Source organism: Molossus molossus, unplaced genomic scaffold (assembly GCF_014108415.1).
Source record: "Molossus molossus isolate mMolMol1 unplaced genomic scaffold, mMolMol1.p scaffold_m16_p_21, whole genome shotgun sequence".
NCBI lineage: Eukaryota > Metazoa > Chordata > Mammalia > Chiroptera > Molossidae > Molossus > Molossus molossus.
The window spans coordinates 614462-685513 of NW_023425357.1; the positions used below are offsets into that span (position 1 = coordinate 614462).

The 71052-nt window shown below is 44.9% G+C and overlaps 4 protein-coding genes and 1 pseudogene across 7 annotated transcripts in view; 3 read left to right on the forward strand and 2 right to left on the reverse strand.

The window, feature by feature from the left end:
- Positions 1 to 10940: 10940 nt before the first annotated feature.
- LOC118639178 lies at positions 10941 to 14692 on the reverse strand (annotated as a pseudogene).
- A 2784-nt stretch (positions 14693 to 17476) lies between these two features.
- On the forward strand, positions 17477 to 32009 carry LOC118639176 (zinc finger protein interacting with ribonucleoprotein K-like). Of its 4 annotated transcripts, none has more exons than XM_036275440.1 (5): positions 17477 to 17695; positions 25360 to 25516; positions 25839 to 26085; positions 28579 to 28705; positions 28972 to 32009. In XM_036275440.1, exons 2-5 carry the CDS (start codon positions 25449 to 25451, stop codon positions 30276 to 30278), a joined length of 1749 nt encoding a protein of 582 aa, XP_036131333.1. In that variant the 5' UTR covers positions 17477 to 17695; positions 25360 to 25448; the 3' UTR covers positions 30279 to 32009. The 4 variants fall into 4 exon arrangements, with proteins under 4 accessions (XP_036131333.1, XP_036131335.1, XP_036131332.1 ...); XM_036275442.1 differs by having other exon boundaries at positions 25360 to 25440; XM_036275439.1 differs by lacking the exon at positions 17477 to 17695 and adding an exon at positions 18174 to 18459.
- Positions 32010 to 36989: 4980 nt separating this feature from the next.
- Positions 36990 to 38656, reverse strand: LOC118638780 (zinc finger protein 239-like). The gene is given in 4 exon segments (XM_036274905.1): positions 36990 to 37250; positions 37252 to 37680; positions 37682 to 37799; positions 38272 to 38656. Coding segments are annotated over 4 exon segments (1119 nt in total). The 3' UTR covers positions 36990 to 37063.
- A 6851-nt stretch (positions 38657 to 45507) lies between these two features.
- Positions 45508 to 54196, forward strand: LOC118638573 (zinc finger protein 211-like). The gene is made up of 2 exons (XM_036274594.1): positions 45508 to 45656; positions 52635 to 54196. The coding sequence occupies exons 1-2, from the start codon at positions 45593 to 45595 to the stop codon at positions 54107 to 54109; spliced, it is 1539 nt and encodes a 512-aa protein (XP_036130487.1). The 5' UTR covers positions 45508 to 45592; the 3' UTR covers positions 54110 to 54196.
- Positions 54197 to 70528: 16332 nt separating this feature from the next.
- The window catches only part of ZSCAN4 (zinc finger and SCAN domain containing 4), a 2347-nt gene continuing 1823 nt past the window's right edge, over positions 70529 to 71052 (forward strand). Inside the window, exon 1 of the mRNA XM_036274906.1 lies at positions 70529 to 70924. Within this exon, the coding sequence (XP_036130799.1) occupies positions 70529 to 70924 (396 nt within the window). The remainder of the gene's footprint in view (positions 70925 to 71052) is intronic.

Sequence of the window (71052 nt, forward strand, 5' to 3'; positions counted from 1 at the left end):
CTCCCCGGGCCTCCCCGCCTCCCCAGGCCTCCCCGCCCGGAGCACTGCAGCCCAGGCCTGGAGTAGGGAACAGCGAGTGGAAAGGGTTATTCGTATCGGAAATTCCATGTTCTTCTGGGGGCCTCAGTGAAGTAAAGACCGGCCCAGCCGTTGTGGCTCAGTGGATTGAGCGTCTTCACTTGGACTGAGAGGTCCTGGTTCCATTTCGTCAGGCCACATGCCCAGTTGTGGGCTTAATGGGCATGCGGGAGGCAAGTGACTGATGTTTCTCTCCCTTCCTCTCTAACAAATATCAATAAAAACATATTTATTTATTTATTTGTTTGTTTGTTTATTTTAGAGATAGAGGAAGGGAGAGAGAAAAACATGGATGAGAGAGAACACCAGTTGACCCCCCTGCAAGCTCCCTACTAGGAACTGGGCCCACAACCTGGGCATATGCCCTAACCTGGAATCGAACCAGTGACCTCTTGGTACATGGGATGATGCCCAATTCAATGAGCGACATCAGCTGGGCTGTCATTCTTTCTTTTTTTTTATTTTTAATCCTCACCTGAGGATATTTTTCTATTTATCTTCAGATAGAGTGGGAGGGAGAGAAAGATAAACATCAACGCAGGAAGCTGACCAGGGCTGGGGACAAACTGAAACCGAAGTACATGCCCTGCCCGGAATCAACCTGCAACTCTCTGGTCTGTAGGCCAACGCTTTAACTGCTGAGCCAAAATGGCCAGGTTTATTTTCCTTCATTTTTTTAGAGACATAGGAATGGAGGGAGATAGAGAAACATTGATCTTCTGCCTCCTGCTTGCCCCTTGTTGGGGATTGAGCTGAAACCCAGGCATGTGCCTTTACCAGGAATGGAACCAGGACCTCTCAGTCCATGAGTCAACCCTCAATCCTCAGAGCCATACCTGCTCTGCTAAGCATACATCCTTAATTTGGAGTTGAACCACAGCTACTCTATTGCAATTGTTTTTTTCTGGGTTTTAACATGCGCTTCTGGGTTTGAACATAGCTTCATGTCATGAGCAGAAAAGGTCTTACAGGAGTCTTGTCAGAGAAACAACTTTTAGAATATGCCTGTGTTCTTCGTGTTACACCCTATTTTTGTGACCTTCCCCTAGTGAGGACTCTATCATTTATTTGTGTTAGAGGTGTAGTAGCTACTTCCCCGCTGGGATTTTAATTCCCTTTATTGAAAAGCATCCCAAAAACTCATTTTCAGATGTGACAAATGCACATTTGTGATGGCATTGCCACATTGCTGTAGTCAACATGTGCCTCACCAGCATTTATTTATGTTCAGGTTGCTGCTGTGGACCAGAGAATGTAGAAGCACCCTTTGAACAGACAGTTCTTGTAGGAGTACCACAGGCCAGTATCTCCAAGGCATTCTGTCTTCCCAAGAAGACCCTCTGCTGTGAGAGTTGTTGTCCAGACTTGAGAGACATATCACAGTTGGCTCAGCACCAAGGAACATCAACAGCCAGAAAGTGTTTGGGTGTAGGGTGTGTTTGAAACAATTTTATTTCAGTGCAAATCTCCAAAAACACCAGACGCAGCATATGGGAGAGAAACCCTTCAGAAGCAGTTTGAACAGGGCCCCGTTTGTGAAGAGCTATAAATTTCATGTTTCAGCGAAGCCCTTTACCTGTGATGAAGTTGGAAAGGACTTTCTGGCCGTGTCAGAACATCTCCAGCAGCAGACCACTTGCACCAGGGAGGAGCCGAACAAAATTACAGTGTTGCTCAACAGTACAAAAGAGAAAATCTCATTTGATCTGGGGAGAATGTAAGAAATCTGTCTGTCTCAGACACACACATGCTCAGGCCCAGGTTGTCCACTCTGGTAAACAGGATGTTCTGTGTTCCAAATGTGGAAAAGAATTCAGATATCATCCTCAATAGATGTTCACCAGAGAGTACACTCAGGTCAGAGGCTTCATGTGTGTGGTGAATGTGGCAAGTCTTTTAGGAGAATCTCTGTCTTCAGTCAGCATCGAAGAATTCATTGTGGTCCAAGGCAATACAAGTGCTGCAAATGTGGAAAGTCCTATAACCAAACATTTGTCTTCGGTTATCCCTGATGAAGTCAGACTGGAAAAAAATGTGACTTGTGCCGTGAATGTGCACAGTCTTTTAGCCATAGGTACATCCTTATTCCACAATGGACAGTTCACTCTGGAGAAAGGCGTTATGAGTGAATGCAATGTGGGAAATCCTTTAGAAGAACATTTTACCTCATTCTACATTGCAAAGTTCACACCGGAGAAAGGCTTTATAAATGCAGTGACTGTAGGAAAACTTTTACCAGGAGTTCAGTACTTATTCTACACCAGAAAGTATATACAGGAGAAAGGTCTTTTGAGTGCAGTACATGTAGGAAATCCCTTACCAGTTTTTTATACTCATTCTGCACCAGAGAGTACACACAGGAAAAAGGCCGTATGAGTGCAGTGAATGTTGGAAATTCTTTAGACAACAATTGTACCGCAGTCAACAGTGGATAGATCATAGTGGAAGAAAGTCTTATGAATATAGTGAATTTGGAAATCTTTTACCTCCCACCCTGGCCTTCATTACCATTTGAGAATTCACACTGGAAAAAGGGTCATATCAGTGCAGTGAAGATGGGAAATAATTTACCCAAAGAGATTATCTTATTACACAACAGAGAATTCACACAGGAGAAAGACCTTTACAGTGCAGTGAATATGGGAAATAGTTTACATCTCTTTCTGGCCGTTGTTACCATCTGGAAAAAGGCCTTATCAGTGCAGTGAATGTGGCAAATCTTTTTCATCTGGTTCCATCCTCAGTAACCATCAGAAAATATACCCAGGAGAAAAATATCAGTGCAGTGAATGTGAGAAATCCTTTACCTGAAGAGACTGTTTTATTAAACACCAGAGAATTCACACAGGAGAAAGACCTTTTTGGTGTAGTGAATGTGGGAAATCTTTTTTATCTGGTTTCAGTCTCTGTAGACCTCAGAAAATACACTCAGGGGAAAGGCCTTACCAGTGTAATGAATGTGGGAAATCCTTCATCTAAAGACGTCAATTTCTACACCAGAGACGTCACACTCAGGAGACAGGCCTTATCAGTGCAATGAATGTGGGAAATCTTTTACCGAAAAACATTCCCTTCTTACACATCAGAGAATTTACTCAAGAGAAAGGCCTTTTAATTGCAGTGCATGTGGGAAATCTGTTTCCTGTAGTTCCAGCCTCTCTAATCATCAGAGTGTTCATATAGGTACAATGCCTTATAAATGCAGTCAATGTGGAAAAGCTTTTGTTTATAGATCCATTCTCTATAGTCATCAGAGAATTCATACAGGCAAAATGCCTTAGAAGTGCAGTGTATATGGGAGATCTTTTATGTGTAATGCTTATCTTCATTATCTGCAAGTTCACACAGGAGAACGGCATTATGAGTGCAGTGTATGTGGGAAATCTCATGTATAGCACTAATCTTTATTATCATCTGAGAGTTCACATAGAATGGCTTTATGAGTGTAGTGAATGTGGAAATTTTTTTTTTATCCTCGCCTGAGGACATTTTTGCATTTATCTTCAGATAGAGCAGGAAGGAGAGAGGAAGGGAGGGAGAGAGAAACATCCATATGAGAGAGACACATTGAGTGGTTGCCACCCACATGGCCCTAACCGGGGCCGGGGACACACTGCAACTGAAGTACGTGCCCTTAGCGGGAACCGAACCCGGGACTCTCTGGTCCACAGGCTGACGCTCTAACTGCTGAGCCAAACTGGCCAGGGCTGGAAATTCTTTTATCTGTAGTACCAAGCTTCGTCATCATCAGAGAATTTACAGTGGAGAAAGGACTTAAATGAGCTGAGATTGTGCAACATTCTGTTCAGTGTAACAACCCTGGAGAGAAAAATATGAGGAAAAATCTGTCTGAATTGAAATTTATACATGTCAATATGCAGGGTGTGGAGATGCCTCATAACTTTAGTGTGTGTGTGAGTGGTGTGTAAATATGTTACACTTTCTAACTTTCCCAGTGCTCTTCCTATATTTATATTGTTATTAGTTGTGGCTAAAGTCCTTTCACATTTTCCACCTTAGAGCTTCACAGACCAGCAGTCAACTTCTTAATGTGCTCAAGGAAGCTGTCCTTTGATCTCACGTGTATTGTAGCAAATGGAATAATTTGAGCACTTAAGGGTCAGGTTTCCTTTTTGACCAATTTGGACATGAGCCTGGGTTTGTGTTTTGGCTTAGAGAATATCTTGAGATTTACCTGAAGGTAGATGACTACCTGTTTTAGGGACGTGTTCTTTTCAAGTAATACTGCTGTTAATCTTTTCATTACAACAAACATATCCTTGGATCAGGATTAAAGAAAATAACAGAACCTGGCATCTGCTCTCAACTCGTGGCCACATTGATCACTGTCTCAGTGCAGGACAAGAACAACAAAGTGGGCAGATGCTGTCTAGTCTCTGGGTCTGATATGTGGAGCACCATCTGCCCTTACCATGCAGAGCAGTAAATTAGCAGGCCTCCATGTCATTTTGCTGCATTTACACTTGTACCTCCATGTCCGTTGACGTCCTCTCCTTCCTCAGAATCCTTGGCTACCTACCAGATTATTCAGTCTTTCCAACCCCACCCAGGTACCCAAGCTGGACTTCTACCTGTGGCACCCACCCTCCTCTTCCTGATTACTATTACTGTTATCGACATAATTAGCTGGTTATTAATAATAAAGCAAAGGGGAGGACAGACATGAGCATGGTCATATGGGCAGCTTCACCAGGAAACTACAACTTGGTGCTTCCTAGAGAACCACCAGTTTATTCCCTACAAATATCTGGGGAAGGGATCAAACAAAGGGGAAGATAGGCACATGCACAATGAAGTCACGATTACATACGAAGGTGCTTGTCTGAAAGTCTAACCTGAGAATAAGATAGTTGGCTAGGGGGCAGAGCCACTGCAAGGTTGTGCAATCCTGAAGGATTCATTGGTTAAGCTCCCAGTTATAATCCACAGACAAAAAATTATCTCTCTATTGCCCACTTGTTCCATGAGCTGCACTTGCCATGTGCACTCACTTGCCATGTGGCCTTAAGCAGCCGCATGGCCACATGTGGACCCCACATACAATGGAATGCAGCTGGGAATACAAGCTAAGCTATCCAGATGCTGGACTGGACTGTGATATAATATGGAGCTGAGACTGGGCAGTGCATTTAATCCTAGCCCTGCTGAAGTCAACTATGGCCTTATTTCCTGGTGAGACAAGGAGATGGGACCTTAGAAGGGAACCCCTTAGCTTTGCATCATCAATAAAGATTTCCACCCTGGCCGGTGTGGCTCAGTGGTAGAGTGTTGACCCATGCACCAAGAGGTCACCAGTTTGATTTCCTGTCAGGGCACATGCCCAGGTTGTGGGCTCAATCCCCAGTGGGGTGGCATGCAGGAGGTGGCCAATTGATGTTCTTTCTCATCCAGTCTTCCCAACCCCACCCTGGTACCCAAGCTAGGCTTCTATCTTTCTCTCCCTCTCCTTTCCTCTCTCTCTAATTAATAAAAGGAAAAAAGCTCTCCATAAAGGCAGGAATATGTTTTCCCAGCATTACCCCAAGAACTCCACTTCCACCAGTAACAGGCAGGGCAACAAGACACTTGACCAGTAACATTAGAATTACCATCATGTCCAGGATTCCTCCTGCTAGTGATAATAAAAGCTCTCTGGTCCTGCTTGGTTTGGCTCAGCGGTTAGAGCATCAGCCTGCTGATCAAAGGGTAACAGATTGGATTCAGGTCAAGGACATGTACCTGGGTTGCAGGTTCTTTTTTTTTTTTTATCCTCACCCGAGGACATTTTTTTTTTCCATTTTTTGTTCAGAAAGAGTGGGAGGGAGAGAGGAAGAGAGAGAAAGAGAGAAACATCGATGTGAAAGGGACTCATTGAGTGGCTGCCACCCACACGACCAACCAGAGCCGGGGGCAAAGTGCAACCGAGGTACGTGCCCTTAGCGGGAACCGAACCCAGGTCTCTCTGGACCACAGGCCGACGCTCTAACCGCTGAGCCAAACCGGCCAGCGCGGGTTACAGGATCTATACCCAGACGCCGTTGGGGTCATGCAGGAGGCATCCAATCAATGTGTCTTTCTCACATCTATGTTTTCCCCTCCCTCCCTTCCATTCTGACTCAGAAACAAACAAACAAACAAACCAAAAACACTGCTTCACACACTGTCTACCACCTTTTGTGGATGAGTCCATCTGGAAGACCTCCCCATAGTTCCAGACCAGCTGCCTGATGAATAATTGCAGTCCTTTTTTCTCTGAAATGTCTCATACAGTGAAAATGGCCCAAAAGACAAGAGCCGATAACCCTGAGAAAAGTACTCCCTTTTATAGAAGGGAGTTGAGCATCCACAGATTTTGATTTCTTTTGGTTGCTGGAACATATCCCTGGTGGATACTGAGGTACAACTGTATATCTTAGAATATGGAGTAAAAAATATTATGTGGATAAATGTGTTCCTTAATAGGTAGGACACAATCTTTGATTCTATAGGCAAAAGAGAATTCTTCTACGGACACTAGATGCAGTACTTGTCAATATAAGAAAGGTCTTAAGCTGAAGGGAATTTTTATAAGAGTTTATTTGAGCCAAAATTATGACATGCCTGGAAGCAAGTACTCCTGAGAATAACAGTTTTGCAGTTTCTTTTATGTAGTTGAAATTAAAGAGAGAGCCCTGGACGATTTTGCTCAGCGGTTAGAGCGTCAGCCTACAGACCAATGAGTTGTGGGTTCGATTCCAGTCAAGGGCATGTACCTAGGTTGCAGTTTTTCCCCAGCCCTGTTTGGGTTGTACGGGAGGCAACCAGTCAATGTGGCTCTATCACATTGATGTTTCTCTCTCTCTCCCCCTCCCTCCCACTCTATCTGATAATAAGTAGAAAAATATCCTCGGGTGAGAAATAAAGAAAAAATAAGTTAAGGAGGGAATATAAGCAAAATTACATGGTGTTTTGGGAAAGGAAAGTAAGGACTAGATTACAGGATAGTTAACAAAATTGTGTGCTCTCTTGAGAATGCTCCCTTCAAGGGGTATCACTTCTGGTATTTCAAAGGTATGTTAACCTCAATGTACAAGAACAATGAACAAGGTTGCCTTACAAACTTTTACCAAAACAGATCTAGGCCTGGGGCGTGACTACCTGTGCCGCCCTGCCCAGTTAGGAATTTATAATCTGATCACCATGGTTCCCTAGTACCCCCTTGTTATTGCTTGTTCATCTAATTCAGAATATCCCTCTTCTTTCTTCCCAGCCATGGCATGTATGGAGTCATTTCCACTGTTGCTGGCCAATCATAATAAAAGACAATACAAGTGCTGACCTCAGACTGCAGACATTGAAAGAAATGTAAAAATGTCCCCAGCTTTCCCCAGGAGTATGTTATGTGTGAATGACTCTATAGAGAGACTCCCATTTAGATTAGGAAATTTGAGAGCATCTCAAATATTTTCATCTCCTGGCACCAGGGTGACCTTCACAGGACATGCAATTCTGGTTTTTGCTGCAGTTAATGACGAGCTAAGCCCCTCTCAGGTGGTAGGAACACAACCCTTGCGGGATCCCTCCAGCAGCAAACCGTGTAGGAGGCCAGGACACAGCGCGGTTCAATGGCCTCTACAGCCTGCGGACTACATTACCCAGGAGCCGCCGTGACGCGCTGAGCCAATGATGGATCAGGCTGTCAGAATGTTCATGAATTTTCATACCTGGAGGCGGGATTTCGGACATCAGCGTCCTCCTCAATGTTCCAGCTCCCCAGGATCTGTGTGGAAAAGATGACAGACCGAAAAAGGGCAAAGAAATCTTTGTCCCACCACACACAGGCGGTTTGAGGCTCAGCTGTGCCGGGACAGGGCCCCCGCCCCCAAACCCTGCTCACCTGTCCGCGCCGCCTGCAGAGTCCGATGGTGGGGGCCGCGCTGAGGCGTCTGGCTGAAGTGAGAGCAGGCCCCCGGCCTCCCCGCCTCCCCGCCTTGAGCCCTGCAGCCCGGGTGTGGGCTCCCGTCACGTCCTGCAGCCCAGGTCCCGCGTGAGCACCGAGAGGAAGGCTGACCTTTTGGTGTATGGGTCCACGCTCAACCATTGAGCCACACTGGCTGAGCACAGTAACTTTGTTTAATTGATTTTATTTTATTTTATTTTTTTATCCTCACCCGAGGACATTTTTCCATTTTTTTGTACAGATAGAGTGGGAGGGAGAGAGAGGAAGAGATATATAGAGAGAAACATCGATGTGAAAGGGACACATCGAGTGGCTGCCACCCCACGACCAACCAGGGCTGGGGACAAACTGCAACCGAAGTACGTACCCTTAGCAGGAACCGAACCTGGGTCTCTCCGGACCACAGGCCGATGCTCTAACCGCTGAGCCAAACCGGCCAGGGCTAATTGATTTTTTTTTTAAGAGAAGAGGGGAGAGAGAGAGAGAGGGAGAGAGAGAGAGAGAGAGAGAGAGAGAGAGAGAGAGAGAGACATCGATGTGAGAAACCTCCTGGTGCTTCTTGCACACACCCAAACAGGGGATTAAACATTCTAGTTAGATGTTCTTCCACTTTGTTAGTGTGGCATTGTATTTTTGCTTTATGCTCTTTTGGAATCTCTCCCTGACCTTTATAGCCTTGCAAATAACTTGATATACTTTCCCTTAGTATACATACCTTTGTATTTTTTTTATAATGTATATGATGGCAATCATTAAATACTTACCTTTTTTTGTTTCCTTTATGTTTTATTATTACTTTGAGATTCATCTATGATAAAATTTGCTAAACTTTTTTTTTTTTTTCTATCTTTTCATGTACCACATTTGGTTTATTCATTCATTTTTTTTTTTTTTTAACTTCTCACCTGAGGATATTTTTCTCATTGATTTTTAGAGAGAGTGGAAGGGAAGGAGGGAGGTGGGAAGAGAGAGAGAGAGAGAAGTAAGTGAAACACATCAATTGGTTGCCTCCTTCAGGCATGCCAACCAGGGTCAAGAATCGAACCTGCAACCCAGGTATGTGTCCTTGACCAGTAATTGAACCCAGAACCCTTTGGTCTGTAAGCCGGTGCTCTAACCACTGTACCACACTGGCCAGGAGTCCATTCATCTTATGATGGATGTTTGGGTCATTTCAATATTTTTGACTATTGTAAATGAAGGTTGTACAAATCTATGTGTACAATTTTTTTTTTTAATCCTCACCCAAGGACATTTTTCCATTTTTTGTTCAGATAGAGTGTGAGGGAGAAAGAGGAAGAGAAAGAGAGAGAAACATCGACGTGAAAGGGACACATCGAGTGGTTGCCACCCGCACGACCCATCCAGGGCTGGGGACAAACTATAACCGAGGGACATGCCCTTAGCGGGAACTGAACCCGGGTCCCTCTGGACCGTAGGCTCACGCTCTAACCGCTGAGCCAAACCGGCCAGGGCTATGTGTACAATTTTTTATATAGATATATTTTTCATTTATCTTTTGTCCCTAATTTAGAGTATAATGTCTGAGTCACGGGTAGGTAAATGTTAATCTCACAAATTGTGATGTGAAGTGATTGTACCTGTCTGCATTCTTATCATTTTATGATAGTTTCATTTCACTACATCATCATGAATAGTTAGGGTAGTTTTTGTTTTTTGTTTTAAGATTTTAAAAACTGATTTTAAAAACTTTTTTTTTCTTTATTGATTTTAGAGAAAAAGGAAGGGAGAGGGAAAGAGAGATAGAAACATCGATGAGAGAGAATAGCAATTGGCCACTTCCTGAATGCCCCCCACTAGGGATTTGGCCCACAACCTGGACATGTTCCCTGACTGGGAATGGAACCGGTGATCTCTTGGTGCATGGGTCGACGCTCAACCACTGGCCACACTGGCCAGGCTAAAATTTATTTTTAAAGGGAGAGAGAGAGAAATATAAATGTGCAAAGGAAACATTGATCCACTGCCTCCGGCATGCCCCCTTCCAGGGATTGAGTCTGAATCCTGGGCATGTGCTCTGACCAGGAATCCACTGGCATCCTTTCTGTGCACAGGAGGATGTCCAACCAACTGAGCCACACTGACCATGACCATTTTGTTATTTTTAAATTTAGCCCCTTTAAATAGTTTGTGGTGATATCTCACTGTTTTAATTGGGTTTCCTGAGTCATTCTTTTTTTGTTGTTGTTGTTTTTAAAATATTTATCATTATTGTTGTTGTTGATTTTATAGTTAGTAGAAGGGGAGAGGGAGAGAGAGAGAAACCTGGATTGGTTTCTTCCCCTTTGGACTGAACCCGAAACCTGGGTATGTGTGCTTGTGGGCAATCAATCCGGCAGTCTTTGGTACATCAGAAGATGCCTAATAGACTGAGCCACATTGGCCAGAGTCCCCCTAGGCTTTCTTGATGAGTAGTTTTTCATATGTTTATTTGCTATCTGTAGGTCTCATATCTTTTGACTATTTTACGAACTTTTGCCATTTGTCTTTTCTTTAATAACTAGGACAGTGAAACAACAAAGATGTGTGTTGGAATTTCACTTTTTTTTTTTTTTTTTATCCTCGCTCGAGGACATTTTTCCATTTTTTGTTCAGGTAGAGTGGGAAGGAGAGAGGAAGAGAGAGAGAGAAACATCGACGTGAAAGGAACACATCGAGTGGCTGCCACCCGCACGACCGACCATGGCCGGGGACAAACTGCAACAGAGGTACGCGCCCTTAGCGGGAACCGAACCCGGGTCTCTCTGGACCGCAGGCCTACGCCCTAACCGCTGAGCCAAACTGGCCAGGGCCACTTTTTTTTATTTAATCATACCCAAGGATATTTTTACCATTGATTGATTCATTTTTTAAATTATTTATTTATTTGTACAAAGTACAATTTCCATTTATTTTTTTCCAGAGAACTTTTCTTCAGTCATTAAGAACTTAGCTTCTTACATGGGCTTTGGTGGAGGTCGTGGGGCAGCACCCGCAGGTCTAAACCGGGGTAGAGGTGTTCAGTCCTTCCGGCTTCACAAGAACGATTCCTGACTACCTTGCTGTGAGTGGCACACAGCTCACACAGTAATGTAGTTTCACATACAGCTTGGGAAGCACATAGGTGTAGAAGACACATGCTTCAGAAATGTCCCTAATGGCTACAGCCTCTACTATGTGTCTAATGACGAACTTCTTTTTTTTTAATTTAACTTTTGTTACAGATGTTTCTCCTTTTTTACCCCACTGACACCCTCCTCCCCATCCTCCCCGCCCCATCCCCAGCTTTGTTGTCCATGTCCATTGTTTATGCATATATGCCTATAAGTTCTGTGGTTTATCTCTTCCCTCCCCCCACCACCACCTCTTCTGGGATTGTCAGTCTGTACCCTACATCCATGTTTCTGGGTCTACCCTATTCCTCAGACTGTTATGTTCATTATATTCCATAAATAAGTGAGATCATGTGGTATTTGTCTTTTTCTGCTTGGCTTGTTTCACTTAGGATAACCCTTTCCAGGTCGCTCCATGTCGTCTCAAAGGATAAGAGATCTTTCTTTCTTACAGCTGCATTATGCTCCATTGTATATATGTCAAAAAACCAGCTCTTTGTTTTATTGATCCTCTGAATTGTTTTTTTGGTCTCTATGTCATTTATTTCTACTCTGATCTTTACTATTTCCTTCTTTCTACTTGCTCTGGGATTTTCTTTTTGTTTGCTTTCTAATTCTTTAAGTTGTGAGGTTAGACAGTGCTGCATCCCATAGATTTTGTGTTGTTGTGTGTTCATTTTCATTGGTTTCCAGGAAGCATTTAATTTCTTCCTTGGTCTCCGTGGTAACCCATTCATTGTTTAATAACATGCTATTTAGCCTCCATGTGTTCAAATGTCTTTGCATGTTTTTGTTGCAATTGATTTTTAGCTTCATGCCATTGTGATCTGAGAAGATGCTTGATATGATTTCAATCTTCTTGAACTAGTAGAGATTTAACTTATGTCCTAACATGTGGTCTATCTTTGAGAATGTCCTATGTGCACTTGAAAAGAATGTGAATTCTGAAGTTTTGGGGTGAAATTCTCTGTAGATATCTATTAAATCTATTTGGACTAGTGCTTCATTTAGAGACTCTGTTTCCTTGCAAATTTTCTGTCTAGAAGATTTTTAATATATTTTGGTGCTCCTATATTGGGTGCATATATGTTCATCGAGGTTACATCTTCCTGTTGGATAGATCCTTTCAATACTATGTAGTGGCCTTCTTTGTCTCTAGTTATGGCCTTCATTTTGAAATCTATTATATCAGATATGAGTACTGCTACCCCAGCTTTTTTTTTTGCTTTCCATTTGCTTGGAAGATTTTTTTCCATCCCTTCACTTTCAACCTATGTGAGTCTTTTATTGTGAGGTGGTTCTCTTGTAAACAACATATAGATGAGTCATGCTTTCTTACCCAATCAGCTACTCTGTGTCTTTTTATCAGAGCATTCAGTCCATTTACATTTAAGGTGATTATTGATATGTACTTATTTATTGCCATTTTTGTTTAGTGTGGTTATATTTTTCTTCCTATTTCTTCTACTAATTACAGCAGTCCTTTTAACATTTCTTGCAGTGCTGGTTTGGTGCTAATGTATTCCCTTAGCCTTTTTTTGTCTGGAAAGCTCTTTATTTGACCTTCTATTTTGAATTACAGCCTTGCTGGGTAGAGTAGTCTTGGATTCAGATCCTTGTTTTTCATGACCTTGATTACTTCATGCCATTCCCTTCTGGCCTGTAGTGTTTCTTGTGAGAACTCAGCTTATAACCTTATGGGGGTTCCTTTGTAGGTAACCTGTTGCTTATCTCTTGCTGCTTTTAGGAATCTCTCTTTGTCTTTAATTTTTGGCATTTTGATTACTATGTGTCTTGGTGTGGGCCTGTTTGGGTTCTTCTTACTTGGGGCTCTCTGTGCTTCTTGAACTTGAATGCCTTCTTCCTTAACCAAATTAGGGAAGTGTTCTGTAACTATTTTTTTCGAATATATTCTCTAAACCTTGCTCATTTTCTTCTTTGGGAACTCATATGATGCAACTATCATTACGTTTCCAGTTGTCCAACAGTTCTCTTAAGCTGTCTTCCTGTTTTTTGTGTTTTTTTTTTATCCTCACCCGAGGATATTTTTCCCTTTTTTTTTTGTACAGATAGAGTGGGGGGAGGGGGGGAGAGAGGAAGGGAGAGAGAGAGAGAAACATCGACATGAAAGGGACACATCGAGTGGCTGCCACCCGCACAACCAACCAGGGCCGGGGACAAACTGCAACCAAGGTACATGCCCTTAGCGGGAACCGAACCCAGGTCTCTCCGGACCGCAGGTCGGCGCTCTAACCGCTGAGCCAAACCGGCCAGGGCTGTCTTCCTGTTTTTTAATTGTTTTTTCCTTTTGGTTTTCTGATTGGTTGATTTTTTTTTCTATCCTGTCTTCTAATTCACTGATCCGGTACTCTGCTTCCTCTACTCTGCTGTTTAGACTTTCCAGTGTGTTCTTTATTTCTGATATGTCATTCTTCCTTTCTTCTTGGTGGTTTTTAATTTCCAATTGGTTAATTTTCAGCACCTCTATGTTCTTACTCATGCTGTTGAGCTTCCTCAAGATCATGGTTCTGAATTCTAGCTCTGTTAACCTGCCTAACTGCTCCATATTTATCTCATCTTCAGTAGAGGTCTCTAGTTCTTTCATTTGGCTTTTGTTTCTGTGTTTCACCATTATAGCTATCACAGTGGGCTTTGGAGCCTGCCAAGTTTTCCCTGTGGGTGTTGGTGTTCTGCTGTTTGTGGCTCCCTCTTCTGGGTTTGGATGAGCAAGGGAGGACCCACGTTAAACACCACTGTCAAGTCTTACTTTCCTGGTTAGAGTTACTACCCCAGGAATGGTACAGTTATCCTCTAGCTTTTTGCCTGGAGGCTATCAGCAGCGGTTACTTGAAGAGTTTTGGGTTGTCAGTTGATTGAAAAACTCCCTCAGGTGCTCAGAGTAAGGGGATTTCTGGAGAGTGGGGCAGATGTTGGTTGTTAGTGAGCCTCAATTTGTATTTCAATGGCCCACAGGGCGGGGTTGAATCTCTGAGGGAGGGGCTGCTGCCTCTCCCCAGAGCCCTGGGAAGGAGCAAGATGGCCACCGTTCTGCATGGCTGGAACTCAGCAAAAGCTCTGAGCCCCCTCCAAATCCCAAGTGTACCCACACAGTTCCAGTCCAGTCTGCCCTCACTCTGCCAGAGCCCAAGGTGAGTGGCTGTGGCTATTTTAGCATCTGTCTCGGCTCTGTGTTGTAGAGCTGCTTGGGAGTTTGACCCGAAGGCGCTGCTTACAGCTAAGGCCACTGCTGTCTGTGGGCTCCAGGCCCCCCTCTCGCGCCTCCGCAAGTCAGTGTCCCTGGTTATATGATCCTCACAAGCTGCTTTTCCGTTGCTTTTTCACATCGATTTGTCTGTGTTTTAGTTGTAATTCCAGTTTAGTCCTGGGAGACGGTCTGTGTAGCTTCCATTCACTCTGCCACCATTTTTGGAATTCACCGAATTATAAACTTCTTAATGGCCTTGTCCTTGGGCACGCATCAGGCGCAGTTGGTGCAACGAATAGGCTGCACATGTCCGCGGCCTTTTTTGGCACGACCGTTGCTCCTTCTTTTCTTGGTCATCTTGGAAGCGAGGACCCGAGAGAGTTTTCTATTGATTTTTAAAGAGCAGAGGGAGGGAGGGAGGGAGAAAGAGAGAGAGAGAGAGAGAGAGAGAGAGAGAGAAACATCCATGTGAGAGAGACACATATATTGGTTGCCTCCTGCAAGCTCCCCAACCGTGATGGGGATCAAACCTGCAACCAAGGCATGTGCCCTTGTCCAGGAATCAAACCCTCAACTCTCTGGTCTGAGGGCCGAGGGCTGATGCTCTAACCACAGAGTGACACTGGCCAGGGCTCACTCATTTTTTAATATGAGTGACTTCTTTGCTTAATGGATTATTTTCAATATTAGAAAAATGTTGTGCCAATGTAATGCAAACATACACCACATACTTTTGAGATTGATCTGCATTATTAACATATTCTCCATGTGTTTCTTATGTTCAGACTTTCAATAATATAATAATGCATTGCTTTGTAGTGTTTGTTCAGTTTCCTTGTTCATCATTGTTGGTTTTGCTCAGCGGTTAGAACAATAGCTCTCGGACCAAAGTGTCACGGGTTCAATTCCAGTCAATGGCATGTACCTCGGTTGTGGTTCAGTCCCAGGCCCTGATTGCAATTGTGTGGGAGGCAACCAACTGATGTCTGACAATGGTATTTCTCTCTCTCTCTCCCTCCTTCCCACTCTATCTGAAAAATCAATGGAAAAATATCCTCTGGTGAGAATTAAAAAAATTTAAAAAGCTTCGGCCCATGGACCAAAGGGTCACAGGTTTGATTCCCAGGCAGGGTCACATATCTGGGTTGCATGTTCGATCCCCAGTCCTGGTCTGTGTGGTGCAGGAGTTGGCCAATCTATATGTCTGTCCCACATCCCTGTTTCTTCCTCTCTCCCTGTCCCTCCTGCCCTCTCTCCTTTCCACTCTCTCTAAAAATCAATGGAGGAATATCCTCGGGTGAGGATTATCAACAACAAAAAAAGTGCAAATCTGGGTATTTGTGGTTCCTACATAAAACACCTTCCTGTCTGTATAGTCAATTATTGTGTCCAACTCAATGAGCTGCATTTTTATCTACTTAGTATCTCTTACTTGATATACTGACTTTTATCCTAACATTTATTCAATTCCTTTTACAACACTGACACTTAGACCTGAATTCTTCGTAGGTAAGAACCCTCCCCAAGTCTTGCACTAGGAAACGTAACCAATTTCAAAGATGGCTTCTAGAAGCATAAGCCCAGTCTCTAGGATAATTTCAGCCTGGCATGAACCTAGGCCTCAATTAAAATGCTAGAATGAGGAAACTCAAGGCTGCCATGAGAATTTACTATTTGTTATAGTTACTAAAAAGGGCTTACAATGGTAAATATGTATGTTTTACACCTCAGAAATGTCTCAAGGGCCTGACAGCTATTCCTTTGAATGAACGGAAATCAGGAAGGATATAGGCTCTTTCTCCCAGTCTCTAGGAGGATAGAATCCTAACTCCCAAAATCACTACCTAGCAGAAAGCTGCACTAAATGCATTTGTGTTGACCAACCTTTTGTACTTTGGGGAATTAATGTAAAATCGAGAATTAAAGCATGGTGAAAGAAAAACAGGGTCACTTAAGCAGTCAGTTATCTAGGTAACTCAGTGTTTTCTAAAAGGTAACTTCGTGGGTGGGCAGGCCTGGTTTCTTTCTTCAAAATTTTTTTTTTCTGTATTGACTTTAGAGGGAGAGGAAGGAAGAGGGAGAAAGAGATAGAAACATGGATGAAAAATCACTGATTGACGCCTCCTGCATGCCCCACTCTGGGGATCGGCCCACAACCTGGGCATGTGTCCTGACCAGGATTCAAACAGGTGATCTCTTGGTACATGGGTTGAGGCTCAATCACTGAGCCACACCAGCCAGACTGTTTTTTTTTCCTTTTTAATCCTCACCTGAGGAATTTTGTATTTTTATTTTTTTTACTAATTTAGAGAGAGAAGAAGGTGGGAGTTGGGGCATAGAGAGAGAAACATCCATCAGTTGCCTTCCACTGGCACCCCACCCTGGGGATTGAACCGCAACCTGGGTATGTGCACTGACTGGGAACCAACCCACCACTCCTTGGTGCACTTGACGACACTTCAGCCAACTGAGCCACACTGGCCAGGGCAATTTTACATTTTAAACAGTTCTTTTCTGAGGTAAGTTAAATTCTCATGGAGGTGAGCCTCTGCAATAACAAGAAAAGTGATAAGTCCTTCCCAGTGAGGTGTTGATAAGGTACTCCTAGCACGTAGAATGCAAATTACAAAAAAATTTCAACAATGTCTATGTGGTAATTTGTAGGTGGTAGAGGAGATAATTCCGGTGAAACAGCCCTTGGTGAGAACTACGGAATGATCCGTGTACTTGGGTCTTTAGCCTTTGCGGGGGCGGGGGGCGGGGCATCTGAAATAATGTTTTGCTCCTGGGAATCAGCTGAACGACACAGGGCTTGAGTTAATGTCTCCAAACACGGGTGAACTGGGGCAGGCAATGCGCAACTCTCCCCAGAAACCTGATTTCTGCTGCTTCACGAACCAACCGAGACTGTTCTAAGACCTCGGACCCGTAACGCGGTTTCCCAGTGCCTCTCGGGTGTAAAATTTTTTGCCGGAGGGCAGGGTACGAGCGACAGCTTCAGTCCCTCGGAACTACATTACCCGGTATGCTCTGCGTCGAGTGGCAGCCCTTCTGGACCAATGAGGGCTCAGGACGCAGTTGTTTCCGTGTGTGGCGCCGCGCGCGGGGTGGGACTTCCGGCGTCCTCCTCCCGGCGGTCATTTTGGCTGCTTGGGTGTGTTCAACCTGGTGGTGGTTCCAGAGCGCGGTGTCTTGGGCAGGGGAACGAGACCGAGAAGAAGTCAGAGGGGTCGTCCCCACATCAACAAGGCGAATCTGGGGCTCGGCCGCGGCGCCGCCCAAGATGGTCTGCACCGGGACCGGGATACGAACTCCCGTCCCGCTCCGCCCAGAGGCCCGGATGGCGGCGGCCGAGCTGAGGTGAGAGCGCGTCCCCCGGACCCTCCTCGCCTCCCCGCCCCGAGCCCTGCAGCCCGGGTGCGGGCGTCCGTCACGTCCTGCAGCCCAGGCCCGGCGTGCGGACCGTGAGCGCTCGTAGATGTGATCCTCTTTCTGACCGTGCCTGTGAATGTCTACTATTCCGTCGGGGGTGTAATTAGGTGGGGGAGAGGGTCACCGGCTGAGAAACCGGTATGTGAGAAGCCCAGACGTTCGACTGAGCCGGGAGGCTCCGGGAAAGTAGGATTTGCCGTGCCTGCGAGGAACAGTGCTTGAGGCTGAGTCACTCCTGGAAGAGCAGGCTGTGTGTTCTACCTACATCCTCTTGAAGCCAGGAAGGGTTTATTTTATTTACTTCATTGAGGCAGTGATTGAGTTTTAGAGAGGGAGGGAGAGAAACATGGATTTGTTGTTCCACTTATTTATGCCCTTACTGGTTGATTCCTGTATGTGCCCTGACCAGGACCGAATCCGCAACGTCGGTGTGTTGGGACGTCACTCTAATCCACTGAGCTGTTCACCGGGACTCCGTGGAGGATTTTAAACAGAGGAGGGACATGAAGTACATTAGGGTTTTACAAGTGTCCCAAAGGCTGTTCCACGCAAGAACAGACTGAAAGAGGGTAATGAAGACATCGAGGCACTCACTATGCGGTTAAACTTTTGTTGAAGGGCGCAGAGCTAGTAAGAGGAGGCACAGAGGTTAGACATCCATCCAGCCCTTGTTTACCCGGTTCAAAGGCCAGGTATGAACCCATTGAAATCTGACATGGTTGTATTTTATTTTTCTTTTTGGTACCTAATGTAAAGAGACGTGGAAAGGTTATCCTAGGACCAGAATGTAAATCTTGGAGGTAAAGCTGAGCTGAGAGCATTTAGGAAACCATAGAGCTCCCGCCTTTCAGGTGTGAACTAAGAGCAGGAGGACAGGATTCAGGACTGGACTGACTGTTTGAGAAGTTGGTTATCTATTCTGGTGGTGATGGGATGTTTGGATCAGAAAAGGCAGATGACCTTACCCAAGGCTTAGGTTCCATCACTGCACAGTAAAGAATATATTGTGAGGGTGAGGGAAGAGGAAGGAAAACCAAGGTGGAGACTATTGCAGTAATTTAATTGAGGGTTCATGGAACCAGAATCATGGCTTAGGAAGAGTTGCTAGATTCTGGATGTGTTTTTATTAAGGATCATCTAGATTTCCTAATGTGGAAGTGAAGTGTCTTGGGGTGCTTGTGTTGCTATAACAAAATACCATGAACTAGGTGACTTATAAACAGCAGGAATTTTTCACAGTTCTGGGGGCTAGAAGAAGAGGGTCTTTTGAAATTAAAAACTTTGCTTTTCAAATGATATAAAAATGAAAAGGCAGAGACTAGAAGAACACATTTGCAAAATATATTCAACAAAACATGTATATCAAATATATATAAATATTTACAACTCAAAATGAAAAATTAAACCCATAATGACTTATTTACCATTAATCACTTACTAGAGTCATTAAAATTAAAAACTCTGACCATATCAAGTGTTGTCAAGCATGTAGAATAAGTGGAACTCTCATCCAATGTTGGTAGGAGTGGAAAAAGTTTAACCATTTTGGAAAGCAGTCTGGCAGCCTTTAAAAGTTAAACGTACAGTTTCACTCTGGCTCGTTTGCTCAGCGGTTAGAGCATCCGCCTGTGGAGGAAAGGATCTCAGGTTCAATTCTGGTCAAGGGCACGTACCTGGTTGCAGGTTCTATACCTGGTCCAGTCGGGGTTGTGTGGGAGACAACCAGTCAAAGTATGCCTTTCTTGTGGATGTTTCTCTCCCTTCCACTTTATTTAAAAATCAATGGGAAAATATCCTCGGGTGAGGATTCAAAAACAAAAACAAAAAATCATACAGCGTACATACAACCCAGCCATCCCATTTTTAGATATTTATCCAAAGGAAATAAGTGTTTGTACAAAGACCTGTATACAGTGTTCATAGCAGCTTTATTTTTATTTTTTTAAATCCTCACCAGAGGATATTTTTTTGTTGATTTTCAGATAGAGTGAGAGGGAGGGAGTGTGGGAGAGAGAAAGATAAACATTGATGTGAGAGACACATTGTTTGGTTGCCTCCCGCACAACCCAAACCAGGGATGGGGATCGAATTGCAACCAGGATAAGTGCCCTTGATCAGAATAAAAAATGTGGCTCTTTGGTCCACTGGCTGTTGCTCTAACCAGTGAGCAAAACCAGCCAGGGCCATAGCAGCTTAATTTTTTAATTGTTTTTTCCTTTATTGATTTTTAGAGAGAGAGGAAGTGAGAGGGAGAGAGAGATAGAAACGTCGATGAGAAAGAACAACGATTGGCCGCCTCCTGCATGCTCCCCACTGGGGATCGGGCCCATAACCTGGGCATGTGTCCTGACCGGGAATCGAACCAGCGACCTCTTGGTGCATGGGTCAATGCTCAACCACTGATCCACACGGGCTGGACCATAGCAGCTTTATTTTTAATAGCAAAAGAGGGGAAATACCTAAAAGTCACTTGAATGAATAAACAAATTATACTACAACTATTTAATGGACTATTGCTCAGGTATAAAAAGCAATTGTCTTAGTGCTTGTGTCTTCATGTGGTAGAAAGACAGAGGAAGGGCAAGTTCTCTGGTGCATCTTGTAAAGGCACTAATCTTATCTTGAAGGTCCAAGCCTGATGACCTCATCTAATCTAATTACTTTCCTAAACTGCACCTCTTAACACCATTACATTGGGATATAAACAAAAACATGGATGGGTCACTAAATAATTATGCTGAGTGGAAGAATTCAACAAGACTACATCATGATTTTATTTATTTATTTTTTATATATATTTTTTTTATCCTCACCCGAGGACATTTTTCCATTTTTTGTACAGACAGAGTGGGAGGGAGAGAGAGGAAGAGAGAGAGAGGGAAACATCAATGTGAAAGGGACACATCGAGTGGCTGCCACCCGCACGACCAACCAGGGCCGGGGACAAACTGCAACCGAGGTACATGCCCTTAGTGGGAACTGAACCCGGGTCTCTCCAGACCGCAGGCGGACGCTCTAACCGCTGAGCCAAACTGGCCAGGGCATGATTTTATATATGTATATGTATGTATATATATGTGTATATATATATATATATAGATCATATATATGTCATATATATAAATTTGTTTATATAAGATTTTAGAAAATGCAGCTTCGCCTGTCATAACATAAGTAGGTCAATGTTTGCTTGAGAATGGTGGTTTGGATGAGGAAGGATGTATAGGAAAGGGTTATGAAAAAACTTAGGGTGGTAAAGAATATGTTCACTATCTTGACTGAGGTGATGGTTTCAGAGGTATCTGCTAAAAACTCATCACATTATACACTTTAAAATAAATATGTTTAGCCCTGGCCAATTTGGCTCAGCTGTTGAGCATCGGCCTGCAGACCAGAGAGTCCTGGGTTCAGTTCCCACTAGGGGCACATGCCACAAAAAAATTAAAATTAAAATACGTTTATATGCTGGCCAGAGTGGCTCAGTTGGTTGAGCATTGTCCTGTGCACCAAGAGGTTGCCAGTTTAATTCCCAGTCTGGGCGCATACCCATATTGTGGGTTCTATTCCCAGTCATTGTGCATCCAGGAGGCAGCCAATTGATGTTTCTGTCTCATACCGATGTTTCTCTCTGTTTCCCTTCCTCCAAAATAAATAAATAAATAAATAAAGTGTGTGTGTGTGTGTGTGTGTGTGTGTGTATAAAATGGATGTTGGGTTTTGTCAAATGCTTTTTCTGCATCTATTGATATGATCATACAATTTTTATTTATTTTTGTGTATGAGGAATAAATCCCACTTGATTTTGATCTTGGTGTATGATCTTTTTAAAAAAATCCTCATTGAGGATATATTTTTATTGATTTGAGAGAGTGAGAAATATCAGTGTGAGAGAGAAACATCGATTGATTGATTCAAGCATGCTAAGCCTGGGATCGAATGTGAAATCTGGGTATGTGTCCAAACCAGGAACTGAACTTACAACCTTTCAGGATATGGGACAACATTCCAGTTGACTGAGCCACACTGGCCAGGATGTATCTTTTTAATGTGTTGCTGAATTCAGTTTGCTAATACATTTTTTTGAGGATTTTTTAAGGGTTATTGGCCTATAGTATTTTTTTGTGATGTCTTATCCTTGTTTTGGTATCAGGGTAATGCTGGCCTTGTAAAATGAGCCTGGGAGCCTTCTCTCTTGTTGAATTTTTTGGAATTGTTTGGTAAAATTCACCTGTGGAGCCATCTGGTCCAGGGCTTTTGTTTTGGTTTGCTTGTTTTGTGGTTTGTTTGTTTTGTGTGTGTGCGTGCGTGCGTGCATGCTGTTCCACTCGGGTGTTTTCCACTGCCTGCCTTCCAAATCACTCATTCGATTCTCTGCCTCATCTAATCTGCTGCTAAGTTCATCACATGTATTCTTCATTTCAGACTGGTTTTTTTCTGTGGTTTCTTTCTCTTTGTTGATGTTTTCACTGAGTTCATCTACTCCTCCCCTAAGTTAATTGAGCATCCTTGTAGCCAGTGTTTTGAACTCTATCTGATAGATTGTATTTCTCCACTCTGTTTAGTTCTTTTTATTTAGGACATATTTCTTCGTTTGTTTTGGCTGGCTGTTTCTACATATTAGGTAGATCTGCTGTGTCTTGGCAGGGTGGCTTTAGGTAGGTGTTCTGTGGGGCTCAGTGGTGCAGTTTTCCTGATCACTTGAGCCAGGTGCTGTAGGACCATCCATTTTGTGAATTGTGTGTGCCCTTCTGTTGTTGAGCCTTGACTTCTGTTGGCAGGTCAGTGGGTGGAATTGGCCCTAACTACAGTGGATAAGCTGTTCTGTGAGCCCAAGGAGCAGAATTTGCTTTGGTGGAGTTCTGGTACCTGTCAGGTCCACTTAATTGGGTTTGTCACTTGTGCCAATTGGGTGTTACTCAGTTGTGGTTCTGGGGCCTATTGGGAGGGGCTCCAGTCCAGGCCAAGGTCAGCTATGGCCTGGTAGGAGCTACAAAGTGATCTTCACAAAGTGGAGGCTCTTGAGAGGCTATGCTGAGAACTGAGGTTGGCTTGTAGATGCTTAGCAAGAAGTACAGGGCACACTGAGGCTAGCTGCTGCTTGTTTGGGGTTTTGTGTACCTTTGAGAGAATTGAGGTGACTTTTTGAAATGTTTAATTTAACACACATTTACTTTCCCTGTCATTGTGAGGGAAAAATAGCCAACTACCCGTGATATTTGGATACATTTTTTTTGTAAAGGTGACTTTTTAAATTTATTTTTATTTTTTATCCTCACCCAAGGACATTTTTTCCATTTTTGTTCAGATAGAGTGGGAGGGAGAGAGAGGAAGAGGGAGAGGGAGCGAGAAACATCGATGTGAAAGGGACACATCGAGTGGCTGCCACCCACACGACCAACTAGGGCCGGTGACAAACTGCAACCGAGGTACGCGCCCTTAGCGGGAACTGAACACAGGTCTCTCTGGACTGCAGGCCAACGCTCTAACCCCTGAGCCAAACCGGCCAGGGCAAGGTGAAGTTTTTTAAAAAAATACTTTTTTATTGCCCTGGCCGGTTTGGCTCAGCAGTTAGAGCGTTGGCCCACGAACTGGAGAGACCCGGGTTCGGTTCCCGATAAGGGCATGTACCTCAGTTGCAGTTTGTCCCTGGCCCCGGTTGGGGTCGTGAGGGTGGCAACCACTCAATGTGTCTCTCTCATGTCGAAGTTTCTCTCTCTCTCTCCCTCCCTCTCACCCTCCCAGTCTATTTGAGGATAAATGCAAAAATGTCCTCAGGTGAGGATTAAAAAAAAAAACTTTTTTATTGATTTTTTTTTAGAGAGAGAGGAAGGGGGAGAGAGATACATCAATTGACTGCCTTCTGCATATCCCCTATTTGGGATCAAGCCCGCAACCCAGGTATGTGCCCTGACCATGAATCAAATCGGATCTCAGTCCATGGAACGATGCTTAATCCACTGAGCCACACTGGTCGGGCTTGGGTTCTTTTTTTTTTTTTATCCTCACCCAAGGACATTTTTCCATTTTTTTGTTCAGGTGGAGTGGGAGGGAGAGAGAGGAACAGAGAGAGAGAGAGAGAAACATCGATGTGAAAGGAACACATCAAGTGGCTGCCACCCGCACAACCGACCAGGGCCGGGGACAAACTGCAACCGAGGTACGCGGCCTTAGCGGGAACCGAACCCGGGTCTCTCAGGACCGCAGACCGACGCTCCAACTGCTGAACCAAACTGGCCAGGGCTCTTTTTTTTTTTTAATGTAAAATTATGATCTGCAGGTTCAACCATAGGCAAAAAAAATTTTTTTTTTAAATTCTCACCCCAGGATATATTTATGTTGATTCTTTCAAATAGAGTGGGAGGGTTGGGGAGAGAGACACACACTATTTGGTTGTTTCCCCCACAATCCCGACCAGGGCTTGGGATGGAATCTACAACTGACAGTAGTCAAACCTCGGACTCTGGCTCATGGGCCGATGCTCTGTCCACTGAGCCAAACTGGCCAGGGCTTAGGCAAAATTTATTGAGCATGTCCAGATGCTGCAGGATTTATTCTACTCTATAGAAAACAGCTTTGTAATTATGAAAGAATTTGTGATGTGAGTTGAGACCTTTTCTGGTGTGATGACAGTGGACTCACTGTTCTTTCTTTGTCACTACATTGCTCTGATTCAGATACTGTCAGCCTCTAAACATACTTAAATTTGGACATTATCTTTCTCATTCAGACTGAGATTTGGATCCTTAGAAATTCCTCACCTCTTTTTTTATAACTTAATAACAAAAAGAGGCATGTGTGGAAACCAAAACACATGGGGCCCTTGGTAACAACTTGCTGAAAAATCTATTCTTTTTCTGAAGGGATCATGTAGCATTGGCAAGTTTGTTGGATGTTACTCATTTTCTGTTTTACACAGAATGGGCTTGGGCTTTTCCTCAGTAAGACTTGCCTCCTGAGTGGGTTCTAGGTTTTTAGCTTTGTCCCAGTATCTCAGCTTCTGCTCTTTCTTGTACTGGATCCTGAAACTCTTGGTTTATCTACTAACATTTTTATGAAAGTGACATGCACATTTCCCTGGGATATTTTACTTACTTACTTACTTACTTACTTATTTTGGTGCGTGCCCCTAGCTGGAACCGAACCTGAGACTCTCTGGTCCGCAGGCCGATGCTCTAACCGCTGAGCCAAATCAGCCAGGGCTCCCTGGGATATTTTAGACAGAATGGAAAGGTTTAGGAAATATTGTCAAAATCTGTGATTTCCGCCCTGGCCAGTTTGGCTCAGCAGTTGGAGCATTGGCCTGTGGTCCAGAGAGACCCGGGTTCGGTTTCCGCTAGGGGCACGTACCTCGGTTGCAGTTTGTCCCTGGCCCTGGTTGGGTTGTGCAGAGGATGGCCACTCGATGTGTCCCTTTCACATTGATGTTTCTCTCTCTCTATCTCTCTGTTCCTCTCTCTCCCTCCCACTCTATCTGAACAAAAAATGGAAAAATGTCCTCACCTGAGGATTAAAAAAAAAAATCTGAGATTTCCCTGTAATGTGTTTGGCCTCATGGTGTAGTCTAATGGCTCTGTTATTTTTGTGCTTGACAGGTCTAAGTGGTGAGTGCTGCACACTCTCAGCACTAGACTACATTCCGGACCTTCTGAGGAAGCCAGAGCTACCTGATCCTGGTGAGCACATGTGGCTCCTTTACACATTCATTTGTGTTGTTTCCTGTGGGGGAGAAAGAAACTCAAGGTCATTTTGGTGGGTATAATAATCTAATAGAAATAATACACAAAGAGATAAAGGCTTCAGGAGCCATAGAAACTAGTGAACATAGTTGGTGTCAGTGACTGTCTATGTGACTATAAAATTGGTTGATATAAAAGTTGGGGGGTGGTACCTGCAATGATACTGATAACTTCTGGCTATTTCCTGGAGACTGAAATAATGCCTCTAAACACATAAGCGATCAGTTGCTGGCAACTTCCCAGGAATCTGAGCAAGGCCCCTTTAAGAAAGAGCAGTTCTCCTCTGCCCTTGGAGCCAGGACGCCCCTGGCACTGCTGCTTCCTCTCTGTTTCAGGAGGTTCTGCTGTGGGCCTCCCGACTTGGAGGCCTCTGGAGCTGTGAGAACATCATTGCCCAGAGAACCCTGGGTGGAGTGGTGTTCATGTGGAGCCAATGAAGGTCCAGGACTGCCAGCATTCTCCTTGTGGCTGCTCCTTCAGAGACTCTGGATGTCACAACCAGACAGAGAAGGCGGGGCAGGAGCTGTTGTCCTTGTTGCACAGAGTACAATGGCAGTGGCCGCACTGAGGGGCTCAGCTGAGGTGAGTGCATACCCCCCTACCAAACCCTAAAGCCCGGGTGCAGTGCACCTGTCATGTCCTGTAGCCCGAGCCCCATCATCCAGGAGAAGGAGGCTCTCGAGGGTGACCCTCCACAGGGGCCAATGGAGCAAAGATGTGGAGCTGCAACTGAGCCAGGAAGGTTTGGAACCTGAGGTTCGCCTTCTGCCTGCAGAGAGCAGAGAGTGTGAGCTGGAGTGATACTTGGGAATAACAGGCTGAGTGCTCTAGGGGCTGGGGGAGTTTCACCAAAGGAGAAACATGGTCTGATTGAGGATATAATAGCTTGCCAAGAGACTATTTACAGGAAGAGCAGCGTAGAGAGGGTTGAGAACAGTGAGGTGGCATAGGGAGGTTGATTAAGAGTCAGCACTGAAGCCCTGGCTGGTTTGTCTCAGCGGTTAGAGTGTTGGCCTGCAGACCAGAGAGTCCTGGGATCGGTTCCCACTAAGGGCACGTACCTCAGTTGTGGTTTGTCCCTGGCCCTGGTTGGGGTCTTGGGAGTGGCAACCACTCGATGTGTCTCTCTCACGTCGATGTTTCTCTCTCTCTCTCCCTCTCTCCCTCTTCCTCCTTTTCTCCCTCCCGCTTTATCTGAAGATAAATGCAAAAATGTCCTTGGGTCGGGAGAAAAAAACAAAAAAGAGTCAGCATTGAAGATTGAATCTCAGATTGTAGACAAATGGTCTGAGGTCTCCTGACTTCAAGAATGGACAGAAGTGCAATGGGGACCAGAGTCCAGTGAGCTCCACCACACTTGCCTCTGGCTTGCCCACTGATTTTTATAAGTGCTGACAAAAATTAAGGTTGGGGGTGTCCTGGTCCTCTTCATCTTCCATTCTCTGATCCCCTGGAGAAGCATCGAACCCAGGCTGGTTATATGGAGGCATTTCTCAGCACAGGTACCAGTATCAGCAAAACTGGGAACAGAGAGATGGGAGTAAAATGGTGAAAACAAACTCGGATGGTTGGGGAGGAAGCTATTCTACAGCATCCTGGTGAGATGAATGTAAATTGTAACCAGAAGTTTTTGGTGGGTAAGGAACAAAATGGGAGGAATCAGGAATGACCACCCTGCAGTTCTTGTCTTAGCACCTAGGGTTATGGGAGCTCCCTTTAACTAGGCTGGAGCAGTCAGTACTGAGAGTAATTTTGATCAAGAGTCTGACATAGTTCAGATAACAGTGAGTGAAGCCAGTTGGATATAAAGGTCTACAAATTTGAGACGGGGTTCAGCATTAGACACCTAATAGGTGGTGGTTACTGTGTGGACTAGATAGAGAGCTTTGTGTCGCAGTTTGGAAAGGCAATTCAGGTGGTATGTTATTGACAGACTAGGAAGAAGAGGGTTAGTTCTAAGTCTCGGCTTCTTTCTGGGCAACTGCTTGGAGGGAATGGCCTGTCAAACACAGGTGAGGGAGGAGAAGAGGGTAATCTAGCAGGTAGACAAGGCTTCCAAGGGAAGAATAGACAGATTATAGAAGGCTAGGAGTAGGTGAGACAAGGTGACCGATCTAAAGGTCATTTTTGACTCACCAGAATTTTATGGAATTTTTCATGGCGCTAAGGGTGTTTATATGTTAAAGTAATTTACTCCCAGTACCTCAGAATGTGACTATAGTGGGCAATAGGGTCCTTAAGGTGGTAATTATGTTAAAATGAGGTTATAGGTGGATTTAATACAATATGACTGGGATAACCCTTAGCAAAGCAACATAGCTAAGGAGTGAATGAGGGAAGGTGTAAAGGCCTGAGCCCCGCTGGTATGGCTCAGTGGATTGGCGTCGTCCCATGCACCAAGAGGTCACTGGTTTGATTCCTGGTAAGGGCACATCCCGGGATCAATGTTTCTGTACCTCTCTTTCTCTCTCTCTAAGAAATCATTAAAAACATGTCTTTTAAAAACTGAAGAAAGAAAAAGGCAAAGGGCTGAGTGCTTGCTTCGGCAGCACATGCCCTAAAATTGGAACAATGCAGAGTAGACTACTATGGCCCCTAAAAAAGAAAAGAAAGGGGCTGACTGGTGAGGGGTAATCAATACAACACAGGGCAGTAGAGGACCATGAGTATGTGTGAGGTAGCTGAGAATGAAGCAAGGATTCCAAGCAGACGGGACCTTCAGAGTGGACTTGAGGGTCCATCAGATCTATAGTGGCAGTGTGTCTCATTTGTGTCAAATACTCTTGTTGCCATGTGATGGGTAATAGATGCCGGAAAAATGCACATGGCCCTCAGTTCTTGGCATTAGGGACTTAAGTGGAAGTTGAAGGTACATTTGGGTGTACTGTGGAGGATACTTTGGGGAAGTCGCCTGGCTGGGGGAGGTGGCTGGTATGTGTGTTTAGGCCTCCTCCTGGCAAAGAGGGCCTGGTATCTCCTTTGAATTGGGATGCTTGGGGCAGGTGTGTGGGTAGATGGATTGTAGGGCCTTGGCAGAGGGTTTGTTTGTAGTTTCATCTCTCCACCTCATGGCAGGGCCGTGTGACCTTTGAGGATGTGGTTGTGTACTTCTCCTGGGAGGAGTGGGGGCTCCTGGATGAGACTCAGCGATGCCTGTACCACGATGTGATGCTGGAGAACTTTGCCCTTGTGACTTCACTGGGTAAGACTCTCATACGTGCCCCCAGTTTCCTTGGCCTGGACATAAATGGCCACACAGCCGAGACCCTACTGAAGGCCATGGGAAGAGGAGACCATTGAGGACCTCCCCAAATTCGAGTCCCAGTACTTAGTATAAAGCAGCCCCTTTCACCAACCTAAAAACAGTCCACTGAATTCATTTCTTTAGTGTCCCTCACACACATCTGTGATGGGGCTGCTCCTGCCCCCCATGTCAGCACACACTTACCAGCCTTTCTGTGCTTTCAGGTTGCTGGTACGGAATGGAGGAGGAGGCGGCGGCGCTGTCTGTGCCAAGTGTTTCTGTAGCACGAACGTCCCTAGGCCAGACTCCAGTTCCAGATCCAGCCATTCAGGAGACTCACCCCTGTGAGAAGTGTGTCCTGGTCAGGGGAGACATTTTGTACCTGACAGAGTACCCCAGATCACATCCTGGCCAGACATCACACAATTATGAGGCCTGTGGAAAACAACCCTGGTTCAGTCCAGACCTGCACGAGAAGCACAATGAAGAAAAGCCACTCTGGAGGGACATGGACACAGCCTCATTTGTGACAAGCTGCAAATTCCACATGTCAGGGAAGCCTTTCACGTTCACTTGTGGGGCAGTCAGGAAGGACTTCTTGGCCATGTTGAGTCTTCTCCAGCATCAGGCCACTCTCAAAGGGGCAAAGTCACCCAGCAATTTTCAGTGTGGGGATGAGGAGGCCTTTCATAGCGGGAGGAATCATACGGGCAGTGACTATGAGAAACCACTCAGCTACGAATACAAACTGCTTCAGCATCAGCAGCTTCACCCTCAAAGTCATGACTGTGATGATTGTAAGAAACCCTTTAACCAAAGCTCCCCTGTTAGTGATTGCCAGAGACCTGACACGGGAGCAAGGTCTTATGAGTGCAATGAATGTGGGAGATCCTTCAGCCAAAGCTACCACCTCATTCAGCACCACAGAATTCACACTGGAGCCAGGCCTTACAAATGCAACGAGTGTGGAAAAGCCTTCACATACAAACTCAGGCTTGTTCAGCACCTGCAAATTCACAATAGAGTTAAGCCTTATGAGTGTGGGGAGTGTAGAAAATCCTTCAGCTACAGCTCCACTCTCATTAAACACCAGAGAGTGCACACAGGAGCCAGGCCTTATAAGTGTGGTGAGTGTGGGAACTCTTTCAGTCAGAGCTCCAATCTTGTCCAGCACCAGAAAATTCACAATGGGGCAAGGCCTTATAAATGCAGTGAATGTGGAAAATCTTTTAGCTACAAGTGCAAACTCGTTCAGCACCTGCGGATTCACACTGGCGAAAGACCTTACGAGTGTGGGGATTGTGGGAGATCTTTCAGTCACAGCTCCACTCTCAATCAGCACCGGAGAATTCACACTGGAGCCAGGCCTTATAAGTGTGGTGAGTGTGAGAAATCTTTCAGCCAAAAGTCTAACCTCATTCAGCATCAGAGAGTTCACACAGGAGAAAGGCCTTACGAGTGTGGGGAATGTGGGAAATCCTTTAGCCAGAGCTCCCACATCATTCAACACAGAAAACTTCACACCAGATAACCTCATGAATGTGCAATGTCTCTGGGCAAATTTGTTAGCCACTGCTCTGCTCTCAATTCAATGAAACAGTTTAAACCCAGAGATACTTTTTCTAAAGATATTAACATTGTTTGGTCCCAGAAAGTCCACACAGGAGAAAAGCCTGAGACCTGCCTCAGGGAACTCGCTACTTTTTTATTAGGAAGTCCTCTGAAGTTGAACTTTATGCTTCACCGTCTACAGTAGGGAGAATCTCACCCATGAATTATTCTGGGTATGTGGGAAGCTTTTATTTCTACCCTGTCGTTTCCCTTGCCTGAATTCATGCCCCTGCCACAGGCAATCTCTCACTTCTGCCAGCCACCTCGAGGTTCCCCAGATGTGTCTGAGTAGGGGAAAGGAGACTCTTCCTCCTTCCTAACCAGTTAGGGCATAATCTGCACTCAGTTTTGTTGGCCAGTATTGGGCTGGGTAAATGGTAGCTTGAAAAGAAGGGTTTGCTTCTCCAGTTGTGGTCTGTCACATTGCTGCCAAAGGCTTCTTAAGAGAAACTTAACAATTTGTGGTCCTCATTTATACCCTGGATGTCAGCCCAGAAGAGTAAGGTAAGACTTGTGACAACCTCCAGTGCTTCTGCAAATATAAGTTGATTCTCTTTTCCCATGGATGTCATCATATGCTGAGCACGATTGAAAGGAAGCTGTTTCCCAGGTACTAAGAAGAAACGTGCTTTTCATGTCTTGAGTGGGTTGTCTGTCTTGAGTTGGGTTGTCTGGTGTTAGTAGTTGTAAGACTGTTGGGCTGGGATGAAATCATAATTTATATCAAAGCACTGGGTGAGACTGGAGCAACTAGAGGTGTACCCTCTATACATGTTCCAGTGACGAAAGGCTGTGTGGGGATGAATGTCCTGTAGTTGAGGTCATTGTGAGCAAATACAGCTTTGATAATTTGGTTATTATAGTAGTGTTTGAACATATTGCTGTTCCATCTGAACATATTGCTACACAGGCAAGGAAATGAAAATAGGAGTGAGAGACCAGGGATGTAGCAGCTTTTGTGACCCAGCCAAGTAACTATCAGGAAACAAGATCATTTCTGAGTATTTCCTGCTACTGAGGTTGGGCTGTGCTTCCCAAAGCATGCATATGAAAAACAATGTAAGGGGATCCAGACTTATCATTTGGATGATTTTTATACTTCGACATGCTATGGAACTACACTTGTTTTAGTTGTTTAGTTTTGGCATGCATCTATGAAATGTTCAAAATCATGACTTACCTCATTCTCACTTTTTGCCCTTTTTAAATCTTCCTCTACCCTTCAAAGAGGGATCAGTGTTAATTTCTTTCACAGATTTTGTGTTTTATAAAATTTTATATGATTTGAGTCATGAAGTGTTCTCAGAGGTTTTACATTTTGGTTTTCTTTATGCTCATAATATTACTTTTGAGGTTGGTATACATCAATCATACTTATTGGAAATATTTTATTTCTTCTGTTGAATACTATTCTGCTCTATGAATGTTGACATTTAAATCTGTCAATGGAGGATGTTTGACTTCTTTCCACCTTTTTGGCTTTTACTGTTAATGCATCTCCTCCAAGAAATCAACTATTCCAGCCACTCACCCTATGAGAAACAGTTATCACCTGAATTTTCACTTTTCTCAAAAACTACCCTTCCCAACTTTCCCTCCCTCATAACATTCCTCTCCTTCTCAAATTACAGCTTTTTGCTGTTCCTGAATAAACACACTTTGCTGATAAAAGTGACTTTTACTTCTTTTTATTTTTAAGCTTTATTTTTATTAAAATATTTTTTTCTATTAATCCTCACCCGAGGGTATTTTTTCATTGATTTTTTTAAAAAAGAGTGGAAGGGTGCCCTGGCCAGTTTGGCTCAGCGGTTGAGCATCGGCCTGCAGACCAGAGAGTCCCAGGTTTGGTTCCCACTAGGGGCATGTACTACACACAAACACACACAAAAAGAGTGGAAGGGGAGGGGGGAGAAACATCAATGTGCAAGAGACATCAATTGTTTGCTTCTCACTCAGCCCAGCAGGGCTGGAGATCGAACCTGCAACCCAGGTACATGCCCTTGATGGGGAGTTCAACTCACAACCCTTCCACCCATGGGCCAACACTAACCGCTGATCCAGACTGACCAGGGCATGACTTTTAGTTTTAATGTCAGCATTATATACATATTAAGACAACAGAAGCCCATTAGAGCAAAGGGATTGTTGGAATTGTAAAGCGGCCCAGTTAATATTTTCTGATAGTTAACTATGATTTTGTAGATGACAAACATGGCAATTACGAAGAGTATAGAAATAACACTGTCCCATAGATCGTGCACTGTTCACTAAAATTTAAAATTCACATCCTCAGTAAATGACATTGAACTGGAGTTTCTGCATTTGGTGACAACCAGACTTGCTGTCTTGGTTCTTAAGGGACCTTTTAAATTGGGCTCATTCCAATGACAGGGTCACAAAAGTTCTGTATTATTTTCATCACCACTTCCTCTCTGATACAGAGTAGGTAAGTTGCATTCCCTATCAACCTGTGGTCACTATGATGGAGCAGATTTCCAGGTGGGTTTCTGCCAGGAGGGGCTGAAATCAGGCTCTGGAATAGTTTCCAAAGCCCCCAGAGTAGAGGAAGGCTGACATGGTTGGGTTTTATTTCTTTTTAAAATAATTTTCTTTATTGATTTTAAAGAGAGGGAGAGAGGAACATCGATGAGAGAGAACATCGATTGGCCGCCTTCTGCATGCCCTCCACCAGGGATTGGGCCCACAACCTGGGGACGTGCCCTGACCGGGAATCAAACTTGCAGCCTCTTAGTGCATGTGTTGATGTTCAACCACTGAGCCACACTGGCTGGGCCATGGTTGGGTTTTTTTTTTTTTGGTATGTGCCCCTAGCGGGAACCAAACCTGAGACTCTGTGGTCCGCAGGCGGATGCTCCAACCACTGAGCCAAACTGGCCAGGGCCATGGTTGGGTTTTTATCTGAGAAGTGCAAGCATTTCTTCCCTCACTGGTGGTGAGATGGGTTCAGCATCCATTGTCATTAGCACTAGAATTATGGCCCCACCACCACACTTTATCTGGCATACAGGCACAATGGACACTCAAAGCATGAACCATTGGTCTCTGCTGCAGTAGTAGATCATGGGGATGGGGGTCATTGGCATGGGAGCAACACTCCTGTCCGTCCTCACTTGAGGAGTTACTTGGAGCCTCCATGGGCAACACAGAGGACCTGGTGAGATGGCCTCCCCACCCTGGGGAGACATAGCTAAGGATGAGTACCTGGCCACCCGCACCATGAGGCCAAGCACGGGAGAGCAAGATTATCCAAATCCAAACCCCTGCCATCTAAACAGCATCCCTGGGCAGGGAGGCACAGCGATGTGGTTCAGGAAAAGTGAAAAGAGCTCCCATGCTCACCAGAAATTTAGGAACGTCCACAGACTTTGGCCTGGCAGAGCACAAGCACCATGTGGATCAGTATTACAAAGCCCCAAGGAGGAGCCCAGGGGACAGCAACCAGAAAGGCTGTGTCTGGCAAGGGCAGCCAACAACCCAGGAAAAGGATGCATCACTGACATGCCTGAGTCTGCAGGATGGGGTCACCATGACCCCACTACATGTCTGAAGCATGAACCGATTAGGTGAGGACCTAGCCACTCAGGTGTTTGAGCTCTGTAGTGGCACCAGGTCTCGAGATTCACACACAGACGCAGTAAAGAAAGAGCCAGGTGTTGTGTTCAAGCCTGGAGACACATGCACCCAAACAACCAACCTCTTTGACCACAATTGCTGGAGTTATCACTTGTCTGGTGACAGGAAAATCCCAATTTGGGGTGGAAAAATTTACTTTGTTAACTGGGTCACTTCACAGGTCATGGAGACCTCCTGGAGCTGCAGCCGATCCAAATCCACCAGTTTCAAACACTACCCAATCACTGCTCAGAGCTCTGTTGACCGCCATGCAGGAGCTAGGCAGGACAAGTGCTCCCTTCCACTTTTGCTTGAATGGGCTGGATCCAGGTCTGTCTGCTGATGTGGATGTGTTTAAAAATTCTGCTGAGACAACTCTGGTATCTCACAAGGGACCACCCGACCCAGGCTGGTTCCCACACACTCTCACATTTCCCGCTGAGCCCCTGTCAGCTCCCACAGGCTGAGGTGCATAGGTGTGCTATGTAAACCTGTCCCGATGGTCCCATGCCCAGGCCAGGAAAGATGGTGATGGTCAGTCCCCACATCTGCCTGTAGGTACTATATATCCTGCAAATGGATGCAGCACCGACACCCAGGCATGACCAGGCTGATTCTGATAGTGTCAGGCAGCCTTCTGGAATTCTGCCTCAGTCACTGCAGCTAAATCCCATTTCCCAGAGCTCAGGGAAACGATATAAAAGTGGCCACCGGCTGACGCCTGACAACTTGGTGTAAACATGAACAGGACTGAATAGGATCATGGGCGTGGAAAGCAAAACCCTGGCCACCCAAACTTGTCTTGGTCAACCTCACAACTCCTTTCTTGCCTTTTGTGTAGAGGCACCTGGCCACAGGTACAGCGAGCAGAGAGCATCCTGTTCACAATGAACATGCACAGATTAGGCCCAACCTAAGACAGTATGAGAGTTCCTTGGATCATTATGGGAAGCAAGTCCTGAGAGCACAGCAACTGGAAGGGCTTTCTCAGGCAAGTGTGGCCCAACACACAAAACAACCTGGAAGTTGGGGCCCTGTGGCAGTGAGTATAAGGTTGAGAACCCTGCCACCCGTAAGTCTGGAGACACTAGCAAGATCATAGGAGTTGGTGTGCAGGCCTAAGTGGGCAACCCCAGCAGAGGTGGGTGGTGGGTTATGGTTAAACCTGGAATTCTACTCATAAAGCAAGCCAACTTCAATCAGAGAGCATGTCTTTGCCTACCCCGCAGTAGAAAACACCTATTTCAGGGGGAACAATTTGCTGCACCTGCATACAGGGCAGTTCATAGGACAAGAGGGTCTCTTGGGACAGTGGTCCATCCAGCCATTCCCCCCAAGATTTCATCAAATATCCTGGAGCTCTTGGGGCCATCTGGTCATCCTGAGGATGTGGTGCCAGAGGGACTTGGAAGGCCAGCTGGGTCCTCCACATTTTTCCTGCTTTGGCAGGGCCTGTGCCCTTCACATCTCCAGAATGGAACTCAAATACTGGTGAGAAAGATGTGTCCAATGACCGGTACCACATGGGCACCTTCGTGGGCAGGGGCCGGTCCTCCGTGTCTCTGGATGCAGACTTTAAAAAAAATTCCATGGTGTTGTACAATTGAGAATATATATTTTTGTATTTGAAATAAATATTCTGCAGTGATTTACTAAGTGAAGAGTGTTGGAAAGCATATGCCGAAAAGAGAAAAGTTCCTTTGAAGGGCTGGAACGGGGCAGCTGTGTCAAGAGGAAAGAGAAAGGGCAGAGGTGATGGAATGAAAAGATGCTTTGTGTCCAGACACTTAGCAGCTACAATAATTCATGGAAATAATAACTTAGCTGAGCCATAAATTTAAATGTATGCAATTATAAAATTTATGTCATTACAAATGAAATCTAGTCTTACATAAACAATAAGTGTGTTAATATTTTTTTTACAGGGATGGGGGCAGAAGGAGGCCCTCTTCAGGGGCACAGATTCCTTCTTGTGTCCTCACATGGTGGAGAGGTTAGGGATCTCTCTGGAGCCTCTTTTGTAGGGCACTCACCCCATTCATGAGGGCTCAACTCATGACTTAAGCTCCTTCCAAAGGCCCCACCTCCTAATACCACCATCTTTATGGGTAGGATTTCACTTTTCAGTCATTCAAATCTCTCACACAGTGAGGCATATGTCACTGAACTTGCAGCAAGGGCTGAATCGGTTCTGTGAGGAATCTGGCTTTTGTGCAACAGGAATTTTTCCTCCCAGATTCCTCTGGAGCTATCCTTAGGATCCAGAAAATGTGTGGCTGTAGATAAGCTTTTACTTAAGGGTATAAAACAGTGACTCTGAGTCAAAACATGCAAGATGTGGGGTTGCAAATGCATAGAACCTAGAGTCATGGAGCCAGGGGCAGTTTGGCTTGATGTGGCCATGTTAGGTGGTGGATTCTGACACCAAAGCATAACGAGCAAGAGATGTGACAACCTTGAAAAAAATCTAGCCCAATGCCCATGGTAGGGTCTGTAAGAATTCTGACTGACACATCCAGAGTTCAGCCTGAGGAACCATGGGTGCATACTGTGGCTATAGCAGAAAGTGGGATGGTGGATAGAGAACAGGATACGCCACCAAATGCTAGTGAAGATTTGACACACCAGGAACATTCACTCATTGCTGGTGGGAATGTAAAATGGAAGAGTTAGGTAGTTTCTTAAAAAACTAAACATTCTTGCCATATGGTTCACCTGAATGTGGCACTCACAGAGAACAGCCTCACAATAGCCCCTCACACACATAAGAGGTTCAATCTCTGTCTCATGGCTCTGATGCAAAGGCTACCCTCAGATGTCTCATTATGTTGAAATAATAGATATTGCCTTTCCCTGCACTCCTAATGGCAGGTCCTCAGGGTGAATTTACTTGCTGCGTTCATAACACCCATTTGGGTTGTGAAATTTCTTATGCTGTAACAGAGCAGACCATTCACTGACAGTATTCTCACCTTATGTACTGCACTCATGAGGCCTTTCTTTGGTGTGATGTTTTTGGTACTGAATAAGGTGGCTACATTGACCAAAGAATTTCCCACATTCATAAGGCCTTCATCCAATGTGAACTCTCTGGTGCTGATTCAAGGAGGACATTTGACTAAAGAATTTCCCACATTTGCTGCACTCATACGGTTTTTCTCCAGTGTGAACTCTCTGGTGTTGATTCAAGGTAGACATTTGACTAAAGAATTTCCCACATTCATTGCACTCATATGGTTTTTCTCCAGTGTGAATTCTCGTGTTGATTCAAGGTAGACATTTGACTAAAGAATCTCCCACATTCATTGCACCCATATGGCTTTTCTCCAGTGTGAACTCTCTGGTGTTGGATGAGTACAGAGTTTTGGCTAAAAGATTTCCCACATTCACTACACTCATAAGGCCTTTCACCAATGTGAACTCTCTTATGTCTAAAGAATCCAGAGCGTTGAACAAAGGACTTCCCACAATCACCACATTCATATGGCTTTTCTCCAGTGTGGACTCACTGGTGTTGACTTAAATTAAACATCTGACTAAAGAACTTCCCACATTCGCTGCACTCATGTGGTTTTTCTCCAGTGTGAACTCTCTGGTGTTTACTGAGGTGAGCCCTTTGGCTGAAGGCTTTCCCACACTCAATGCACTCGTAAGGCCTTTCTCCAGTGTGAAGTCTCTGGTTAGTGCTTGCTGGTGTGATTGCTGAAGGCTTTCCCACAATGATGGCACTCATAATGCTTTTCTCCCGTGTGAATTCTCTGGTGTTGGATAAGGATAAAATTTTGGCTAAAATATTTCCCACATTGCCCTGGCCGGTTTTGCTCAGTGGTTAGAGCGTCAGCCTGAGGTCCAGAGAGACCTGGGTTCAGTTCCCACTAAGGGCGCATACCTCGGTTTGCAGTTTGTCCCCAGCCCTGGTTGGTTATGCGGGTGGCAGTCACTCAATGTGTCCATTTCACGTCAATGTTTCTCTCTCTCTCTCTCTCTCTCTCTCTCTCTCTCTCTCTCTCTCTCCCTCTCTCTCCTTCCCACTCCATCTGAACAAAAGATGGGAAAATGTCCTCGGGTGAGGATAAAATAAATAAATAACATAAAATATTTCCCATATTCACTGCACTCATAATGCCTTTTGCCACTGTGACCTCTCTTATGTCTAAGGAACTTAGAATATTGGGCAAAGGACTTCCCACATTCACCACACTCAAAAGGCCTTCCTTCAGTGTGAAGTCTCTGGTGTTGATTTAAATTGGACATTTGGTCAAAGCATTTCCCACATCTACCATTCTCATAGAGCTTTTCTCCAGTGTGAACTCTCTTGTGTTTAATGAGGTGAGCCTTTTGTCTGAAGGTTTTCCTGTGTTCATTGGACTCATAAAGCTGTTTTCCAGTGTGGACCCCTTGGTACTGAACAAATTTGTATTTCAAGCTGAAGGCTTCCCCGTATTTGCTGCGCTTATTCCTTTGCCCATTTTGCAAGTCATCCTTGTACTCAGTTCTCCTGTGTGAATATCCCTCAGCCTGGTGATGGAGACGGTCTGAGCTGGCCAAGACATCACCCTCAATGTCCTGGCATGTGGAAAGCTTCTGAGACACATGGACTGTGCAGCTCTTCACAAACGTGGCCCTGCCTTCATATCTTCTGAAAGACTTTTCTCCACTGTCCATGTTCTGGTGCTGGCTTGTACTGAACCGGAATTGTTTCCCACAAGCTGCACACATGTGCAGTGTCTGCAGAGGATGCATTCCTTGGTTGTCAGTCAGGTACAAAATGTCTTTCAAGACTAGAACACACATCTCAGAGAAACACACACTCTCAGACCTAGCTTTGGAATCCTGACCTGTAATGCTCTTTCCACAGAAACACTCTGCTTAGAAGGTGCCCCACTGGCCTCCACTCCGTGGCAACAACCTATGAGCAGCCAGATACTGGTGAAGTACATGAAGATTTTGGGAGTAGGAGCCAGCATTACTGAAAATCTGTGTCTACCACAGCCCATAATGAGTGTGTGGGATTTGTTCTAGGATGCAGGAGCTAAGATTAGATTGAGAAAGTGGTTGATGTGTAGTGATGATCCTCTAAAGAATGAGGGAGGTCTCACAGGAGACTACAAGGATGGGGTGCCTTGCAAGGACAGGTAGATTCACCAACTCATTCCTTGCACTTCACAGATATTGTGGGGGGGTTTTGTTTTTATCCTCACCCGAGGACATTTTTTTTTTTGCATTCATCTTCAGATAGAATGGGAAGGAGAGAGGGAGGAAGCGCGAGAGAGAAACATCGATGTGAGAGAGACACATTGAGTGGTTGCCATCCACATGACCCCAACCGGGGCCGGGGACAGATTGCAACCGAGGTACGTGCCCTTAGCGGGAACTGAACCTGGGGCTCTCTGGTCTGCAAGCTGACGCTCTAACAGCTGAGCCAAACCGGCCAGGGCGGATATTGTGTTTTTGTTTTTTTTAACAAATTGAAGGTAACACCCTCCACAAACAAAAAGATTATAACTCACTGAAGGCTCAGATGGTGGTTAACATTTTTTAGCAGTAAACTATTTTTCAATTAAAGTAGGTACATTGTTTTTTTGAGGACAGAATGCTGTTGCACTTAATGGACTGTATAAATTATGCAAACATAACTTTTATATGCACTGGGAAACCTGAAAATTCATGACTCACTTGACTGAAATATTTGCTTCATTGTAGTGGTCAAAACCAAAATGCAACATCTCCAAGGTATGCCTGTAACTATGTGAGGCCTGGAAGATCAAGCCCTAAGGAATGGACAGGGCAGATGAATGGGCAGTACTAACCCAGAGTGACGCAATCTATGATAGCACAGGAAGGAAAACTATTACAAAAAGAACCCACAAAGAGGGTCTTGAAAGAATAGTGCAATGATCCAAAAGCAGTGATCAATCAGCAAATGCAACTCCTGAGATAGACAAACCTCAGGATATGTCAGCTATAGGAAGGGGACAGAACCTAGGGCACAGAAATGCCATGGATCTGGATGATCACCCTCACAGAGAGTGGGGAAGCCAAGTGGCACCTGTTGGGTAGGTCACAAGACTACTGAACCACAAACCTTCAGTCAAGATTTCAGGGAAGCAGGTTTGGGGGCTGCATAAAGCCCAGACCTATACCAGCAAACTGGGGAAGGAAGCAGTGCCCATGTTTTGGCTTTGGGAAGAACTGAGGGACCTCTGGGAAATGAAAGGGCAGAGCCCAGCCTAGGTTGCTCTGTGGGAATGAGGAACTTTACCCAGTGAGGCTATAAGTAAAAAGGTCTCCAGCATCACATGCTGTTATAGGCACCTCTGGACATCATCAAGGAGTCCCCACTCTTCCTGGGAGAAGTACACGGTAACATTTTCAAAGGTCACATGGTCCTGTCATGATAGGGACAGGTAAGTTCATGAGCAGTTTCTCTCTCTAGACACAGCATCTTCCTTCTTCCACATCTGCCCACTAGTCCCCAGCCCCCCAATCAGAGGAAATACCAGGCAGGCTCTCATGTCACTGCAACAGCCTCTCATGTGCCTGGATCACTGTGTTTTCAGCCCTCAGCAACAAGCAGAGGGGCATATAGAAAGACAGAAGACACCTAAGTTGTGAGCTTGGCCAACAAGGTCCCATCCCTCTCCTGGCAACCAATTTCCTTAGGGTCCTCCAGATCATCTCTTCCAGGTGCATCCAAATGTGGGCTTTCCTTTCTGCCTTAAACCCTGCCTACAAGGACACTAGACACATTTGTCATTCTCCCTCCCCATTTTCACATCACTCTTGGCCCAACAAGACCTGAAGAGTACTCTTCCGAGATGTGAACTGGTCGACATGTGGCCCACAAGCTTATGGGGGTCTCCAATCTGAACCCTTCCCCTGAACTGCAGATTTGCATTTCTCGCTGCCCATTTGTCCCCTCCTCCAAGGGGATCTGAAACATCCCTGACTCAACATGGCCCAAAACTAACTCCTGATATTACCTCAGAAAATTAATCCTACCACTGCTTTCCATTCTCAGTTGAGAGCATTTTTTCATATGCTCGATGCTAAGACCAAAAGAGATCATTCCTGATTCTTTTCTTCCTCTCACATTCCAAAACAGATAATCTAGTAGACCCTACAAACACCACAGATGGAGGAACTAACCTATTCTACCTTGAATAGGGCTGTGGTCCAGCCATTATAAACAAACACCTGGACAGTTGCAGTTGCCCCTGCCCTCATCCTACCATCTCTTCCCCACTCCCTAGGCAAAGGAAGCCTGTGTAGGCCCGAGTAGGATCACTTCTATCTTCTGCTCCAAATACTTCACAGCTTAAAACAAAACAAAACAGCCCTGGCCAGTTTGGCTTAGTGGTTGAGCGTCGGCCTGCGGACCAGAGAGTCCCAGGTTTGGTTCCCGCTAGGGGCACGTACCACAAAAACAAACAAAAAACAAATATTCCACGGCTTTTATCACCCTCAATACAGGCCCACCCTCTCAAAGAACTATTGGGTTACTCACTCCTGCCCCTATTACCCGTACAGATAAATATAATTGAGACCTGCAGTTTCATTAATACTCCTGACTCATTCTCATCTCCAACCACTTGGATATGACACTCCCTATGCTCAGGACACTTTTAATCATCTCACTGCCTGCAGAAATGAGAACACCCTTTAACTTCTGACTCTGATTCAGGACCCTAGATCTAAGGACAAAGAATTATAGGATACCACTACCTCCTAAGTGCCTATATCTGTGTGCTGAGACTGTGGGGGCAGGAATGAGAGCCAGTGAGGTCCTGGGATACTTTCCACTTTTCTGTGTAGAGCCATAATCTCTTCTGCTACCTTGGGAACCTGTGGGAAGAGGAAAACTGTGAGATACAGGTGATCATGGTGCAGTCATAAGAGCTAAGCTGAGCTCTTCCCTCTTGGCCTTGCCCTGGTGCAGAGTGATCTCAGGATAACACCTAACTCAGATCCCCCAAATTTCTACACGCAGTCCCTCGTTTATCCCAGTTAATCCGTTCCAGACTCTAGCTGTTGCACCTGGTGTTGAAGGATTCCTGGAGTGCTCGAATACATAGGCCTACAGTCCATACGTACAGTAATTGTAATTGTAATACAGGAGTGTGTAATTGACTCAGACAACCGCTGTATCATTTTCACTGTCTCGATCTTTTAAACGAATATATTTGAAAAAACCGCGATAGAGTGAAGCCCCGAAAGTCAAAGCACGAAGTTGCGAGGGACGACTGTACTGCATTCTAATCTGAGAAAGTCAATTCAATTTATTTATGTAATATTTTCTTTATTGATTTGAGAGAGAGAGAGGAAGGGAGTGAAATAGAAACAGCGATGATAGAGAAATGATAGAGAACATCGATTGGCCACCTCCTGCATGTCCCTCACTAGGAATGAGGCCCACAACCTGGGCACGTGTCCTGACCAGGAATGAACCAGCATCCTCTTGGTACATGGGTTGACTGGGTTGATACTCAACCACTGAGCCACACCCTGGGCGAGAAAGTCCATTTTGCAAATAAAAGAGAGGGCACCGCGGTCCCTGTCCCCCGCCTGGCGCGGGCTCCTCGGTCTCGTTCTCCAGTTTCCGACCCAGGGCTCGCTAGGCGACATCAAAACAAAACACCGAGCCCTGGCCGGTTTGGCTCAGCGGTTAGAGCATCGGCCTGCGGTCCAGAGAGACCCGGTTTCGGTTCCCGCTAAGGGCATGTACCTTGGCTGCAGTTTGTCCCCAGCCCTGGTTGGTCGTGCGGGTGGCAGCCACTCGATGTGAAAGGGTTCACATCGATGTTTCTCTCTCTCTCTCTTCCTCTCATTCCCTCCCACTCTACCTGAACAAAAAATGGAAAAATGTCCTCGGGTGAGGATAAAAAACCAACCAACAAACAAAAAAAACACCGAAAAACAAACAAAAGGACCAAAGCAGTTGGACGCCCCAAGTGCCGCCGATGGAGACGCACAGAAGTGCCGCTCTCCTGAGCCCTGAGCCCCGCGCAGCGTCTGATGGGTAACGTGGTCCCGCCGCCCACGTGTCCTGACGGGGGCGAATTACCTACCGATCCTCAGGTCGCACAGCCCTGAGACCCACCCCCCTCGGCCCCGCGTTTCTCTCTTGCGCTGTGAGGCACCTGCTCGTCCTTCCGCGGGTGATTCCGGGTGGAAACAGCAACCGCCAGGGACGCTCAGGTGCCCCCAGAGGCTGAAGATGTCATTGCAGCCGCTCCCAGAGCTTCAGACCCACGTGGGCGACCACTCTAGCCTCATTCAGCCACACCTGCGCCCCTGAACCTGGGCAAAATAAACTAACAAGCCCTGGCCGGTTTGGCTCAGCGGTCCAGACAGATTACTAGAGAGAAAGGGAGTTGAGGGGAAGTAGCAGAGGGGGATAGTAAAGCGGGGATAAATGGTGATGGGAGGAGACTTGACTTGGGGTGGTGAATACATAATGCAATTTACAGATGTATTGTAGAATTGTACACCTGTGACCTATATACTTTTATTAGCCAACGTCACCCCAATAAAATCAATAAAAAAGAAAAATATATAATTTATTCCTTAAGTCAAGTTACCTATTACCTTGAGAAAAATGTGTACCCATCAGGGATACTGGTTAATCTATTATCCGCGATGACGTTAACACGTCACGCGGCACACACAGCTTAAAGAGGAATAAGACAATGTTTATTTGCTTCCAGCTACCAGTGGCTGTCATTGAGTCTGAAATAACGTCTGAACATTTCAGGGGTGGTAGCCAGTCACAGCTCCCCAGAAATCGTCCTGCTGCCCTTTGGAGGAGCGAGGCCGCTCTCGGGTCCTACAACTATGTGAGGTCGTTTCCCAGAGCACTCAACGCGCTCCTGGACCCTTTCGATGGGAGAGTCTGGCGCGGGGCGTCCAGCGCTGAGCAGCTGTGCGAACTACATTTCCCAGAAAGCCTGGCGTTGAGCGGCAGCGGCGTCAATCGAATGAAACACCAGAAAGAGGGAGTTTCCATGCCGGCGAATCGCGTTGGGGCGGGACTTCCGGCCCGTTTGTGGCGGTCATTTTAGCGCCTGTTCTGTTGGTGCCCCAGGCTGAAAGCTCCGGCTTGGGCGCCGACAGGTCCGGGCCGAGGTGACGGAGAGACAAAGCGTTAGACGAGGCTCTGTGCCCGCTGCACAGGGGCTGGTTTAGGGTCGAGGCATCGCTGCCTGCGAGTCCGGCCTTGGGACGTCTGTGCCGGGGTCCCCGCCCGGGTAGCTCGGTGTCACTCCCCTCGGCCCTGAGGCGCCCGGCCGAGGTGAGAGCGCGTCCCCCGGGCCTCCCGCCTCCCCGTCCCCCGCCCCGAGCCCTGCAGCCCGGGTGTGGGCGCCCGTCATGCCCTGCAGCCCGTCGTGCGGACCCTGAGGCGCTCGTGGGTGACACGCAGGGTGATGGGGTTGGGAGAGGGGGACCGGCTGAGGGGCCGCCGCGTCAACACGTGGAAGGGGCAGCTGAGCCGAGATGATCCAGGAACCTGGGGGTCTTCTTCCTTCTGCAGGAAACAAAGTTTGGGTAGAGTCGCACCTGCAACGGCAGCCCGAGGAGTTGTACCTTCCTTCCCAGGGCCCTGGGCGTCGTGGAGAAGGTTGAGGGAAAGAGACACCATCTCAATATAACACAGTTTGGAAAATCCCCCGAAGTCTGCTCAGTACAAGAACAGACTGTAGGGGTGATGAGGACACTGAGGCAGAGGGAGGTTTAGGCTTTTTCCAAGGACACACGACTGGTGAGAGGCAGCGCAGAGGTTTGACATTTGCCCCAGGCCACCTGGTTCCGGTTCCCCCGGAGAGAGGTACATGGAAGGCGTGAGCCTCTGGAACCCTTCCATCCCACTAAGATCTGACTCTTCCCACAGGTTTCCATGGCTGCAGAAGTGCTTTGGGAACCTACACAGGTAAGTGGAGGTGGCCCAGACCCTCATTGGTCCCAATCCACATTTTCTCTGGATTCGTGGTGTCATGAGACTCTTCACCTGCCATTCTCCCAGCCCTTGGTTTGGGGATCTGGGAGAACCCCCAACCAAACTCAGGGTCTTAAGTGTAGGCCAGAGGTTATATGGAGGGTGTTCCCATATCAGCCATCTATGGAAAGAGATGTGGACGCTTATCACAAAAACAGGTAACAGTATGGGGAACTGCTTGTGAAAACAAAAGGAGGAGGAGGTCAGGTTTGGAATGACTGCCCTAGAAGTTAGGCATATATTCTGGAGCCAATGAGAGGTCTGGATCAGAGGAGGGGGATGATCTTACCTAGATCCTCACAGGCTCCATCCCTTACAAAGTGGAAAACAGTGAACATAGTGATTAATGGGAATATGAGGAAAGGGAAGACACCAATGGCACCAGGGTCTAGTATCTCCTGTGATTTGGGGATCTTGGAAGGAGGATGGACATGGGGTAGATGTGTAGGGAGATGGGTTGTGGGTCTTCAAGAGTAAGTAGTAGTTTGTGGTTTCATCTGTCTCTGTCTTGACAGGGATGTGTGACCTTTGACGACATTGCCTTATATTTCTCCTGGGAAGAATGGGAGCTCCTTGATGAGGCTCAGAAACGCCTGTACCATGATGTAATGCTGGAGAACTTGGCACTGACATCCTCTCTGGGTGAGACTCACATCCACCCTGGTGCCCTGAGTAAGGTTCCACCTTTCTCTTTTCCCCAGGGGCAGCTGTCTTTCTCACATCTGAACCAAGGATACCGCTTCCTTCCCCAGTTTCCTGGTATAGGCAGTGGTTACTGGGGCTAGGCTGAGTGCATGTGTACTTCTTTTCCTTTACCACCTCAGTGCCTGCTTCCCCAAAGCCTCACAAGAAAGGATTCAGGCAGTAGTCTTGAGGTCAGCCTAATGGGTCCTACCTGTCTTGTCCTCTCCCTTGCTGAGTGACTGTCTTGATCCATGGAACCCTAGCATCTGACATTTCCTGTACCTGACATTTATTTGTGCCTCACTGTGCCCTGAATTGTAGTCACTTACATGGTTACTACTTTCATAGACTGTTATTGCAAGATCCTCCTCTAAGGCTCTTTGTCATTGTTGTTGTTAATCCTTACCCAAGGGTATTTTTCCCATTGATTTTTAGAGAGTGGAAAGGAGGGAGAGAGTGGGGAGAGAAAGAGAGCAAGAGAAACATCGATTGGTTGCCTCCCACACGCGCCCAGACCAGGGCCAGGGATCGAACCAGCAACCCAGGCAGGCATTCTTGACAAGGAATCAAACTCTCGACCCTTTCGTGTGCCAGCCAATGCTCTGACCATTGAGCCACACCAGCCAGGGCCAAGGTTCTTTTTTTTTTTTTTAATTTGTGGTAAAATATACATAACAAAAATACTATTTCTAAGTGGCTTTTAGTACATTCTCATTTTTGTGAAATCATCACAATCATGAATCCACAGAACTTCATCTTGCAAACTGAAACTATACATTAAACAGTACCTCCCCCATTTACTAGCAACTACCATTCTACTTTCTATATCTGTGAACTTGACTGCTCAAAGTATCTTGTATGCATAGAATCATATGCTGATTATCTTTCTGTGTCTGGTTTATTTACTTAGCATAATATCTTAAAGGTTCATATGTGTTGTATAGCATGTGTCAGAATGTCCTTTTGTAAGACTGAATAATATTCTGTTGTGTGTATGTACCACATTTTGTTTATTCATTCATCCATTGATGGATACTTGGCTTTTGTGAATAATGCTGATATGGATATGGGTGTACAAATATCTTTAGTGTCCCTGCTTCAGTTGTCTTGCCTACTCATCTGGAACTGGAATTGACTGTATCATGATAATTCTTTGTGGAACTGCCATATTGTTTTTCATATCTATATTTCCATACAGTATATTCCCACCAGCAGTGCATAAAGGTTCTAATTTCTCTGTCCTTGGAAATGCTTGTTTTCTGTTTGTCTGTTTTTGTGTTATTTTTTTTTTATAGTAGCCATCCTAACGATTAAGTTGTATCTCATTATGGTTTTGACTTACATTTCCCTAATAAGTAGTGATGCTGAGCATCTTTCATGTTCTTATTGGCCATTTATATATCTTCCTTAGAGAAATAGCTAGTCTTTTGCCCATTTTTGAATCAGGTTTGTTTTTTTGTTTTGAGTTTTAGAAGTTCTTTATGTGTTCTCGATATTAATCCATTATCAGAAAGTGATTTTCAAATATTTTCTCCTGTGGGTTGCCTTTTTACTGTTTTCATAATGTCCTTTGATGTACAAAAGTTTTCAATTTTGATGGTCCAATTTGTCTATTTCTCTTATGTTGCTTGTGCCTTTGATGTCACATCCAAGGAATCATTGCCGAAAACAATGTTATGAAGCTTTTCCTCTGTTTTCTTTTAAGAATGTTTTAGTTGCATTGGAATTTATCTGAAGAAACCTGAAACACTAATTCAAAAGAATATATGCATCCCTATGTTCATTGCAGCGTTATTTACAATAGTCAAGATATGGAAGCAGCCCAATTGTCCATCAGTAGATGAGTGGATAAAACAGCTGTGGTACATTTACACAATGGAATACTACTCGGCTGTAAAAGGAAAGAAAATTTTACCCTTTGCAGCAGCATGGATGGACCTGGAGAACATTATGCTAAGTGAAGTAAGCCAGTCAGAGAAAGACAAGTGCCATATGATTTTACTCATATGTGGAATTCAATGAAAAAACTGAAGTAACAAGCAAAATACAGACAGACTCATAGATTGTGAGCAGGCAGACAGCTCTGGTGTGGGAATAGGGGGGTTGGGGAGGTAGCAGGATTGAGCAAAAAGAAAAAAAAATGAACTCATGGACACAGACAACAGTGTGGTGATTGTGGAGGTGGAAAAGAGTATAAGGATAAATGGTGATGGAAAAAAATAAAATACATTTTAAAAATAAATAAAAATAAAAGAATTTTATAGCTGTAGCTCTTAAGTTTAGATTTTTGATCCATTTGGAGTTAATTTCTGTGTATGATGTTAAGTAAGAGTCCGACTTCATCCTTACACATGTGAATATCCAGTTTCCCAGTATCATGTCTTTAAAACTCTCTCCTTTCACCGTTGAATGGTCTTGGCCTTCTTGTTGAAAATATTTGACCATCTATGCAAGAGTTTATTTCTGGGCTCTCTTTATTCCCCCAGACTCTTTTTAGTTGTTTGTACATTTTTTACGTTATTTAGAAGGGGAATTAATGGATGCCAACTGCTTCTTGCAGGCCAGCTTCTTAAAATCATAGCAATAAAATTTTGGAACCAAAGAAGTGAAATACAGAATTTTTAAAACATACCATCTCTAAGTGGCATTTAGTACATTCTCATTGTTGTGCAACTATAACAATCATGCATCCATAGACCCTATTTTGGCAAGTTTTCAGCAATAATTACTTCAAATGAGCTCTCTGCCCTTTTGTCTCTCTCTTCTTCTGGACTCCCACACTGCATATGTTGGGTTACCTTATGGTATCCTACAGGTTCTTATGCTCTTTTCACTTTTGCGTAACGTATTTTTCTGTTCCTTATATTTGATATTTTCAAGTTTACTGTTTTTTCTAACTTGCTCAAACCTGCTTTTGAATTCTTCTAGTGATTTTTTTCCTTTAGTTATTGTACATTTTAGCTCCAAAATTTTTTCTGGATTCTTTTGTTTCCTGTCTCCTTATTGATATTTCCATTTTGTTCACTCAACATTTTCTTGACTTTGTCTACATTTTCTTTTAATTCTTTGAGCATCTTTTAGATGTTGTCTAAGAAGTACAACATCTGGTCTTTCTCAAGGTCAGTTTCTGTTGTGGTTCTTTTTTTTTTTTTTTGCATTCATCTTCAGATAGAGCGAGAGGGAGAGAGAAACAGAGATGAGAGAGAGCCACATCGACTGGCCGCCACCCACACAACCCCAACCAGGGCCAGGGACAAACTGCAACCGAGGTACGTGCTCTTAGCAGGAACCGAACTCGGGTCTCTCTGGACTGCAGGCCAATGCTCTATCCACTGTTGTGTTTTTTTTAATTATTATTTTTTTATCTTTTCTTTCTTACTTGATTTGTTTTTTATTCCCCTAAATTGGGCCATACTTTCCTGTTGTTTTGTATGTTCTTTGATTTTTTTTTGTTTAAAACTGGACATTTGTGTCTTATGATGTGGCAACTCAAAAAATCTGATCTTGCCCTGGCCGGTTTTACTCAGTAGTTAGAGCATCGGCCCAAGAACATAAGGGTCATGGGTTCAATTCCTGGTTAAGGGCATGTACCTGGGTTGCAGGTTCGATCCCCAGACCCAGTCTGGGTCTTATGGGAAGCAACCAAATGTTGTGTCTCTCTCACATTGATGTTTGTCTCTCCCTCTCTCCCTCCCTCCATCCCTTCCACACTATTTACAATTTAATGGAAAAATATCCTCAGATGAGGATTAACAAAAAACAAACAAATGAAAAAGAAATCTGATCTCCCTTCTCCCTAGGATTTTGCAGGGGTGGGGAGTGGGGAGAATTGTTGTTTATGGTGTTTTTTAAAATCCTAACTCGAGGATATTTTTCCATTTATTTTCAGATAGAGTGGGAGGGAATGGTAAAGAGAGAGAGAGAGAGAAACATTGATGTGAGAGAGACACACTGATTGGTTGCCTCCTATATGACCCTGATCAGGGCCGGGGACCAAACCACAACTGAGGTATGTGCCCTTGACCGGAATCAAACCCATGATTCTTTGGTCCATGGGCTGACACTCTAACTGCTGAGCCAAACTGGCCAGGTCATATGTTTTTGTCTTTTTAATATGTTTTCATTTATATTTTTTTTCAGAGAGAGGAAGAGAGTCAGAGATAGAAACATCAGTGTGAGAGAGATACTTCGATTGGCTGCCTCCTGCACGTCCCCCACAAGAGTAGAGCAGCTAGGGTGTGTGCCCTGACCGGGACCTCTCAGTTCATGGGATGATGCTTAATCCACTGAGCCACACAGGCCGGGCAATGTTTGTTTTTTTTAATCCTCACCGGAGGATATATGTCCATTGATTTTTAGATAGAGTGGGAAGGAGGGAGGGAAGGAGGGAGGGGGAGAGAGAGAGAGAGAGAGAGAGAGAGAGAGAGAGAGAGAAACATTGATGTGAGAGATGCGTCAGTTGGTTGCCTCTCGAATGTTTCCTACTGGGGCCAGGGATTGAACCTGCAAACACAGGTATGTGCCCTTGACTGGAAATTGAACCCATGACCCTTCAGTCTGCAGGCTGACACTCTAACCTCTGAGCCAACCCAGCCAGGGCTGTTTGTTTTTTTCAGTGGTTGTAGGTTATCCTTGTGCTAGAGATCAGTTTGAGGTGTAAACTTAAGGTCTTTTAATTATTTTTTCTGAGCTTATGCTTTTCACTTGGCATGCGTGGTTATTTTCTAAATTTCCCCATATATGTGATTGATTTAGAATGTCCTGGTCCTTTAAATTCTGCCTTCCAATGGGGGAATAAGAGAAAAAGGAATGAAAAAGAGGGTGGAAGGAATATATGCTTGTCCTTTTTTTTTTTTAATCCTCACCTGAAGATATTTTTTCCATTGATTTTTAAAATGTTTTTATTGATTTCTTTTTTAAATTTTTTTTTTTTAATCCTCACCCGAGGACATTTTTCCATCTTTTGTTCAGGTAGAGTGGGAGGGAGAGAGAGAACCAGAGAGAAAGAGAGAGAGAGAAACATCGATGTGGCTGCCACCCGCACGACTGACCAGAGCCGGGGACAAACTGCAACCGAGGTACATGCCCCTAGCGGGAACTGAACCCGGGTCTCTCGGGACCACAGGCCAACACTCTAACCGCTGAGCCAAACCGGCCAGGGCTAAATAAATTCTTTTTTTTTTTTGATACATGCCCTTAGTGGGAACTGAACCCAGGACTCTCTGGTCCACAGGCCGACGCTCCAACCGCTGAGCCAAACCGGCCAGGGCTGATTTCTTTTTTAGAGGAAGGGAGAGGTGATAGAAACACTGATGTGAGAGAGATACAACGATTGTGCTACTTCCTGCATGCCCCCTACTAGGGATTGAATCCACAACCCAGGCATGTGCCCTGACTGGGAATTGGACCAGGAATTGATCCGGGACCTTTCAGTCCATGGAACAATGCTCAATCCACTGAACCACACCAGTCAGGCTCCACTGAGTTTTTTAGATAGAGTGACAGGGAGGAAGGGAAAGAGAGAGAGACATTGATGTAAGAGACACATCGATTGGTGACCTCCTGCACCACTCTGACCAGGGCCAGGTATCGAACCTGCAACTGAGGTATGTGCCCTTGACCGGGAATCAAACCTGCAACTTTTTGGTCTTTGGGCCAACACTAACTGCTGAGCCAAACCAGCCAGGGTGATGCCTACCCTTTAATCTCCTACAGTCACTTCAGCCAATGAGGTAAAGGCTTTGCAACAATGGCTGCTCACCTTTCTGTTGTACTTCCACCATCAAAAGCAGAAGTTGGAACACCAATCCCTGAGGACAAGGATCCTGGCCTGTGCAAGCTGTTCCAGTTATATGTGCATGGCTGCCTGTCCCCGGGCTGAGAGTGGGGAATTGGGCAAGCTGAGGGATGGATAAGTGATACCATGCTGAAAGCTGAAATTGACCGCTATTAAATCAATTTAGCATGTTACCAGCCTTCTGTAGGCTCTAGAGTTGCAAAATAGTTATGGTCAGATTGAGTCTGTCCGTGCAGTGGTCTGAGTAGGGAGACTTTTCTGGTGCTTACTACTGTGCCATCTTCCCTCTAACTGCCCAGAAGAACTTTTTGTAGTATTTAAATATCTTTACTGTGGTTTGTTGTGTGCTGTTATTCTGGGCCAGTATTGGCCACTGATCTGTCCTGTCTTTCCCTTAGGGTTCAGATCTTCCAGGTCCCATGCAGTTGTTCAGCTGGGGCTAAGGGAGGAGTCCTCTGTGCTTCACAGCATGGACGTGACTTCAGTCTCAGAGGGGGCCTGACCCAGGCGAATGGCAATTGGAAGACAGGACATCGAAGCTTTATTCATATCATACCAGGAACTAATCATGTTTGACTTACATTTTGGTGCCAGTTTATTATTAGTGGCCATTTTACTTCTACCTTCCCTTGTCCAATCTTGACTCTACTGACTGTAATTTCTTAGTCATTTTTATTCTCAGTCCAGCCTGAGTTAATTCCCACTCTCTGAACTTATTTCACTCAATCCTCACATTATTCCCTTCGTGGTGCTTTCCAGCGTTTTTGTATCCTAAAGTGTACACATACATTTTAATAATCCTTAAATACCAGTTACTTTGTTCTATTCAGGTTGTCCTGGGCCCAGACAAAGACTTCCACACAGCAACACATGTCACCAGCAGATAGAATCCTACTAACTGCCATGGATAGAAGGATGACTTGTAGAACCTGCCTTTCATCCCTGGGCCACACACCCTTTCCATATGTCCTGTGACTGATAAGGCCTGCTGAATTTTGTGACTAGGGACCCAGTAGGGCATAGCAGCTACTTCCATCTGATCCCAACTCCCTGTTCCTGAAAACAGTACCATGGACTGGTTCTTTAATGTGTCAGATGTACATATATGATGGTTTTGCCCCTTCCCAATGAAGTCAGCATGTACTTCACCATCACTTCTTTGCTTTCAGGTTCTTGGAGTGGAGCAGAAGGTGATGATGCACCTTCTGAACAGGGCATTTTTTTAGAAGGAGCATCACAGATCAGAACTCTTAAGGCAGGTTTGCCTCCTCAGAAGGCCCAGCCCTTTGAGATGTGTGGCCCAATCTTGACAGACATGTTGCACTTGGTTGAGCATCAGGGAACACATCATGGGCAGAAAACATACACATGTGAGAAACTGTTCTTGACGGCTAACCTTCAGCAGCACCCAGAGCAGCACATTAGAGAGATTCCCTTCAGAAGTTCTGTGGACAGAGCCTCACTTACAGAGAGCTGCACAGTCCTTGCATCAGGGAAGCCCTTTACCTGTGGGGAGATTGGGAAGGATTTTTTAGCTAGCCTGCGATTTCTCCATCAACAGGTCACTCACACTGGAGAGAAGCTAAACAATAGGAATGAGTGTGAGGCCATTTTTTACAGTGGAAAAAGTCTTCACAACTGGAGAGAATGCAAGAAAGCCTTTAACTGCACAGACACACTTGCTGAGGGCCAGAGAGTCCTCACTCGAGAAGGGCTTTATGCGTGTAGCAAATGTGGAAAAGCCTGTACCCGAAGATGTAACCTCATTCAGCACCAGAAGGTTCACACCGGAGAAAGGCCTTTTGAATGCAGTGAATGTGGAAAATTCTTTACCTATTACTCCAGCTTCATTATACATCAGAGAGTTCACACTGGAGAAAGGCCTTATGAGTGCAATGAATGTGGTAAATCCTTTAGTCAAAGCTACAGCCTCAATAGCCATAGGAAAGTTCACACTGGAGAAAAGCCCTATGAGTGCAGGGAATGTGGAAAATCTTTTAGCCAAAGGTCCAATCTCATTCAACATCAGAGAATTCACACTGGAGAAAGGCCTTATCAGTGTGGTGAATGTGGGAAATCCTTTAGCCAAAACTTCAGCCTTATTAATCACCGGAGAGTTCACACCGGAGAAAGACCTCATCAGTGTGGTGAATGTGGGAAATTCTTTAGCCGAAGCTCTAGCCTCATTCACCACAAGAGACTACACACTGGAGAAAGGCCTTATGAGTGCAGTAAATGCGGGAAATCCTTCAAGCAAAGCTCTAGCTTCAGTTCACATCGGAAAGTCCACACGGGAGAAAGGCCTCATGAGTGTGGGGAATGTGGAAAATCTTTTAGCCATAGCTCCAACCTCAAAAACCACTGGAGAGTTCACACTGGAGAAAGGCCTATTGAATGCAGTGAATGTGGGAAATCCTTTAGCTGCAAATCTAACCTCGTTAAACACCTGAGAGTTCACACTGGAGAAAGGCCTTATGAATGTGGGGAATGTGGCAAATCCTTTAGCCAAAGCTCGAGCCTCATTCAACACCGGAGAGTTCACACTGGAAAAAAGCCTTATGAGTGCATTGAATGTGGCAAATCTTTTAGTTGCAAATCTGACCTCATTCAGCACCAGAGACTTCACACTGGAGAAAGAACTTAGATGTACAGGAGATGTGCAATTTCCTTTTAGTATAATTACACTGGAGGAGAGAACTTGTGAGGGAACCATTCACCTGAATTAAAGCCTATACATTGGAAAATCTACAATGGAGATATTCTTCTTAGGTTCCAGGTATGGGAATCTTTAAGGAGCTGTGTTATACTTTCTAACCTGCCCAAGGTTCTTGCTAGATATATGTCACTGCCAGTTTCTATGGTAGAATTCATCTCACCTTTACCACCTGGCAGGTCCACAGTGTATGTCAGTCACCACCTTAACCAGCTCATAAAAGCTGACCTCTGTGCAGTCCCCATTTGCTGGAGGAATTCCTGTGTAGTCTTAGCCCTTCTGAGGTCCTCATTCCCTTCTTTCTTACAAGTTAGAGCTTGGACCTCACTCGGTTTTGGCCTACTGGACCTGATCTGAGTTCTGCTGGTGACTTGTCAAGAGGACTATATTTGTAAGGACATGGAATTTCATGTGACACTTATTTTGGATTTTCCCAGCTTCTAAGTCACCAGCCTGGGAACTCCCTGCCACATATTGCCATGGATCTTGCAAGAATAAAGGCATTGTTTGAGCCACCTTTGATCTTGGGGTTGTATTCACCATGTGAGATTATTTGAAACAATTTGGCTCTGCCAGAATTAAGGAGTAAAAGAGCTTTCGTGGGGGTCCAAAGCTCTGTGTGCTTCTGTACATTGTTGCCCAAGGTCTTCTTGGAAAGACTTCAAGGCATTGTGGTCCTCATTTGTGGACTGGATGTAGGGTTTTTGGTGGGTTTGGGGAATACCCTGAAGAACCAGGGAGTTGTGACAAACGCACGTGCTTCTGGGAGCATCACAAATTGTTTTTCTCATTCACAGTGGATACCACATAATGCTCAGTAGTGTTGAGGGGAATTTCTACCCCAGGTCCTACAAAAGATCCATGTGTCCTGATTGCCCAGAATTCACTAGGCTAGTGTCATAAGACTACAAGACCGTGGGAGAACCATAATTGGCACAATGGCGCTGGAGTGGAGGTGACTGCAGCAAAGTAGGTGCAATGTGCCCCCTGCTAAAATTGCATCAAAAATGTCCCAGTGACTCACTGTGACTGTGAAAGGTCATTGTGCACAGAAATTCTCAGGACCTCCAGGCATGTATGTCTTTTGTAGCTGAGGTCATTTTCAAAGAAAAGAAGGTATTGGTTTTTGGATTCCTGTAGCCTTTCTGGGATATTCACTGAAAGGCCATTCCTACACAGAAAGAAAAACAAGCATAGATTTAAATGCAGTCCCTTAGTCCAGTGATGTGTCTCTGTGACCTACCCAGCATTTCTGTTGACTTGTTGGAAATACACATCGATATTTGCTACCACTGAGGCAAGGCTGTGTCTTCACGTCATCGGGAAAGTGAAAGATTTAGATTTGTCTTTTGAACCAGTTCAAAAAGCTTTATTCAGGTATAGTTGACATGCAATATACTGCACCTATTTGAAATGTACAATTTGTTAAATTTTGATATATATACGAACCCATGATACTTCATTATAATAGTGAAATGTCCATCACCTCAAACGTACCTCATGCTATTTTATAATCTACCTTCCCCTCCTCAGGCCTCCAGGCAACCATTGATTTACCTTCTTTTATAATAGATTAGTTTGTATTTTCTAGAATTTTACAAGATTTGATTTATAAAAAGCTTATTTTTTTTCTGGCTTCATTCATGATTCTTTATTTTGAGATTCTTCAATGATACATGAGGAGTTCATTCTTTTTACTGCTGAGTAGTATCTTTTTTGTGATAGACCATTTATTTATCCATTCATCTGTTTATGGGCATTGGGTTATTTCCAGTTTTGACTATTGCAAATAAAGCTGCTAGAATATTTGTATGTAATACGTTATATGTACCAAGTATGCTTTACTTCTCTTGTGTGACTAACTCAAAGTGTAATGTCTGAGTCATAGGATAGGTGAATGTTTAAGAAATTGCTAAATTGTGATGTGTAATGGTTGTTCACTTTTGTTTACCCACCAGGATTGTATGAGAGTTCCGGTTCTTCTGCATACTTGCGAATGCTTGAAATGGGCAGTCATTTGAGCTTATTCTTTTAATAAGCAAGCAGTAGTTTAATAGCATTTCCCTAAGGATTCTTGATGTTGAACTTTTCTTCATGTGTTTATTTGCCATCTGTATCTTTAGTAAAATGTCTGTTCATATCTTTTGTCTATTTTAAAAAAATGAATTGTGGCTACTTCCGATTTCATTAACAAATAGCTCATTTCTGTTCCTCATTTGCATGTGTATGTGTGCTGTGTACAATGTAATGAACATATACACCATGTGCTTATAAATTTAATATGCATTCACTTATTCTCCATCATACTCTTAAGTTTAGACTTTCAGTAATATAAGTTAAATTCTGGTTTGTGTTGTTTTCCAATTTCCCTGCTGTAAATACTCCCACCATGGCCAATTTCAAACTGCCAATATGATGTCACTGAACATGGAGCTGGGAAGAGTTGCCAGAGACACACCATTTTATTTTCACCATACTAATCCATTAGCTATACATAACCTCTAGAACACAGATGACAATAAAACAGAAAAATGATTAGGACTGACACTTTTTCACAGATTCCTGTGCCATTGCCAATTTTAGTTCTTTGGTGCATCAATAATGGCAGCAACAGTTTCATTCAAGACTGCACCCTTTAGGGTGAATCACAGTACTCCAAAGAGACTAATCAAGGTCATTTATATCTTTGCTCATAGCAAAATTTGAAATACTAAGGCCCAATTTAATTTTCAAGCTGATAGATTAGAACACATTTCAAAAACTCAGGTGAAAACTGTTAGATGACCTTCTAGATCCTATTCATCTATTTTTGGTAAAATGGACCCACAAAACAGCAGTGGTTCTCAACCTGTGGGTCGTGACCCCTTTAGGGGTCGAACGACCCTTTCACAGGGGTCACCTAAGACCATCAGAAAACACATATTTCTGATGGTGATTTATAACAGTAGCAAAATTACACTTATGAAGTAGCAACGAAAATAATTTTATGGTTGAGGGTCACCACAACACGAGGAACTGTATTAAATGGTCGCGGCATTAGGAAGGTTGAGAACCACTGACATAGAGACCACTTGTCACTGGTAATACAATGGAAGGATGCCATACCAGGGGGACCTCACTTCTGTTTTCACCAGCAAGTCAACTTAATCAGGCTACTGTGCCCCCTCTACCAGTGCCACTTGTTATATCTTGACAGTGGATACCTACCTGCACATCTTAGTTGTCCACTGCACTAGACACGCAACTGCGTGTTCAAAAGACAAACTTCCATATGAGTCCTCTCAAAAACACCCTTTCAGAGTTCCAGACATTATTATCCACATTGAGCAAAGCTCTCTCTTGAGAACAAGGCATTCAATAGATGTTCCACCTTCCCTCAGTCCCGGGCTGCTGGACTTACAGAATGCCGCAATGGGTTACATAAAGAAAACTTACAGAAATTATAAAATTACATGATCTTATAAAATGGGTCTCCCACCTACCATTGGACCTCATTATACTAAATTCCTGGCCCTCAGGGGCCTCTACTCCACATCAAATACACTGAAAAAAACAACAACACAAACCTTTCCTTGCCCTCCGCAGTGACACCACATTTCAGCATCTACAACGGTCATATTGAAGTAGACATTTCTTTTTTTTTTTTTTTAATGTTTTTTCCTTTATTGATTTTAGAGAGAGGGAGGGAGAGGGAGAGAGATAGAAACAGTGATGAGAGAGAACATCTATTGGCCGCCTCCTGCATGCCTCCCACTGGGGATAGGGCCCACAACCTGGGCATGTGTCTTGACCAGGAATCGAACCGATGACCTCTTGGTGCATGGGTTGATGCTCAACCACTGAGCCACACTGGCTGGACAGTAGACATTTCTTTTGTTTCTCCTCTTTCATCTATCCTTTTTGGTCTCCCAACCCTGACTGTGACGGTAGCCAAACCAAGACTTGAGCTATTGCGAGTTATGATCCTCCCACAATCGAATGTGCCTTCAGCTATCTGCCAGTTTCCTGGCACCCTGATAATGTGGATTTGCTTAGCCTAAGCCACAGCTTTGTCACAGATTCCAGGCTGTAAAGGATACTCTTCTGCCTCAGGCTATAACACACAGAACAAATGCTATTGCTTGGTCTTCTGGCTTTTGGTAGCCTGGCTACACCTACTTTGGGTAGCTAGGTAATAGCCTGGACCTGGGGCACCGCAGGCCATGGACTGACTCCACCTGGCAACACAACAGCTGCTTGGCTCTATTTTGGCACACACACACCATACTTAAAAGGCCTCTTAAACACCACTGTTATAGCCAACTGCTGCCATGTCGCTGGCAAAATTTTGTACTTTTCGATAGGCCATAAGGCTTCCTTTCAAACACCTGCCCATGTTGTAGCCTATTCAGCTGATCTTAAAGAAACTGTTACTATCTCACTACCCACACCCTATTTATTTGGTAGGCTACATTTACAAACCCGAAACTCAACTGGTTCACCTGGTCTTCCTTTTAAAATACCAACTCCAGCTATTCAGGAGGGTCACTGTAATGTCCTGACCAAAATCTTTCCTGGTAACATTAAATCTTGGTTGCTCAGGCCAAATACAAAGTCCAAGATTTTAGCTCCTGAGAGCTATTCACTTTAATTCTCTAAATGCCCCTCACTTGTGTAGGCGGAGATCCCTCCACCTCAATCCTCTCATCTTAATTTGAGTTGTAATGTCTGCATTTGGGGATGAAATATAACCTTCTGACCTCTTGCCAAAGAAGTTCTGTATCTTGATTGTGGTGGTGGTTACATGAATATACATGGGATAAAACTGCATACAACTACACACACACGCACACACACATACAAGTACATATAAAATGGTGAGCTTGGAGCAAGGTGTGAGGATTGAACCAATGTCAAATTCCTGTTGTTCACCTGAGGACATTTTTTTTTTTTGCATTTATCTTCAGATAGAGCGGGAAGGAGAGAGGGAGGAAGAGAGAGAGAAACATCGACGTGAGAGAGACACATCGACTGGCTGCCACCCACACAACCCCATGGGGCCTGGGACAAATCACAACCGAGGTACGCGCCCCTAGCGGGAACTGAACACCGGGTCTCTGGTTCGTGGGCTGACGCTCTAACTGCTGAGCCAAACTGGCCAGGGCAAATTCCTGGTTTTGATATTAAGGTTATGTAAGATGTTACAATACAGGAAACTAAGTAAAAGGTGCTCTGTACTACATTTATAGCTTCATGTGAATCTAAAATTACTTCTAAATAAGACATTAATAATAGACTATGTGTCTGTCTTGCTAAGTCCTTCCCAGAGCAGTTGGAATAAAATCCAAATTTCTCATCATAGCCTACAAAACCATGTGCGTCAGCCCCTGCCCCTCATCCCTCCAACCACCCTCCAGACCTACTGACCATCACATGATTCCACCAACAAGCCAAGCTGTCACTGGGCATGGTCTTGGTACCTGCTTTTAACCTTTGCTAAAAATGTTTCCTCACTTTGCACCTGGATGGAGTCTTCAGTGGACTGCATAACACCATGTCTTATTTACTGTCTGCTTCCCTCTCTGTGCTGTACAGTTAAAGTCCATGTTCCCACTTTTCCAGACATGGATCCTGAGGCCTTGGGAGGATGGACATTACAGTTCAGCAGTTGTTAATGGGCACATTTCAGAGGAATTAGAATCGCAACCTGTCCCCAGAGCCCAAGCACTTAGCTAGTAGCTCACACTGCCTCCTTTACTTGTGAACAAGGAGGAGACAAGAAGGGCTGGGAGATTGGGTTCTAAGCCTCATCTTTTGTTTTATTATGAAGACAATATAATCTTAAGGTTATGTTCATTTCAAAATATAAAATATATATGGAAATGCAAAAGACCTGAGAGTCTAAACATTTTCTTTAAAGTATGCCTGGCTGCCCTGGCCGGTTTGGCTCAGCGGTTAGAGCGTCGGCCTGCGGTCCAGAGAGACCCGCTAAGCGCATGTACCTCGGTTGCAGTTTGTCCCCGGCCCTGGTTGGGTTGTGCAGAAGGCAGCCACTCGATGTGTCCCTTTCACGTTAATGTTTTTTTCTCTCTCTCTCTTCCTCTCTTTCCCTCCCACTCTATCTGAACAAAAAATGGAAAAATGTCCTCGGGTGAGGATTAAAAAAAAAAAGGATGCCTGGCTGGTGTGGCTCAGTGGATTGAGCATTGGCCCATGGACTGAGAGGTCCCAGTTTGATTCCAGGTCAGGGCACATGCCCAGGTTGTGGGCCTGATTCCCAGTAGGGGACGTGCAGGAGACAGCTGATCCATGTTTTGCTCTCACATCCATGTTTCTCTCTCTCTAAAAAAAAAAAAAATCAATAAAAAACATATAAAAAATAAAACAAAATAGAACAAATGTAGGTTTTAAAGATCTGATTTCAAAACTTACTATAACGCTAGAATGAGGAGCGTGCGTGTGTGGCGCTGGTGAACGGCCAGGCAGACCGATGTGCACATCATTTATTTTCAAAAGTTGCTGACGTAATTGAAAGGTGAAAGGATAATATTTTGAACAAAATTTTCTGAAAAATATGATATCCTCATGAATAAAAAATAAAAAAGAACCTTAACTCTCCCTTAAAAACATTCACAAAATGCCCTGGCCGGTTTGGCTCAGCGGTTAGAGCGTTGGCCTGCGGTCTGGAGAGACCTGGGTTCGGTTCCCGCTCCTGCTAAGGGCATGTACCTCGGTTGCAGTTTGTCCCTGGCCCTGATTGGGTCATGTGGGTGGTGACCACTCGATGTGTCCCTTTCACGTCGATGTTTCTCTCTCTCTCTCTTTCCCTCCTACTCTATCTGAACAAAATATCAAAAAATGTCCTTGGGTGAAGATAAAAAAAAAATTTCATAAATTACCTCAAAATGGATCATTGACCTTAATATAAAAGATAAAACTAGATACCATCTTAAAGATAACACAGGAAGAATGCTATTTGTTCTTGCTTTTGGCCAAGATTTCTTACATAGGGAAAAAACCCAAACAAACACAAACCATAAAAAGAAAAATATGATACGCTAGACTTTAATAAAATTAAAATATCTTGCAGTTCACAAGAAAATTAAACCTTTAGTTACGACTTGTGAAAAAAATATTTGCAAAGCCTATATCTGACAAATGGAGGGTATCCAGAATATATAAGACAAATAACACTGTTAAAAATGGGAAAATATTTAAACATATTTCAAAAAAGATGATATATGAGTGGTATATAAGCACATGAAAATAAGTTCAGCATTACAGATATTTAAGGAAATACAAGTGAAAACCACAACGAGATACCTCTACACACTCATTTCCATGGGAAACATTAGAAGACATACACTATCTCACTGTTGAAGATGTGAAAAAAACTGGAACTCTCCCATATTTCTCATGGGAATGCAAACCAGTGAAAATAAATTTGGGAAACACTGGCAGCGAGTAATCAGTTGCTATCATTTGACAAGATCTTATTTCTAAGTATCGGCACAAGAGAAATGGAAGCCTGTGTCCACAGAAATACTTCTATTTGTACATTTCAGCAACTTCATTTTTCAGTGCCAAATTTTAAATAACAAAAACAAACATCGATTCATAGATGAATGGGTAAGAAATTATGCTATATTTATAAATGTAATACCCCTCATCAATATAAGGGAATGAACTACTGATACAAGAAAAAACATCAATCTCAGAAGCATAATAATCAGTATGGACGTGTGCATCCTCTAGATGAACAACTGCCTTCCGGAGACCAAAAGCCTCCTACAGACACTGGACGTTAATATCTAACAAGAAGACAATGTAAAGATAGGCATATGGCCCTGGATGCCTGGTTCTGATGGGCAGGCCAAAGTGAAGGAATCAAAGATTTGCTCCTTTCTTCTGTGCTATGTTAAATGACTAAAGATTGAGGACTAAAACTGAGGGACACTGGGAGGTAGGAGAAAGCTCTGAAATTCACACAGGGGCTCCACTGAAGTATCCACCTCCCTTTCCCACCTGTCTTGTCCCAGACCCTGCCCCACTCCTCACTTTGAACCAGCTGCACCACTTTCTGGTTAGGACTCCTACCTTCATCTGTCCTCTTTGCCACTTCTACCTATTAGACCTACATATGTACCCTCCTGTAACATCCTCAGGATTTCCCCCACAGTGGTCACCTGTCCCCTGACTCACCCACACATTTGTCTTTCTGCCTCATTACGTAACTTCTTCCACCTCCTCCCACATGCTTCAGAGTCTGGCAACTTGAGGATCATGTCAGCCGGACTTAGGCCCCACCAGCTGTCTCCTGCTGAGTCATCACATCATTTCCCCCTTTTGGGGACTACTTGTATCCAGTTCTTGGTGCCTCTACTTCCATTTTTTGTAAAGTAGTCCACACCTATTATTTAACAGCAAGACATGTTAGCCACTGTATCAGAGGCATGAAGCAGAAAACTATTTCTTCCTACAGGCAGATCACAACCTAACTCTTGTGTTTTCCATTTCATTTGTGTATACCTTGCCTTTTAGATGTCATCTTCAATCTGATTGTCTGGCTCACTAATTTATTCTTTCCCTATCTCCATCCTTCTATTTCTTTTATTTAGTCCTTTCTTTTCTTTTTTTTTTATCCTCACCCGAGGACATTTTTGCATTTATCTTCAGAGCGGGAGGGAGAGAGGGAAGAAGAGAGAGAGAGAGAGAGAAACATTGATGTGAGAGAGACACATCGACTGGCTGCCACCCACATGAACCCAACGGGGCCAGGGACGAACCACAACCAAGGTATGTGCCCTTAGCGGGAACCGAACCCAGGACTCTCTGGTCAGCGGGCTGTCGCTCTAACTGATGAGCCAAACCAGCCAGGGCTATTTAGTCCTTTCTTTATAAATGTTTCCCATGGGAAAAAATATATATACATATATATATGTATATATATATGTGTGTGTGTGTGTGTGTATTTTTTTTTCCCATTAACTATATTTCCCCAAATTTCCTTTTTTTTTTTTTTTTTTACTGCAGTTGATGAGAGAGAGAGAGAAACATGGATGTAAGAGAGAAATATGATTGGTTGCCTCCCACAGGTTTTCTGACTGGGCATCAAATTGAAATTTGGACTTGTGCCTTGGCCGGTTTGTCTCAGCAGTTAGAGCGTCGGCCTGCGGTCCTGAGAGACCCGGGTTCGGTTCCCGCTAAGGGCGCGTACCTCGGTTGCAGTTTGTCCCCGGCCCTGGTCGGTTGTGCGGGTGGCAGCCACTCGATGTGTTCCTTTCACGTCGATATTTCTCTCTCTCTCTCTGTTCCTCTCCCTCCCTCCCACTCTACCTGAACAAAAAATGGAAAAATGTCCTCGGGTGAGGATAAAAAAAAAAAAAAATTTGGACTTGTGCCCTGACTGGGAATCTGACCTACAACCTTTGTGTGTACAGGATGATGCTCCACACCAGCCAGGGCTCCCCAAATTTCTTTAGCATATCTTTCATTCCTATGGCTTTTTTTTTTCCTTGTCTCCTTGTTTATTTTATATATTTTTTTAAATTAATTTATTTATTTCTGTTACAGATGATTATTTATCTTTTGATTTTAATTTCTTCATACTTTTCTTCCAGCACTTTATTCCAGATGGCTTATGTTTTCAACTATAATTTTTGTGAGGTTATGGTACTTCCTCCATATCTAATTACTTTTTCCTGGATGTATGAGTTGCTCTGTTTCATGTGCGAATGTCTCTTGTGCTTCTCTTTCCTTCTTTCTTTCCACCCAATTATCTTACTATCTTTTGGCCTGCTCAGGCCGTATCTGTTCATCTTCTTTTTTTTTTAATCCTCGCTGGAGGACTTTTTTTTTTTTTTTTTTTTGCATTTATCTTTAGATAGAGTGGGAGGAAGAGAGAGAGAAACACTGATGTGAGAGAGACACACTGACTGGTTGCCACCCACACGACCCCAACTGGGGTCAGGGACAAACTGCAACCAAGGTACATGCCCTTAGTGGGAACCGAACCTGGGACACTCTGGTCCTCGGCCGATGCTCTAACCGCTGAGCCAAACCGGCCAGGGCCCTATCTATTCATCTGCCCAGATTTTGGCGAACTCAGGCCCTATATGGGTTCATCTTCCTAGCCTTTGGGGTGCTCAGGCCCTATATCGGTTCATCTTCTAGCTTTTGGCGTGCTCAGGCCTTACCCATTCATCCTCCCAGATTTTGGCACGCTCAGGCCTTATCCATTCATCTTCCCAGATTTGGGGCGCTCAGGCCCTATCCGTTTACCTTCCCGGCCTTTGGGGCGCTCAGGCCTATATCGGTTCATCTTCCTGGCCTTTGGGGCGCTCAGGCCCTATATCGGTTCATCTTCCTGTCCTTTGGGGCGCTCAGGCCCTATCCGTTCACCTTCCCGGCCTTTGGGGCGCTCAGGCCCTATCCGTTCACCTTCCCGGCCTTTGGGGCGCTCAGGCCCTATCCGTTCACCTTCCTGGCCTTTGAGGCGCTCAGGCCCTATATCGGTTCATCTTCCTGTCCTTTGGGGCGCTCAGGCCCTATCCGTTCACCTTCCCGGCCTTTGGGGCGCTCAGGCCCTATCCGTTCACCTTCCCGGCCTTTGGGGCGCTCAGGCCCTATCCGTTCACCTTCCTGGCCTTTGAGGCGCTCAGGCCCTATATCGGTTCATCTTCCTGTCCTTTGGGGCGCTCAGGCCCTATCCGTTCACCTTCCCGGCCTTTGGGGCGCTCAGGCCCTATCCGTTGACCTTCCCGGCCTTTGGGGCGCTCAGGCCCTATCCGTTCACCTTCCCGGCCTTTGGGGCGCTCAGGCCCTATCCGTTGACCTTCCCGGCCTTTGGGGCGCTCAGGCCCTATCCGTTCACCTTCCCGGCCCTTGGCGCTCAGTGGGAGAACCTCCCCCGGCGCCATCTTGGCCCATGTGGGAGCCTCCCCGGCACCGCTGCGCTCCGACGGACTGTCTGCACCACGGTAACAGCGGGAGCTCTGGCTGAGTGACTCCGGAAGCCACTGGGGAGCTCCTGGCAGAGGAGGGACGTGGTCCGCCTTGGTTCTGCCGGGGTTCCCGTGCTGGCTGCTGGGCGAAGGGACTGAAGACAGGCCGGAGGAGGGAAGGCCAGTCAGGAGCTGACCTAGATACTCCCGGGGAGGGAAGGGACCAGGGGTAAGAAGTGGCTTGATTCTGAATGTAACTTGAACGTAGAGGACAGACAATGTTCGGACTGGGCCTAAGTCTATTCCCTAAATTCTCAATTTACTTCCCCGGTTCTCCCTGATCTTCCGCGGGGTGGTCACTCCCCCCACCAAGAGTCAGGAAATGGAAGTGTTGGGTTTCCCCCTAGTGAGTACAGGAGGCCCCCTCCCAACCAGATTTTAAAACCAGGAGCCACTCATCATTGGAGGCCCTTCCACTCCCTCAGTCCTCACAAGTCTGTCACACATCATGTTTCTCAACATAAAATAAGCAAGGGTCTCTCCCTTCCCGCTGTGAGGATCATAGTCTCAGCCCCTATGGTTTCTCTGCTGGACTCTGAGTTGGTCCCAGGCACCTTTGACTCAGGAGCTCGGAACTGACACAGGGGCAGAGAAAATGAGCTGGTACTCTTTTACACTTGCAATTTGCAAAATTGTGGAAAATTAGAAAGTTTGTATGAGACTCACTTATGACAAAACCTGACCAGGATCTTGTAAGACTAATGCTAATCTTTGCATTCCCCGTTAGTGAGAATGTTAGATTTCACTACAGAAACCTGAGTGTGTGTGAGGATGACTTCTTCCCCAGGTCCAGGGGATTATGTACTAGGAATTAGAAAGCTGGATGTAGAGGATGATGATGTCATCAGGGACACATCAACAGGCTGATTTTCACCCATCACCTATTTAATTACATCACTGACCTCAGTACCTATAAAAGGGAGGAGCATTGGGAAAGCAGATCAGATGAACCAGTGAAGGCAGCCAGCCACTCAGTGTCTCAGTCTTTGATCCAGAATTCCTGAGTCTATAGTTCCATCTTCTTGAGGGGGTGAGTTGCCAGAACGAAAGTTGCAATTTTGTGTGTGCGAGTGTACATGCATGTGTATGTAGGCTTAGCTCTGAGGAGGATGTTCCTATATACAAAGATATGGGGTCTCTCATTCGTGGGGGTTGGTCTTTTGTGGATGTCGCTCTAGCTGTGCAAAATCTGGCCGATTGAAGGAGACATCTCTTGGGAAAGTCTGTTTGTATGGCTGTGTGGTCTTGTTAATGGTATGTTTCTAGTAACTCCTTTTTATGGCATCTTGTGAGAGTGAGGGTTCATGGTTCATTGGGGTGAGGGTAGAAGTTGACATTTAAAGTGTGACTGGTGCCCTGGCCGGCTTGGCCTAGCGGTTAGGGCGTTGGCCCACAGACTGAAGGGTCTTGGGTTTGATACCCAGTTAAGGGCCCATACCTGGGTTGCAGATTCGATGTTTCTCTCTCTCTCTCTCTATTCCTTTCTCTCTCTAAAAAAAAATGGATAAAAAACGTTAAAATATTTTTTCTTTAGTATATTTTCTGCTCCTATGGCTTTTTTCCCTCCTTCTCTCCTTGATTATTTTATCTGTTAATCTCAATTTCTTCTTCATACTTCTCTTCCAACATTTTATTCCTGATGGCTTATGTTGTTGACTACGATTTTTATGAGGTTGCCGTACTTTCTCCATATCTATTTTTATTTTTTATTTTTTTGTTCAGATGGAGTGGGAGGGAGAGAGAGGAAGAGAGAGAGAAAAACATCAACGTGAAAGGGACACATCGAGTGGCTGCCACCCACCCGCATGACCCAACCAGGGCTGGGGACAAACTGCAACCAAGGTACCTGCCCCTAGCGGGAACCGAACCTGGGTCTCTCTGGACCGCAGGCCGACACTCTAACCGCTGAGCCAAACCGGCCAGGGCTATTTTTATTTTTTATCCTCACCCGAGGACCTTTTGCATTTATCTTCAGCTAGAGCGGGAGGGAGAGAGGAAGAGAGGGAGAGAAACTTTGATGTGAGAGAGATACATATGACTGCTTGCCACCCACAGGACCCCAACCTGGGCTGGGGACAGACTGCTACCGAGGGACTCTCTGGTCCGCAGGCTGACGCTCTAACTGCTGAGCCAAACCGGCCAGGTTTCTCCATATCTAATTACTATTTCCTGAATGGATGAGTTGCTCTGTCTCTTGAGCTTTTTTGTCTGTTAGTTTTCTATCCAATGATCTTGTTAGCTTTTGGCGCCCTCAGGCCTTGTCCACTCATCTTCTTAACTGTGTTTATCCCATCAACTCTTGAATTATGTCGCTGACCTCAGTCCCTAAAAAGGGAGGAGCATTGGGAAAGCAGGTCAGATGAACCAGTCTTTGGTTCAGAATTCCTGAGTCTGTAGTTCCATCTTCTTGAGGGGTGAGTTACCAGAACGAAAGTTGCAATTTTGTGTGTGCGAGTATACATGCATGTGTATGTAGGCTTAGCTCTGAGGAGGATGTTCCTATATACAAAGATATGGGGTCTCTCATTCGTGGGGGTTGGTCTTTTGTGGATGTCGCTCTAGCTGTGCAAAATCTGGCCGATTGAAGGAGACATCTCTTGGGAAAGTCTGTTTGTATGGCTGTGTGGTCTTGTTAATGGTATGTTTCTAGTAACTCCTTTTTATGGCATCTTGTGAGAGTGTGGGTTCGTGGTTCATTGGGGTGAGGGTAGAAGTTGACATTTAAAGTGTGACTGGCACTCTGGCCGGTTTGACTCAGCAGTTAGAGAGTCAGCCTGCGGACCGGAGTGTTCCGGGTTCGGTTCTGCTGAGGGCACTTACCTCGGTTGCAGTTTGTCCTGGCCCCATGGGGTTGTGTGGGTGGCAGCCAGTCGATGTGTCTCTCTCATATGGATGTTTCTCTCTCTCTCTCTCTTCCCCTCTCTCTCCTTTCCACTCTATCTGAAGATAAATGCAAAAATGTCCTCGGGTGAGGATAAAAAAATAAAAAATAAAAACGTATCTTAAAAAAAAAAATAAAGTGTGACTGGCGTCCTGGCCGGCTTGGCTCAGCAGTTAGGGCATTGGCCCACATACTGAAAGGGTCTCAGGTTTGATAGCCGGTTGACAGAGCACATCCCTGGGTTGCAGATTCTATTCCAGCCTGAGTGAGGTCATGTCAAAAGCAACCGATCGTAGTGTCTCTCTCACATTAATGTTTCTCTCTCCCCCTCCTCCCTTCCTTTCTGTCTAAAAATCAATGGAAAAATGTCCTGGGGTGAGGATTAACATAAGTAAATAAATAAAGTGACTGTCAAGTGCTGACCAGGTGGCTAAGATTGTGAGTTTCATTTCTGATCAGGGTACATATGTAGGTTTCAGCTTTGATCCTGGTCAGGGCGTGGATGGGAGGCAGCTGATGTTTCTCTCCCATCAATGTTTCTGTCTCTTTCTTTCTCTCTCTCTCAACCCCCTTCTTCAATCTATCCTCCAGTGAGGATTTTTCTAAAAAGAGTGTGAATATCAGTTATTTAGTAGACATACTGTGTGCTTACCATGTGACACCAAATGCTCCCCCAGCTTCATAAAGTTTAACTCTGCTCCATGGAAACTCTGGGAATTAGTGTCAAAGGAGATTAGAGACCCCATGACACAAATGGGGACCTGATTGTTCCTGGCGTCACACAGCTTATAAATTGCTGGACTCCAGATTAGGACCCTGACAGTATTGTTTTTTTTTTTCATTGAGAAGTAATTGACATATAACATTGTACTAGTTTCAGGTGTACTACTTAATCATTCTATATTTGTAAATATTTCAAAATGGCTGCCACCCTAATTCTAGTTAACATTCATGAGCACACATAGAAAAATATTTTTTTCTTGTGAGGAGAACATTTATCATGGTCCGGTTTTATTTTATTTTATTAAAAAATTTTTTTTTTAAATTTATCCTCACCCGAGGACACTTTTTGATATTTTGTTCAGATAGAGTGGGAGGGAGAGAGAGAGAGAGAAACATCGACGTGAAAGGGACACATCGAGTGGCTGCCACCCACACGACCCAACCAGGGCCGGGGACAAACTGCAACTGAGGTAAGTGCCCTTAGCGGGAACCGAACCCAGGTCTCTCCAGACCGCAGGCCATTGCTCCAACTGCTGAGCCAAACCGGCCAGGACTATTATGGTCTGGTTTTAAATTCCAAGGTCTTATGCATAAAATGTTCCACAGCTTTGTATGTGTGGGGTTGAATGCCTGTCTCCAAGTTTGACCATGTGGTCTGCATGTGCCTGCGGTAGTCTAGAAAGAGAATTTGTGGGGAGACTCAGAAGAAGGACAGGGCATGGATCCTACAGGAGAGGGACAGAGACAGGTACCGGAATACCTCGGTATAAGAACTGGGTATAACAACACCTAAGATTGGAGCTGGAAGGTTAGAGGTGGCCCAGGCAAGGCTTCATGGGACCAGGAAGGACTTTGCACTTTTCTCTGAGAACAAGAGGGATCCATGAAGGGATTCAACTGGAGTGCGACCTAAGCAGATTAGCATTTCGTAAAGGTTGACTGGAAGCTTTGTGATAAAGGGGCTAGGGAATGGTGAAAATGTGTCCAATTTTCTCTTATGGGTTCTTTTTTCTTTAATGATTTCGAGAGAGAGGAAAGGAGAGGGAGAGAGAGAGAGAAACATCAATGTCAGAGAGAAACATTGATTGGTTGCCTCCAAAACGTTTCGCGACTGGGCATCAAACCAAAACATGGGCATGTGCCCCGACGGGGAATCTGACCCACCACCGTTAGGTGTACAAGATGATGCTTCAGCCAACTGAGCCACACTGGCCAGGCCCCGGTTTTTGCATTTGTTTTTGTTTTATTATTCCTCACCCAAGGATATTTTCCCATTTATCATCAGATAAACTGGAACGGAGGGAGAGAGAGACAGAGTCAGAGAGAAACATCAATGGGACAGGACCACATCGACTGGCTGCCTTCTGCAGGACCCGACCAGGGCCCAGGACAAACCGCAACCGAAGTATGTGCCCTTGACCGAAATCAAACCCGCAACTCACTAGTTTGCAGGCCAATGCTCCAACCGCTGAGCCACACCGGCTAGGGCTCCCAATTTTTGTTTTAATGCTCAAGGAGACTTTGTGTAAAATTAGATTTCCTTCTTTCTTAAATGTCTAGTAGAATTCATCCATGAAATGTATCTGTACCTGAACTTTTCTGTTTGTTTTTAAGTATGTCAGTGCTATAATTAATTATATATCTCTTGTATCTCTAGCTTACAGCATTTAATCATCTACCAGTTCTTGAAACAGAGCCCCAGAGAAACAACTAAGCAGAGATTAAATTCCTGAAGTTTAGTCTCTCTGAGCATTTGTGTTAAGAATGGCTTTCAATCTCAGAGTCTCACGTCGAGGTGAACCATCCAGAAATGGTCCTGGGTCAGAAAATCTAGAGCTTCAACCTATCCGAGGGCCTGCCATCCAGGAAAGGGAGGGGGTCTCTACGTTCCCGAGCACTGAGTTCAACTTAATTCAAAACAGCAGTAACTTGTGTGCGAGGCAGGAGCTGCAACAACTCTATACGTCATTTAACTCATGGCTGCAGCCGGAAAAACACAGCAAGGAGGAAATTATTTCTCGCTTGGTGCTGGAACAGTTTATGATCAACAGGCACTGCAGTGACAGGTCCATGCTGAAGCAGAAATGGGAATCGAGTGGCAGAAACCTGAAGACATTTGTGGAAGACCTGAGTGATGATTGCTTGAAGCCCCCTGGCTTGGTGAGTAGAGGGTTCTGATCCCTGGGATGAGGGGCAGAGGGGAGAAAGGAATAATACCCATAAGTAGAAAGTTACAGTAGATCCAGTTATTAGTCCCCACCAAGGGGAATCTTTACCATTGTAAGGAA

Bases quoted from the DNA above. Each gene is read 5' to 3' on its own strand.
- LOC118639176 (XM_036275440.1), top strand. From the start codon at position 25,449: ATGTGGCTCCTTTACACATTCATTTGTGTTGTTTCCTGTGGGGGAGAA. The intron at 26,086-28,578 runs GTGAGTGCATAC...ACCTCATGGCAG, and splicing joins CACTGAGGGGCTCAGCTGAG to GGCCGTGTGACCTTTGAGGA. The intron at 28,706-28,971 runs GTAAGACTCTCA...CTGTGCTTTCAG, and splicing joins TGCCCTTGTGACTTCACTGG to GTTGCTGGTACGGAATGGAG.
- LOC118638573 (XM_036274594.1), top strand. From the start codon at position 45,593: ATGCTGGAGAACTTGGCACTGACATCCTCTCTGGGTGAGACTCACATC. The intron at 45,657-52,634 runs GTAAGGTTCCAC...CTTTGCTTTCAG, and splicing joins CATCCACCCTGGTGCCCTGA to GTTCTTGGAGTGGAGCAGAA.